The 72,089-nt window shown below is 24.9% G+C and overlaps 6 protein-coding genes across 13 annotated transcripts; 1 reads left to right on the forward strand and 5 right to left on the reverse strand.

The window, feature by feature from the left end:
* Positions 1–3,859: 3,859 nt before the first annotated feature.
* On the reverse strand, positions 3,860–7,584 carry LOC126901867 (cleavage stimulation factor subunit 1). Its single transcript, XM_050678737.1, has 9 exons — positions 7,346–7,584; positions 7,089–7,288; positions 5,555–5,709; positions 5,059–5,289; positions 4,821–4,981; positions 4,608–4,758; positions 4,390–4,483; positions 4,207–4,338; positions 3,860–4,138 (listed from the first exon to the last, which is right to left on the reverse strand). The coding sequence occupies exons 1-9, from the start codon at positions 7,411–7,413 to the stop codon at positions 4,023–4,025; spliced, it is 1,308 nt and encodes a 435-aa protein (XP_050534694.1). The 5' UTR covers positions 7,414–7,584; the 3' UTR covers positions 3,860–4,022.
* A 1,303-nt stretch (positions 7,585–8,887) lies between these two features.
* LOC126901871 (inhibitor of growth protein 1-like) lies at positions 8,888–11,313 on the reverse strand. Of its 2 annotated transcripts, XR_007703138.1 has the most exons (3): positions 11,072–11,277; positions 9,339–9,416; positions 8,888–9,114 (listed from the first exon to the last, which is right to left on the reverse strand). XR_007703138.1 is itself a non-coding variant. In XM_050678750.1 (2 exons), the coding sequence occupies exons 1-2, from the start codon at positions 11,083–11,085 to the stop codon at positions 9,987–9,989; spliced, it is 981 nt and encodes a 326-aa protein (XP_050534707.1). In that variant the 5' UTR covers positions 11,086–11,313; the 3' UTR covers positions 9,984–9,986. The 2 variants fall into 2 exon arrangements, 1 of the variants encoding a protein (XP_050534707.1); XM_050678750.1 differs by lacking the exons at positions 8,888–9,114; positions 9,339–9,416 and adding an exon at positions 9,984–10,953 and having other exon boundaries at positions 11,072–11,313.
* Positions 11,314–13,504: 2,191 nt separating this feature from the next.
* LOC126901869 (sine oculis-binding protein homolog B) lies at positions 13,505–23,217 on the reverse strand. Its single transcript, XM_050678745.1, has 5 exons — positions 23,060–23,217; positions 22,824–22,997; positions 17,390–17,582; positions 14,438–14,675; positions 13,505–14,353 (listed from the first exon to the last, which is right to left on the reverse strand). The coding sequence occupies exons 2-5, from the start codon at positions 22,902–22,904 to the stop codon at positions 13,714–13,716; spliced, it is 1,152 nt and encodes a 383-aa protein (XP_050534702.1). The 5' UTR covers positions 22,905–22,997; positions 23,060–23,217; the 3' UTR covers positions 13,505–13,713.
* Positions 23,218–23,286: 69 nt separating this feature from the next.
* On the forward strand, positions 23,287–35,089 carry LOC126901874 (regucalcin-like). 2 transcript variants are annotated; one of them, XM_050678759.1, is made up of 6 exons: positions 23,287–23,398; positions 30,613–30,800; positions 31,070–31,273; positions 31,345–31,560; positions 31,632–31,744; positions 34,688–35,089. In XM_050678759.1, exons 2-6 carry the CDS (start codon positions 30,614–30,616, stop codon positions 34,940–34,942), a joined length of 975 nt encoding a protein of 324 aa, XP_050534716.1. In that variant the 5' UTR covers positions 23,287–23,398; position 30,613; the 3' UTR covers positions 34,943–35,089. The 2 variants fall into 2 exon arrangements, with proteins under 2 accessions (XP_050534716.1, XP_050534715.1); XM_050678758.1 differs by lacking the exon at positions 23,287–23,398 and adding an exon at positions 28,265–28,381.
* Positions 24,128–29,001, reverse strand: LOC126901865 (uncharacterized). Of its 2 annotated transcripts, none has more exons than XM_050678731.1 (3): positions 28,816–29,001; positions 28,321–28,464; positions 24,128–26,232 (listed from the first exon to the last, which is right to left on the reverse strand). In XM_050678731.1, the coding sequence occupies exons 2-3, from the start codon at positions 28,324–28,326 to the stop codon at positions 24,262–24,264; spliced, it is 1,977 nt and encodes a 658-aa protein (XP_050534688.1). In that variant the 5' UTR covers positions 28,327–28,464; positions 28,816–29,001; the 3' UTR covers positions 24,128–24,261. The 2 variants fall into 2 exon arrangements, with proteins under 2 accessions (XP_050534688.1, XP_050534689.1); XM_050678732.1 differs by having other exon boundaries at positions 24,129–26,232; positions 28,325–28,464.
* Positions 35,090–36,189: 1,100 nt separating the features above from the next.
* Positions 36,190–57,268, reverse strand: LOC126901866 (monocarboxylate transporter 10). Of its 5 annotated transcripts, none has more exons than XR_007703137.1 (10): positions 56,995–57,267; positions 48,932–49,160; positions 46,978–47,129; positions 44,927–45,138; positions 42,220–42,430; positions 42,016–42,156; positions 39,545–39,770; positions 39,300–39,485; positions 38,262–38,411; positions 36,190–36,427 (listed from the first exon to the last, which is right to left on the reverse strand). XR_007703137.1 is itself a non-coding variant. In XM_050678734.1 (10 exons), exons 4-10 carry the CDS (start codon positions 49,119–49,121, stop codon positions 39,217–39,219), a joined length of 1,401 nt encoding a protein of 466 aa, XP_050534691.1. In that variant the 5' UTR covers positions 49,122–49,160; positions 53,943–53,990; positions 55,095–55,115; positions 56,995–57,268; the 3' UTR covers positions 38,751–39,216. The 5 variants fall into 5 exon arrangements, 4 of the variants coding, with proteins under 4 accessions (XP_050534693.1, XP_050534692.1, XP_050534691.1 ...); XM_050678734.1 differs by lacking the exons at positions 36,190–36,427; positions 38,262–38,411 and adding exons at positions 53,943–53,990; positions 55,095–55,115 and having other exon boundaries at positions 38,751–39,485; positions 56,995–57,268; XM_050678736.1 differs by lacking the exon at positions 38,262–38,411.
* Between the last annotated feature and the right edge of the window lie 14,821 nt (positions 57,269–72,089).

The raw sequence follows: 72,089 nt of genomic DNA on the forward strand, positions 1-72,089 counted from the left end.
ACACGTGAGTTTATATATTAATAAAAGCCGAATAATTTCAAGTGCGTATACAGACGCACGTACATATATATTGATAACAGTGACATCAAATACATGATTCATCACAACATAATATTCGTCTTATCAGGACAATCGGAGGTAAGTGAAAACATTTATTTACATAATAAATTTATAATTATACCTTCATCGAAGGATATTTTGTAATAAACATATAGAGTGACGTAGGTTGTCGAAAACAAATTAAGTAGAATAATAATTATTCTACTTAATTTGTTTTCGACAATTTATACAATTATTGTATAAAGAAATACGATATTCGTGACTCACGCAAATTTGTGTGTACATTTTGGGCAGTCTAAATGATAATATTTCGTCGATATAGAAGAAAGATATATACCAGACGTGATTATATAGGCATACATACCCCGAGATCCCTTTCTATTTCATTCTTCTAATGTTACTGCCCAATACCTCTAGCCACTCTAACTTTCTTTATACCAAACCACCACCGCTCATACTTTTCATTATTACTCTCAACCAACTCTTCTTTCTTTTATATTACAAGACCAACCATTCTTCATTAATCCTTTTCGTCAACCACTACCTTTCAACCCACCGTCATTCTTTTCTTTCTTTTAGCTTCGATGCGAAGCTGAGAAGGTATTAATTTTACCATGATGTGTTTTTTTTTTTTTTTATGTCTGTTACGACTTTTTCTCAGCTCTCACTGGACCGATTTCTTTCAACAATACGTCACAAGATCACAAATCGTATCTAGTTGAACACATTACCCTTAAATTTTTCTTTTGTTCCTCGCAAATAGGGGAAATATCCAAAAAAATTATAAATTTAAAAATCGGTAAATTTTGTCATTTTTTTCACTTTTTTTTCTTAAAACTTCCATAACTTATTCAAAAATAAACAAATCAACATAATTTTTTTTTATAAGAAAACCTTAGATATTTCCCTTTCATTTGATATCATTTTTTTGAAAATCTAACACTTAACCTTCTCATTGGGGGGATTTAAAATAGCAACTTTACAAAAGTTAGTTTTTACAAAAACTAACTTTTTCAACTTAATTTTTGAAAATGTTCCGGAAATACTGCGTCCTTTAAACATATATCAAATTAAAGCTTATTTTATGTACTATAAAATGAAAAAAAAAATTTGTCCCGACACTTTATCTTCTGCATGTAAACGGCTATCGAAATTTAAAAAAAAATGTAATGTTTGCGATAAAAATCACCTTCTATTAGGATATTTTTTGTACTTCAAACTGCTATAACTTTTTCAAATATTAACAAATCAAATTAATATTTTTTTATATTGTAACCTTATGCGATTTGCTTTCATTTGATATAATTTTTTTTTGAAAATCTAACACTTATTCTGCTCACAGGGGGGATTTAAAATGGCAACTTTTTTACAAAAACTAATTTTTTCAACTTAACTTTTGAAAATTTTCCTGAAATATTAAGACTTTTATATAATCTTAAATAAAATCTCATATTATATACTTTACTATGAATAAAAAAATCGAAATATAGATTTTCTTCTATTGTGCTATTTTTGTATTAAAATTCTGGGTTTTGTATTTTTTTTTATTTTCATGAATATCGTTATGTTACCATTGTTGTAAAATCAGACTATGGTATACCAACCAAATCAGATAATTATATTAATATAAAAAATATATAGATAATAGCTATATCTCTTAACGATAATCAAATATTTTCAAATTACTTTTTATTATGAAGAAATAAGTTTTTTTTTGTTACAAAATTTTATCATTATACAGAGTGTTCAGTAAGTAAGGAAACAGGTACATTATTACAAATAATAAGAATAATAAGAATAGAGACTCATTTCCTTACTTACTGAACACCCTTCTATATCTTATTATATAATAGAACAAAGAAAAAAACGCTTTTCTGGGAACATTACTTAGCGTGCTCGGATTTTCAAACTTTTTTTTTTTCAACGAAAGAACTCGGTCATCAGACTCCGGGAAAATTATTGGCGAAGGTCGGAAAATTTTTGCCGCTCGACCGCGAGCGTTTTAAAATTTCGACCGTTTTCGAGAAAAACGCTCCCTGACGCCAGCGTTTTACGACTTTAGGTTTGAAATTGTCACCAGACCCGCCCAATGACATTCCTGAGATATGATAAAATTTTTTTTTTTTTATAATCCACGCGCATTGACTCATTTCTGCTCATACGTTTATTCTGAACCTTAATTATATGGTGTAATATGTATTTTTATTAGGACATTAATTTGTATTTGCACATAGCACTATATTTTATCGAGAAATATTATATGTTACATATAAATTTTATAACGGTTATGATTATATAAGTTTCTACTTTATCAGTTTATGTTTATCAGAACAGTACATTATTAATAATCTTTTTTTTCTCATAAATGATATATGAGTCTATTAGTTTATCGTTTAAATTTGAATTCATCTATGACAATTATGCTGTCCAACGTTAAATCGCAGTTACCAATATTTTTATCAAAATTAGATTTTTTACAGTCTCACATATAATAACCTGCTAAATTTTTTTGTAATTATTCTATAATATAAACACAATTATTATAATTGGAATATTAATAATTTTTGTGTATACCAGGGGTGTATTTAAGGGAGATAAGGCCCCCCTTGAACCAGCGCTATCAATATTTTTTTAGGCAACTTCTAATAAATAAGGACCTAATGTCCTTTTTTTTCATCATTACTTTGATTTTTAGCAAAAAAAATTCATGTTTAAACATGTTTAACAAAGTAAAAAATATTAAATACCCTCCTAAAATAATTTTTGAATAAGCCTAAAGGGAATACCTCATTAACAAACGTCAACCTTATACTCAATACATTTTACTATATTCTCTTTTTGAATTTTCATGATTTTAATAAAAACATTTTTAATATATTTTTGTTATATTGATTCTGATGTAATATTTTTTCTGCAAAACACTTATCGTGCCCGGCGTAGCCTGGTACCCCTACCGGAACCAGTGTCCTACTTATGATAACGGCCCAAAGAGGCTTACATTCCGAAGGTCGATTTCAAAAAATTGGTGCATTATTAATGCAGGCCAATTAGGACTGTTTTTAAAGTAAGGGATGCGGTTGCACACCTTGACCCTCCCCAAATTATGCCCCTGAGCTAACTACTAACAAATCAATATTATTGATTAATATATCATTATCAAGTTATCAGGCCCGCACAATATTATTAACAGTACATCAACAAAAACTTTTAATTTATTTGATACATTGATCAATTCTTCAATACAGCCCTTATACGATAATATTATTGATCGCTTTTTAGGGTTCACTTTACCAACATGAAAAAATTAATACTTTTCTAATTTTGCAATGAAGCTAAAAAATGTTTATTATGTATAATAGTTATTGATAACTAATTTAATATAATGTTATAATTTAGGAGTTATCTAGGTTTTATTTATAAACTTTAATAATAAAAATTGACATTTGCTATAAAATATTAAATATTGAAATGTAATATGGATATCTTTACAGAGGCCTTAGTTATATAATTTTGAAATATTTTCATATTTTAACCTAATGTATCATTAGTTAATGGATTTAACTGATAAATTCATTTAAAGTTATTAATTTGATGGTATATTTCTTGTCAACTTAAAAATAGAATGATTGTATAAAAAGTATAGCGATATGCACTTTAATGTATTTACATCTATGTTTTAATGTAGTATAATAAATTATACTAATGTATCTTTAATTTAATTTCGCAATTAAGACACTGATGATATTGAACATAAAATGTTATTACAAACATTTATGAATATAACAACATACAAAAACAATAAAAAATTTTAGAATTTTATTCAGCAAATATAAAACAGAAAATAATAAAATTATTTCAATTAATAATTAATTACATTAACTCATACAGCTAAATTTATAAGGTAGTTTTCAAGATGATAAAGCTTATAGGTTTTTTATATTATGTGAGATTTGACATTATATTTATGCTCCAAGTAAATGTTTTCTGTACCAAAAACGAGCTCTGAAGTCATCTGAACAAGTTAAAAATGCTGCTGAATTAGGTGAGTGTACTATAGCTCTAATTGGACCATTATGACCTTGAATATATAAATTAAATTAAATTTGCTAAGTTTAAATAAGTTTAATGAAAAAGTTGAATATCTACCAAGTGATAGTAGTTGCTGACGAGATGCATTACGAGCATTCCATGCACACAATGATGTGGTAGCTTCATCGGGAAACATGACATATTCTTCAGTGTGATTAAATAAGGCTTGTGTTCGATGTTCTTGTTTACCTTAAAAAGAACACTAATAGAATATGATAAAAAAAATTTATGGTTTGATACCTGTTGTTCCAGCACCAGTATAAGCAATTAAACATCTACTCGTTGAAAGTTCCCAAAGCTTTACTAAAGAATCTTTTCCTGATGATAAAATATACTAGTAAAAATAAAAAGTGATAAATTTATATAACAAACTTAAATTATAACAAATATTTTTGAGATCCAGTAAAAAGAATAAATTAAAAAAAAAAAATGAACTAAGAAATAATATTTTATATTACTTTTCCATTTCTTGAAAATGTAACAGAACAAACTTGACTTCCGTCATGAGCCTTTTCAAAAGTATTCACACATTTATTTGATACTGCATCCCATAATTTTATTGAGCCATCTCTGCTAGCAGATACAAAGTATCTAGCACTTGGTTCATATCTGATAATTAATAATTACCATTAAATAGCTAGTTCACTTAATATAGTTACATTTCAATATACTTAATAGATGTAAGAGGTCCTGTATGCTGATGACTTGGGAGTGAGCATACATAGCATTGAACAGTGTTTATATCGTATAATCTTATAACTGGGCTATTTGTACCCATAACTAAAAAATCGCCTTGAGGATGAAAGCTTAAACAAGTGATTGGTTCAACATCCTACAAAAATAATATTTTTTTAATACATAATATAAGTTTATTGATATTTGAAGATAAATAATTAAAAATCTTCTTACATTTATAGTTTTAAATGCTTTTTTCACAGATGTTTTTGAATAGTCAAATAGTTTAACATGACAATCTTTACTTCCTGAAGCTAAAATTGGTTTATTGGGATGAAATTCTAGGCAAGTAACCTCTTCTAAATGATCATACAATGTACGAATTACAGGATGTCCTTGTCCTTCTTGATTATCAGTACTACCAATGTCATGAGCTTTTGCTAACATTCTTTCTACATCTAAAATCTACATTAAAAAAAAAAAATTAATCATATTTTGAACACATAAAAACTAAAAGAATATTTTTAGTAAATTTAAAGCCTGTTTTCATAGATTTATAAAAAGTGAGATTATTTTGATTAAAACTTTTATATTTAGGATTTATTTAATTTATTACTATATATAAAATAGTAGTTTATTTTCATTTGAAAACTGACAATTTACACTAATTACTAAAAATTCTTCTTGATAAAATACTCTAATTTGAAATAGGTAAAATAATAATATTTACTTTTATTGAAGCATCATTGCTACCAGTAGCAATTAATTGTCCATCTGGACTAAATGCTCCAGCCCTACATGCTCCTTTGTGTGAAGTAACATAAACAGTTTCGTACAATGCAGGTTCAGGAGCAGAGCAGCTAACATTTGTTTCAAATTCTAAATCTAAGAAAAGAAAATATAGATAATAAAATATTAATAAATATAAAATGTGTACAAAAATGTACTGTTATTATAAATGATATTACTATGAAAACATACAGTTAATTTAAACAGAATATGAATAAATTTTATTTGAAATAACAAAAGTAGATATTAATTAATGCTATTATAATAAAAATATTGGAATTTAGAATAAAAGGGCTGTTTGTTAGTTTTACTTACAATCATGATCTAATTATAACTATTATAAATTAATATATCATGAAACTCAAAAAATAGACTAATTATAAATTCTGATGATTATATTAATTCTTTAAATTAATTAGAACCAACAACATCAAATATTATAAACATCATAGATTATTAAATACGATAGAAAAAACATTGTATATATTAATTTAGTAATGTGTTTTTTACTTATAATTTCATTATTTAGTAAATGGTCATTTATAAGAAATTATGAAAAACCAGTTTTAAAGTCATGACGTTGGGGAGGTTCTTACGATATTTATATAAAAAAGTTTCTCTTACTATAAGAAGAGCATCTTATATTTACAATTTGCACTACATTTTTAATGAGTAAAGGAAAACACCCGTGATGGACCAAAACCAGTGGTGGGACTCGTAGAGCAATCCTTTAAAGTACTAGCCGAAAACTGTTGTAGAAAACAACACAGGAAATTGTATTGTGTTACCCAGAAAATCAAGAATTTTTATCAAGATTCCCATTCTACTACTGAGAAATGTTAATAATATGACTAGATATCAAATAAGCACTATAACTCGACTATTGACAGGACTTGGTCATCTGCTTAAACATTTTTACACAGGAAAGACAGAATCACTACTGTGTAGGAAGTTTGAAACAGCCTAGGAAGATTCATTCCACATTGAGGGTAAATGTTTCATCTTGGCCACATTAAGATATAAACATTTGGGAAAATATTTTTACAGAAAAGAAGATATTAAAAATATAAAATCCAAAGAGATATTTAATTTTGCTAGTGACAGGACTATTTGAAAATATATTAAGGTGCGACTTAGTATGACATCTTAAATATAGTCTTAGGTATTCAACAATGGCAACAACACTTTTGTGTATAAATTTATGTAAAGAAACCGAATTAATATAATTTAGTAGAAGGTGCACACAATGGAACTATATTGTTGAGTGCATGGACAGTTCTCACCCACCTCTATAACTAAAACTAGAGTATTTGTAAATTTGTATTTTTTAATATTCTATTGTAACACAGTCAATCCGAGATAATAAATTTTTACTAATCATAAAATTTTATACATAGTGAAATTTTTTTTTGACTGTTAATTTTTAATATTATCAATAAAGGAAAAAATAACTTCAATCAAACAAATAAACTTACCAATTCCTGGACCAATTAACATTTGTTGAATAGGATTTAAATGAAATACTTCTTCAGACTCTTTTTGCCTGTCAGTTTCATGCTGCAGACCTTTAGCTACTACACTCATTAACCTGTCTGATGGTGAACAAGGAGGATCAGCATTAACTAATGCTGCTAAACTTGAAGCAACTGTTGAATGACCATCATAAAATAACTGACTATAAAAAAAATATGTTTAAATATTTATAAATTTAGATCAATAAAATTAATTTTACCTAATTATAAGTCTGTACAAGTTATCTCTACTCTTGATACATGATTCTGGCTTAACGTCACCTCTCATTTTAAATTACTTTTAATACAAAATTATTAATGATTTTAGAATAGAATAAATGTTATATAAATAAATTTCCAATTTTTTAAAACATAAAAAAGAACTCTTTTCATACACTTTAGTATTCAATAACCATTATTAAGAAACCATCGAATAAACAAAACCGACTTATTTTTAAATAAAAACATGATTATATTATCATGTACCGTCAACATATCACAAACTTTTATTACTACAGAGCCATCTGTAATATAAATCAAATAAGTTTTTATAAAATTAAAATATATTTTTAATAATTGTAATGCACCAGCACGCATTTGTAAAGCAAGTTAAATCTGGAGACAAGCCTGTAAAGTGACTTAAATACAATTTTAATCAATATCTTAAAATTGATGAATAATATTATATTAATTTAGACAATTTTTGTGGGTTAAATTTGGTATCCCCTTTATGAAAAAAAAAATTATAAAATCATTTTTTAATATTTTTGTTTTGAAGATGGGAGCTATAAGAACTATCGAAAGCACTTAACAATCCCCATAAAATTGCACACATAATGATTTCAATAATTATTTATCATGAGTCAAATTTTAAAATTTTCCACGTTTTTTTTTTTTGTAGAATTTTAGGATTTATGGTGTCAATTGCGAAATGAGAATTTTTTTAGTGTTAGGCTAAGAAATATCATGGAATGGTTATGAATTTTTTAATTTTTCTACCAAGATTCGTCTTAAACTAAGTAAAATTAAATATTTTTACAAAGAAATTTTAAACTTAAAACTGATTTCAAGTAATAATATAAACACAGACTATATAAAAATATATATTAGTCAACATTAAACATATAATCACTGAACTATCATACTAACTTACTATATATTAATTGAAGGTTTTACTTAAAAAAGAAGACAGCTCTATACTTTCAAATGTTAGAATTAAAAAAAAAAAATGACGCTTTAGGAGTAATGGAACATGTCAACCAAAATAAAAAATTCTATTTAAGCAAATAATTTAATCTCATTATTTTTTAAGTTTATAACATAAATAGTACTTTAAATAAATTTATATTATTTTAATACTCGATTCTATAACAAAAAATTGGATAGTTCAGTGTAAATAAAATTTTTTTTTGTTTTCCTTATTTTATATTTCACTAATCCTATACCGACGATGTGTAGTTTTATTAGTTAAATTACTTGACAACTATTACTTGCAAATAAATTTTTCTGTTATTAAATTAAAACTATTTTTACTCAATATTTACAAATACTTTATTAACAGAACTATCTTGTTGCAAGAAACCCTTTATATAGAAACTAGCATACAAATTACCGCATCTATGTATTAAACATAATTATGAGCAACAATTTAAATTACTTTAATTCTTGTCATCATAATAGAAATTAATAATTATCTGACTCATAATGAGGAGAAAACTAATTTAAAAAAAAAATTGGTTTTAAATCTTGATGAAAATAATAGATTATTCACAAGTAGATTGTATTTAATTATAATACATAGTCAAAAAAGATTATTAAATACATAAAAGAAAATTAAATACATATATTTATATAAAAATTGTAATTTCATTTGGAATTGGAACTGTGAACTCCAGATCTTTCATGTCGACTTTTATACTTAGCAATTTCACGACAAACTTTTCTGATAGATGATGGAGAATATCCTAGATTTAACAGTTCTAGCATTGCACTGAAAATTAAATAAAAACTTTGATTACAAATTTTGAACAAAAATTGATGTGTTGTTTGAGAAAATCAACAATCTTTATTATTTTTAAAGGAAATTCATTTTTGAATAATAAAATAAAAAATAAGTATTTTCAAAACTAGATAAGAACCATGCTATTTTTTAAATTAAGATTAAGATTGATGATTTTTCCATGTCACATCTACCATACTAATATTTTAACATACTTCACAACATTTGGTACAATTCTGACACCAGCCAATTGGCCAAGCTCAACATAATCTGAGACGTCACTGCATTCCATTCTAACAAGAAGAAGAGTTTAAAAGAAAAATATTGCTATATATCATTAAACAAAATCTTAACAAACAACAACAACAACAATAACAATAACAATAATGATAGAATATTAATTAATGGTCTACAAACAGTTTGGTGTAAAAATACTAAAATACTGTTATTTTTTTTTTTACAATACACATATATGTGTATGTGTATGTATATATACATGTATATTAAATTATAATTGATAAATTAATACGTAATAATATATATATTTAAGAACAGTAATATAATTTTATAGTTAAAATATTTTCAGAAATATTAATTCACATCAAGAAATAATAATTAAAATAATAATAATCATAGAAAAAAATACATATATAAAATTACATTAATGTATATTAAAAAAAAGATAAAAATTGTCTAAATAAAAGTAAAAAAAATTGCATGCATTGGTATAAATACTTTTGTTAAGTAAATATTCAAAGATACGTATTTTTTATATATAACATATAGGCAAATTTATATACATGTAATTTTTACAAACAAATGAGACCTTAATTAAGTAGATTGTTAGAATATTCAACAAAATTTTAGGCTTTATCTTCTTTTTCCTTGTTATATCTCTCTAATTCCTTAAGAAATTGAGCTTTAGGTTTCATTACATTAGGTCTATCACCTCGACACTTAGGGCAAAACCATTTTCCTTTAGGTTTAGTTGAAAGTGAGACACATGAGAAATGAAACCATTCAATAGGGCATAAATCATTGTCACAACATATCATTTCTCCATAAGATATTTGATCACATAAACAATAAGTTGGTTCATCTGGATCAACAGCAATATCATCATCATCATCTAATGAAGGTGAATTGTCTTTTTGTTGCTTTTTATACTTCCCTTTCTTTTTAGTTTTAGTATCAGTTTTTTGATTAGATTTTTTCAGTGATACTTGAGATTGAATTTGTGCAGTTGCAGTAGCTCTTGGTAATGGTGTGTGAGTATGCTGCAACACTGATAGAGCAACTATATCATCAGGAATTTCTTTGTAATCAGGTTCATCTGTTCTATTTCGGCGCGGCCGTTTAGTAATTTTTACTTCATTATTAGATTCATTACTATCATTATCAGTATTGCGTTTTTTTAATTCTTTGGTAACAGAAGTTGAAGTAGCATTTGGTATATTACGTTCTTTTGAACAACTTCCACTGTCGGATTTTTCTTTTAAATTTAATTTAGGAGCATCAGACTCTTTCACCGAGGTTAAAAACTTCCTACCTATTTCTAAACGCCTTACTTTATCATCAACTAAATCAGATATTTGTTGGACTGTTTGAACTTTCTTGTCTCCTAAATTTAGGCCAGTAACTAATAATTTAGTTAATTTTCCAGGATTTAATGATGATGCTGTTCCATCAAAATTTCGGGTAAGTTCATGTATCTTAGATAACATTTCTTGGTACTCTAAATCGCATTCACGCATATGAGTCACATGGCGTTGCACATCCAAAGGTAAATTTTGTGTACAATCAATATAATCATTGTAATAATCTATAGCTCTATTTGTTCGATTTGTCATTTTTGAGTTTCAACACAATTCATAAACGACAAGTAGAATAATTAGTGATATTGTGACGATATAAACAAATACAAAATAATGATTTTAATCGAACTTACTTCTGAAGAACCATGTCGAAAGTTTTTTGTATCTTGGCTGACGGTTTTTTCAGCTATGGGCTAGATTTCTTTTATACTATATCACGATCGACTGTCGGTTGATTACTGTTACTAATCTATCCAACGGCCATTGAAATAACAACAATATGATAGAATATAAACACGTCTTCTGATAGCATACAACTCGCTTCTATGATTGCTCGGACTTAAAATTATTCTGTGCAGTGGTTATGGCTGTATGTTAGCTGGTTAGACATTTGAGGTAACCATGGTATAATAAATTCAAGTAGAAAAGAGACAATACGTTCTCAGTATATCAATATGAATTAATGTGAAAATGTTATTTAATACTGTTTAATAAATTTGAATGAGAGTTGTAAATTCAGATATTGCATTTTAATAGAAAGATTTTTTTCTTGTTATTTATAACGTTTAAAACTGATAGTTTTTTGATAGTAATTTTCGATGGTAAATTATAATGAAGCATATAATCAGTCGGTAAATTGTTTTGATTTTTGTATTTGGTGCGTCATAAATAAACGAGTAAAATATGTAATTTTCTCATAAATTTACTCAAAGAGATTTATTTAAAAGAAAATAAAGATCAATTTTTAGAACCTTTAATATAACACGATGAAATGCGAAGCATAACATTTTTGAAGACTAGTTTTGTTTCCCTATATAAGTTTTATTTTAATTAGTTAAAAACTATTGGTACGTAATAAATATAGTTTAACTTATAAAAATAAAAATTTCAGTTTAATAATTTTGGTAACTTAAAATTTTATTATTTTCAATATTTGATATATATATCAAATTAATATAGTTTATATTTTAAATCAAGTGTGGAAGACTTAATTGTTATATATGTGATCATTGCTATGCTAATTATATCAAGTTTTTATACTCTGTATTAAAAATTTGTTAATTTTTTAAGGACACTTTGAAAATACCTGTAAGTGTCTATTATTTAAGCTAGAGTGTATTTGAGTAAGCCACGAGTAGGAATAGAAATTATAAAATTTATAAATTTATTTGAGTCGTTTGGAAGGCATCCAAGTTTTTGCAACATTGTTATTGAATTATATAATAGTGTAAAAAAATGTTTACTATTAAGGTGGATAAACTCTCCAAAACTATAACCTCGGTTACAATGCATTCGTTTTCAAGTCAAATAATGAAAATTTGTATTGGCAAAATTTTATTTATATTATTTCTAGCCCTAGCGATGATTTAAAGAAAAGTCTTGCTTTAAAAAATTAGGTTTGTAATAGTTATTCTGTATTAAAAGAAAAAATCACTTTCTTTTTATGTTTGCTTATTTTTTCATACAATGTTAATATTTTTACAATTTTTATATCCATGATTAGTAGAAGTTTTTTAATTAGATTTATTTTTAATATATTTTATCTTTTTATTATCTTTGGTATATGTACTCAGGTACAAATAATATTCAAATGTAATAATTGTACAGCAACGTAATCACAGGAGACTAGAGTTAATATTTCATTATAGGAAAGAAATTATATAGCGAAGATGTCTTTTTTTCATATAAAGGAAGTAGTAAAAATTTTCTTGTATGTATCATCTTTTCCAGAATAACACTTAAGTTATGTTACTGACTATAGAGAATTGTATAAACGCTAACTAGGCCACCACACATGATCCAATATTCATTTTTATAATATTAAATTTAGTTCATTAATTATATATATATATTTTAATTGTACTCAGTAAAATCTTTAATATTTGCCGGGCAATAAAAAAACATACAATGTGAACAGTAGGTGCTTATATTGCACACTAGAGGATTTTTTAATTTTGTGTGATTTTTAAAGCACCCCAATAAACTTTCCAAATGTTTTGTTGCTAATAGCTAATTTATTTTGGACATTTCATATCTTGGAATATGTATTGATATTTGTAGTAGATAATTGGTGACAATTTTTTTCATTTAACATAATATAAAGCAGAAAATTTATGTAAATTTGATTTGATTCATTATTGTTATAATAGTTTGATTTTACATACTTTTTTTATTAATATGCATTCCAATTAATTTTAGATAATATATATTACAATAATTTTAAGTCGACCAGGATCTAAATCTTGTGTACGGATAATAATTAAAAGAAGTAAATCTTTGTACGAGTTATGATATATTTGTATTTAATTTTTTGAATTTAAATTATTTTACTACTTTAGTTATACTAAAATTAAATAGATATTTGAAAAGTCAAATATTTCAGGTGATGGAAATGAAGGGGATGTTAAAAAATTAATTTATCATATAACGAATTCATATATTATACTAATAATGTAAATTTGTACATATTTTCTCTGTTAATCAATGAAGACTGTTGACATTTTTAATAATAAATATATATATATGAGTTATCTTTGAACTTTCTTTTTCTATGTTCTGATCTATAATTCATTTGAGTTTCTATATATTTTGCCTAAGCACGTAGCATGTTATAGAATTTAATGAATACTTTTTAATAATGATTTTTTTTTTTTTAATTCAGTGTATTTAAATCTATAGAAATTATGCTCTGTAGGCATTGAACCTTTCCCCCTTTATTTTGCTGTTTTTGGTTACTTTAATAGCGTAAAATATACTACGTATTTTTTAAACATATTTATGATTTATTTTCGTCTTTAACATCATTGTTGGTGTTTTCAGTTTCTTTTTGGAGAAATGGTAATGGTATAGGTATTGGTATCGGTATTGGAATTGGTAGCATAATTGGATATGGTACTAGAATCATTGGAGGTGGTAATATTGATGGTTGCATTGTCAATGGGTAAATTGTCGGAGGAGGTTGTGATGGTGGTTGTTCATTATTTGACGTATTGGTTGAGTTGTTTCCTATTGGATGCGATTGGGAAAATGCTGGAGGTTGGCACATAGGAGATGAGTAGTATAATGGAGCATGATTTTGACAATGCGAGTACACAGGTGGCGGCGTTACTTCTTCAATTGGCGTTTGTCGTTTGCGCTTACGAGTGGGACGGTCAAACAACTTATTGGAGACACGCAATTGAGTAGTTACTACTGGCGTAAGAGGAGAATAAGAACTTTGCGGCGACTGTGATTGGTTGGGTGGTGAATGACAGTCTCTTAGCCACAGGTCAGGTGTAATAAGTGGTAAACTAGGTTCTAACGACTTGCATAAATTTTCAGGCATTGAGGTATTTTGCAGGTGTGGATGTAATTCTAACTGTGCTTGGGTTTCCTTGCAAAAAATATTCATTTTATATTGATTCAGACATTTGTCACTGAAAAATATAAAAACAAGACTATTAATTTTTGAACTTTAAATAGCGAACGAGAGCAAATCAAAAACTCTTTACGTTTGTCACCTGCAGAATTGGAGCTGATGGTCGCCGTCTTGGAAGTCTACACAATTCACTGTATGCCTTAGATGTCTACACCAATCACATGTCTTATTTCGTTTGAAGTTCGCCCGTCGGTATTGCGAAAAACATTGTTCGGAACAGAATACTTTTTCATTATTAGGCTCATTCGTGCAGAATGTAAAAGCTTTTGAAGCTATTGTTTTGTCGCACCACCCACACAGCATTTGTTCGGTCGGAGAACCTTAAAACAAAAATTTACCTCAATTAAACATTTAGAATTAAATGCTAAATCAATTCTACTTTAAATATTTAATTTCGTGACCACAACAAAGAATGCTATACCTTAACATTTACTGGTTAACTATAATTTGTTTTCTATTGAAATTAACCAAACCAATATTATTCTGTTACTTACATCGTTTTAAAGTTCCATATCAAGTATATTAGTTAGTTTTTATTAATTTTTAAATAGAATACTAAACAACGTAAGTCGAAACTTTATTTCAAGATTTTTCGTCAACCTCCCCGTTGCTGTGCATGGCGGGTGGTGTTGTATTTCCACTTATTATACTTTGCTACTGTGACGTTAAAGTACGCAGCACTGTCCAACAATATTATGTTACGGTTTCAGAACAGCAGTCCTAAATCATAGAGCACAGTAGATCAAAGAAGGGACTACAGGCGGACGCAGTATACTGTGCGCGTTGTCGGTTCGTCTTATACGCTTCTGTTATTATTATCACTACACCCTACCGGCAAACAAGGATATTTTCAGTCGATGACAAAAATAGCTGACCACATGTGATCGGAGACGGATAACTGCAGTCTGCTATTTAAACAATCTGTTCTTATCTATTAGATGTTTTACTTTGATTTGAATATGACTTGAGTTGAAATCGACCCAACTATAATAATATTTTTAGGTAGATATTTTTCTTTTCATCAATTCAAAATTTATAAAACTTAAATCTTCAGGAAGTGAGTAAAATTTACTTATAAAACAGGTATAACGAGAGTTTGTAAATTTCTATTCCCAATTCTGGGTCAACATGAATTGTTTATGATATTAAGCTGAATTACAAGTGTAAAAAAGGTGTGGTTATAACTATAGATATCCGTAGGCTGTAAATTGTGTCTTTTTAAGAAGATAACTACGAGGTGGTCTACTATGTTTTGATAAATCTAATAACTTTTGATTTACTGAATATTTCGAGTTATTTTTTTAAATTATTATTATACTTTAAGACTTCGAAAAAATTACCAAAAGTAATATATTTTTTTTATTTATTTAAAAAAATAATAATTTGCGAAAAATGTAAAAGTCTAGTTTTACTTAATATTATAGAATTTCTGATTGCATTTTTTAAAAATAATATTTTTATAACATTAGTTTTTAAATTACTATCTGGGATAGATTCTGTGTTATACATGTATTGTAGATATGTAACTTTTCCCATGAACATTCCATAATTTTAACTTCTATTCTTTATTTTTTTTCTTAAATAAATAAACCAACTTTTAATACTGTAAAATAAACGTGAAAATGTTGAAGTTGAATTACTTTAAAATGCTGTAGAGATTTAACTACAAAACATTGATAAGATATTATTTTATTGAATTTGTTCTGAATATCTACACAAAGAGATAATATATTTTTTTAACATTTTTCATAAACTAAATTTAAAAAAACAATTTTAAAAAATATTTCAAACAAAAGTTATTTCTGATTATACTTCATATTCCTAAAGTTTAATAATAAAAATTTAAAAAATAATGCTAAATATTTAGTAGGTAAAAGTCATTAGATTTTTCAAATATGGTGGGCCACTCTGTATATCTTCTTAAAATTCCAGTCAACTTTCTTGATATGATGAATGATAAGATTGTTGACAATAAAAAAGAGTGGATTTTTTAAGCCAACGCTACTATTTAGATTTAAGATGTATGCTATTTGAACAGTTTAATCATAAGTTCAGATGTGTATAAACTATTTGAACTATTACTTTTACTTTTCAAATGATGTTTATGTTTGGTTATAAAAAATATTTCACTATACATGTGTATATATACTATTTTTTTATTGCTTTTATTAGCCCATTAAGGGCCATAGCGACCTCCCCCCAGGAGAAGGTTTTCTTAACCATTCATTCTCCGGGAGGGGTAGTTAGAACATCGCCTGAGAGTGGGATGGCGACTCCAATTACCGAACTGATCTCTCGTCGTTGGCCAAATGAAGCCGCCCGTGACCGAGTTTCGAACCCGAGACAGTGCGCGTCAAGCACTGCCGCGTACCGACTGGGCCACACCGTTCCACTGTTTATTTACTATTAGTAACTAATAAGCTTAAAAATTTAAATAAATAATAAGAAAACATAAAATGAAACTGCTTTGTTTTTTTTATTAGTTTAAACTTGAAATGATAGAATGATGTTCGGTAGTTGATTTGTTATGTTTTCGTGCTAAGTATTTTTTTTTTGTAAATAATACCACTTTCTAAAAAAATTATCAGACCAAAATATAAATAAAATTCGAATATCATTTTACACATTTTGGTTTCATAACAAATCAATACGTATTATATTTTAAGTTTAAAAATATGTGTTGCTAAAATATCCCTTAATACACTCGTGTATTATGTATCATACAACTTGAATATTTAACAACGTTTATTGCGTTTGAATAGGTAAAATTAACCGAGATTTTACAATTATTTAAAATAATTGTAAAATAAAAATATTAATTGTTAATAAAGTGTTTCGAAATAAAGAATTTTTAAAAACGTGTATACCTATTTAGGGTACAATGTTACCATCATTACCGCAAGACACATTTCAGGAAAATTATACTAATTATTTTTATAACTTATCAGTTAATAGTTTCATCAACATAGTACTGTAGATATTTACATTAAACAACGTATAAAACATTTATAACTAATTTAATTTAAAAGCTTACTCGATATCGTGCTAGGAGATTGTGGACTGACATATTCATCTGACGATGTATCTGGTTCTGTGCTCCCCGATCGACTTCTATATATTTTTTTCATTTTGACTAGATTAACACTTTGTAAAGAGCAGTCTTTAGAATTTATTTTATCATAGCCGTACCATCCAAGCATTTCGTTCATAGTAGTTTTAACGTACTCCTAAAGGAAAAAAACAATTATAAGTAAATTAAATTTTATTATCAATTTTCTGACCACGTTGCTAATGCAGTTTATAAAGATTGAATTATTTAAATTTTTTATTTCTATATAATATCTTTAAAGTCTTTCAATACCATCCTTTAAATATAAGCTTGTCTTATTACTACAAATAAATTTTTCTCAGGTACTAAATGACCATAGTCATGTAAAAGTTTATACTAGTACTTGTAAAAAGCATGCTAAAATCTTTTTCAACACGTTATGTGATAAAGAGTACATAAGATCTTCAGCAAATACTTAACTTTGAAAAAGAGCTAAATTTTAACCCCCTCTCTTCTAAAAAAGTTTGCTTATCAAAGAGACGGTTTCTACACTGCTGCCATGTTTGTTCTTTCTTAAGCTCACAAATTTTAATCCTACTTCGATGATCAAAATTGCTTAATACTTGACCATTTTTTAAATAAGCAATATAAATAAATAAACAATGCTGTTCATGGAAGTAGGGTTGAAGTTTATGAACTAAAGAAAAGCAAAATTGACCACAATGTAATTATTTGTACTTTAATAAGCGGAAATTGTTAGGTGAGAGGGAGTTAGAACTTGGTCCTTTTTAAAGTTATTTTTTGTTGAAGATATCTTCTTTTTTACTGGCTTAAACCAGCAATATACATAATGTTCATGATCAACTAAAAATTCAAAACGGGCGACCATCTGCCCTGTTCCTCTCACTTGCCTACATGAACTTTAAGATAAAAAAAACAGTTTTCAGAATTTTCTATTTAATTTACACTACAAAATTTATCTGTGTGTTAAATTAACGTTTCTATCAAGACGGTAAGTGTCTTAGAATTTTTATGATGAATCTATCAGTCAGTAGCAAAAATGAAAACTTTAAAATTTCACTATTCATTTTAATTTAAGTCATTTTAAAATGACTTAATATTAAGCGTTAAATTATTTACTATGTTCTAAGCTGCAAAAGCCTAATCTATGTTTAAAATTTAAAAAACCTGTTTTAAGAGGTAACAGAGTTACGGGTGTTAGAAAAACTGGGCGAATTATTTCGTGTAAATATTCACTAGTAGTATAGATTTAGTAGTATAGGTTGGTGCTCTGCCGAGCGCTATAATAATTATCATTTAACGAGTATAAAAAATTTGTTCGATAGAATTTATGGTACATTAAAATAAAATTCTAACTTATCCAATTGCTTAAAACGAAAAGCTAATATGGCGATCATACACTATTTAATAATTTAACGTTGATGTTCGTTTTTCGTAGAGAAGAAAATTACAGCTGAGTGTAGCAATTTATCCAACAATAATAAGTGACTTGTATGTTTGTTTAACATTGGGCTGGCAACATTCCTATATATTTCAGGCATGCCAAAATCATTGCATTATAAAATAAGAAAAATTAAATAAATGCGTATAGTATATTTTCAATCCATTAGAATATTTTTTGTTCTCCTTATTAAACTAGTATAAATTGCGTCATAGTTGTTCTCAAATTTAACCTCAAGATATCAATATACGTTTCTTGTGATTATTCAAAAAGATGTTAGGATATCATTGTAATAAACACAATAAAAACAGTGATATTTTCATAAAAAAAAAAAACATTGGCTATATGTTCAATTAGATTCGCGAGTACCAAATCGAAGACGGTTATGATCTCTTTAATTTACTTGCTACAGTTTAAAGAAAAATTGTTCAAAAAAAAAAAAAAGAAATTACATGTTGAATATACAAATGGAGTAGCGGTAATCATTTTTTTGTGATTAAAGGTATAAGAGGGTATGCTTGCGAATTTGTAGTACATGTTAGTTTTCAATGTCAAAACTAGGTATACGCCGTATATCCTTTAAAACACCACTGTAAAATAAGAATAAAATTTAAAAGTAAACTATTTCAAAAGAAATATAGCTGTAATCACAGCTTAAAGTCAACAGTAATCGTAATTAAATGGTCTTATGTTTTGCACAATGATTTTAAGGATAAAAAAAGAATCGGATACATAATATTCTTAATAGGCGTTTACATACTAATAAAAAAAAAGATTAATAAACTTGTTATTTATGTGGTTTAAGGAAGTGGATAATATACCGTTGAAATATATTTATTTCGATGCTGTGTCATTTATCGCTAAGTCATCCACAATGGATTGATTAAAAGCATTTCTCATTTTTCTCTCCGAGTAGTTGCCGTTACTTTGGCGGTATTGAGTATCTCATAAAGGACGCGACGTTCGATAGTCATGTGGATATCGGGTGAAATAATGAAATACCATATGTGTAACTGTAAACCCTGAAGATACGATAACGCGCTGTAAAGGTAAGAAGAGCCGAGAGAAGGACGCGCGCAATCAAGTATTTGTTATACACTCAGCGATTTTACACAGTAAAATAGTGTGCGATACTCCTTCACCGATGCAATAAACATCTCAAAAACTTAACATCCAGTTATTATATAATCTCTGCAGTCTATTTTTTTATAAATATATTCACAAAATTATGAGATACCAATCAAGTGTTATAATATATCTTTTTTAATGTACTTCATACATCACGTTAAAAACCGCAATAAGCTGCTCATAATATTCTGCGAAGTATACACTATTTTCACAAATTTTATAGTCGGCTAGATGAAACCATAACTCATGATCGTTCTACGAATTGTCGATGCTCAACAGCAGACGTAGAAACTATGAAAGCATCGCAATGCTTTTGATACTTCTTCTTCCTTAACACTGTCTACTTTGTGCCTGAATTGCATTTATGTGACGGTTTGTATAGTTTGCAGTGTCGGTTTTAACATTTATTCCGCCCACCTATAATACTGTAGAACTACACTATAGGTGTGAATGTTGCGGACCACAACCCCCAGAGGACTAAGGCGCGAGTGTGAAATTTGATCAGCGTACGCAATCGTCGAGATGGCCAATCGGCTTTCAAAATCATCTATCTTTATAGTCAGTTATTTGGTCGGTTAAGAACCAACAACCGTTATAAAAATGCACAATTGGTATAAAGAATTTAAATTTGACATTCGCAAAATTATTGATCAGTGTTCGTACGATTATTACTCTGTAGGAACTTATCCGAAAATTCTCATTCGTTTGTATGACATCTCTAGTATACACGTTAATTTTACACTCGAGTAGTTTAATTTTTACATTAAGTATCGAAAATTAGTACAAAAATACAACATTTTTATCACTATTTATGAATGTTTCTCTTACATCGTATACGTTTCCAATACAAGTATATGGAAATTTCGACATTTTTTTTCAACGTATTTTTAAAATATTGATTAAACTTAAATGAATAAGGTCAATAAATATAACTATGTGTAATGTACACTCAGAATATAAAAAAACAAGATTTATAAAATATTAGAATAATAACACATAATAATACGAGGAATTACTCAATTGTTTCTTAAAATACTAAAAAAAATGACGGAATCTGCTTGTGGAAGGCATCCCAGTGGCCACTAAGTAGCCAAATCACTGCCTTTTTATAGATGTTAAAGAGATTCTTTGAAAACAAAATTTAGTTAAATGAATAATTAACCTAGAGGAAAAAAATTGTACGTGAAGTCATTTTTGCTGATTCGTGTTAGTTAACGACTTGACGACATTTGTCGACATACAAAACGCTAAGTCAATGAAAATTAATACGTGATAAAATTTCTTGATCTCTTTCTACATAAAGTCAGTCAAGTAAATATTTAGACATCGTCTAAAAATAATAATTTCCTTCCTTCTTGAATTGTCTTCCTGTTACAGATCTTTAAGTATAATTTAATCACTTATTCACACATTTTTTTAATGGGTCGATCACATTAAAATGTCTGTAAGACAATGGCAAATTCTAGACGACGCCGAGTCGTTATTTAACTCAGTGTACGTTTAAAAAGGTTGTAAAATATTTTCATAGATAAACCTACAGTTTAGTTGGTTATTTTTACATATTTTAACTTCAATTATGTAAAAATATTACATAATATTATTTACATGATTATAGTTGAATTCAGTTAAACAAAGTTTTACAAATAAGCAACAAAAAGTAAGTATTGTTCATATGAGATTACATATTTTCTTTTTTAATAGGAATTTCAATGAAAACTCTGATAAATGAGCACAACTGACTGTGGCGTTGATCTTAAGCTGCACGAGCATGTTTAGTTGAATTGTGCCAATTAAGTTCTATTAAATAAAAATGAAAATCTTAAATTAGATTAAATAACTATAACTATTTTGAGTTGGCGGCCTATTTCAGTTTTTTTAAAAATTTCACGGCACTCCAATAATTTTATTTTTACAAATATAGTTTAATTTATTGTTAATAAAGTCAATAATTATAACAATAGTGATATAAAATGTTATCAATCTAAATTTAAATGTTTGATTATTTAATAGAAAAATTTTTTTTTCCATAAATTTGTACGTTTGACCACAAAATGTAATACAAATAACATTCTGTTGTATCTTTGGTGCAACAAAGTATGAAAACATTGATAAATGTTATTGTTATGGCTACTTTTCCATAAATTAAATTTTTATTGAATACTTATATTACATGTTGCCAGTGTATTTCTATTAAAGCCTCCACATTAGTAATTAATTTTTAAAGATGATGTTATAATAATAACTTAATCTTTCAATAATATTTATGTATAATATTGTTATGCATATTATTTGTCATTACACCTTTACCTTGCTGAGTATTAATGCTATGCAAAATCTCCCTTCCACTTCCCTCCTATATATATATATATATTTTTTTGATACACTGGTATTAAATGTCTTAACTTATTAAGTTAAACGATAGTATATATTAACAATAAAACTTATAATATAATATGAGGAATTATACAATTTTTCAATGCAATATCTTAAGCAAGTAGACATTAGAAAATAAAAATATTACCATACTAGAATAATATAATTTAAGAACTAATTAAAATAAGAATGTTATTACTGAAAATATTGTTCGAAAAAAAGAACTATAAATGTTATCTCCATAGATAATATCATCTGCCTTATTTTGAATGAAACTTAAGATATTTACTATTTATAAATATATAAATATTTTAATTTAATATTTGTTGTATAATATAAAAAAACAAATTGGATTTTTATAAATCAATATTATAGTAAAATATTCAAGTAATCTTAGAATTAATATAATACGAACATTTTATAGATTAATAGTTAAATTTTTTATTTAAAACTTACTTTAATTTCTTCATCCGGATTCTCATTTTTAATAGATTTTTTACAGGCAGAATTTGATTTTTTTCTGATATTCCTATTCATTTTATACTACTATAGTTTACGATTTTACAGTTATAATTAAACAATTTTTATAGAAAAGATTAAATTTATAATGAAAACTGCATTCATTAAACACTGAAATAGAATTTTTGTATAATTAATATGTTTGTTTTGCTTATATAATATTGTTAACATACTTTTAATACTCGATATTTTCAGTAACTTAATTACAAAATGTTTTTAATTTGTACGAGTTCGTTTAAACTACATAATAATGCAAATTTCTAGTTTGATAAAAAAGACATGACCAGTGCATGTGCGCGCACTAAAATTGGAGTGGTCGGTGTGCAGTAAACACAACGGGCTTTCGAGGCTCTACTAACTATAAATAGGCGAGTGTTTTACACAAACCAACACCGGGCCAAGCTGGGGAGGATCGGCCTCGGTCCATTTGCTTACAGCAGCGCTGGTTTACATCTACACTCGGGCCAAATAATGAGATAAGAATAAGACAACTTTAAACATGAAGCCATAAGGTATAATTATTATTATCAGGGTTTGCGGAAATGATTTTAATTTTGCTATTGCTTTATGTTATAATTTTTATGTGGCATAAAATTAGTATCGTTAATAATTTGCAGTAGCCAACGCATTTTTCAAGTGACAATCTTTGTTAATATTTTAAAACAATTTGAGTTCATACATTTTTTTTTTAATTATTATAATTAACATCGAAAAGAAAAAATATCTATAGAAAATATTAATATTTGTAGAATTTAATAATATGGTTATTGTGTCATGTTTTTTTTTTCATTTGAGAAATAAATAAGTATTTATAAATAAACCTGAGATGATAACTATTTTCTTTCCAAGAATTTTTTTTAAACGTTTTTGTAGTTTATTTAAAATTTGATGTATACTTTGTCATTTGATACATGTATACAAACCCAAACTTCAACATATAGTATGTCGAAGGAAAATTTTTCTACCTATACTGTCTAAAAAATAAATTATTTTTTTGATGAATTATTTTTTTTTGGTCTATGTGAAGATTTGATATCTTAATCTTTCCCATCTAATTTTTCCAATAATCCGAACATCGACATTTTTTATATGATATATACAAAGTCGTCAGTGATAATTATGATATTGTAGTTTACTATCTTTATGTTTCATAAATTCTTAAATACAATAATCATAATATTTTAAGTTCACGTAATTTATTTATATTAATAAAAAATACCAAATGTAATTTAATGTATTTTCTTCAAATGAGATAGATTTTTTTTATTTTTCTAAGAATTCAGTCACTAATATAAAATAACAAATATAAAGATAAACAAACAAAGATAAATAAAAACTAAATTAGGTACAATGTTATATAGCTTTCTTTGGATATTTAATAATCAAAAGAAAATAACAATGCAGTATTATCGTCCTCAGAATATTTTACTTGAACCTCAAACTTAGTTTTATCAATAATAATTTTTTTAAAGGCTGAAGCTATTTCTTTATTGTATTTGGAAATAGAAGATAAATAATTTTCAACCGTTATGCTATCTGAAACAATTTTTTTCAATACAATTTCAGCTCCGTTATCATAACAATGTACTTCTATTGCCTCATCTCCGTTTTGACCAAACAAGAAAGTCATCTTGAAATAAAAAGTTAAACATAATAATGTTTCACAATCAGAGCACATATAAATCTTGTCTTTATTGTTTTTACTTAAAATTAATAACGATGAAAGTTTTTTGAAAGATTTACATTTTGTGCAATAACCCGATACTATATCTGTTGTCTCTCCATCAAACACATACGGATCCACCAAAACAAGTCGACATGGGCCTATGGACTTGTAATTTTGATTACTTATTGGTTGTGGTGTGTCATGTAGGTCATCATCGTTTATTGTAAACGTTGGTATAATTTCAGCATTGATATAAATTTGATTTCTAGTACGTTTATTAGTAGTTTTGTTGAGTAATGGGGTTACATTATTATCTTCATCATCATCAGAACTTATTGTTATGGCACTACTAATACTTTCAACCGAAATATCAGCAATTCTAATTACAGAAGGCGAAGCACAATCTGAATCATTTAATATAACTGTGTCATCGCTGTCATCTGAAATCATTATTGGCGACTGATTTATTAAATCAACACAAACATTTAAATTTTCTTCACTTTGTTGAATTGAATTCCGAGACATAAGTTTATCTTCATTAATAGACCCATAACTTAAAAACGAGCTCGACGATGAAGAAGAAGAACTTGAAGAAGGATAATTTGAATTTGAAGGTGGGGGCGAATCTTCTAGAAGTCGTCGTACGAATGCTTTAGTGATATTTAATTTATTATTTTGTTGACTACCACTAGCTTTAGAAATAGTCGGGTTTAGGTCATCAGGTATTTTAAAACATGGCTTTGATGCAGGTGGTCGAAGGGATTTGACGGCTACGGTCTCAATAGGAACAATTTGCATATTTTCTGTTTTGCCTTTCAGGCGTAACAAGAACACAGGCTGATGGTTTATATTACAATACTGTTTACATTTAATATTTTTTAAATGTACTCGAACATTGTTTTCAAGCTTAAGAAATTCAGAGCAAGGTTTCAAGACAAGAATATCTATACGATTTGAACCACATTCGTATTTTTTTAAATGTACGTCATCTTCGTTAAGAGCACTACCTTGTTTTAGGACTCTCCAAAAATCTGGTATTCGATGAGGATACTTAAGAACATTAACTTTCAACTTATCATGACTCTTCAATTGTATCAACATTAAATTTTCATCAGCGAACTTCATAATTGATATGATATGTCCAAACAGCGAATACTTTCCTGGTCCATTGATAGTTGAAAGATTGGGCTCCATTAACCATTTTAGAGTTGGTGTTACTTTGTTTATCCAATCAGGGCTATCATATTTAAACAAATATACAGAACTTAGGTATTCATTTCGAAATGTAATTGTTGGCATAGTTCTCCTGAGACTCACAGGAGCACTGACGGTACCATTAAAGAAGAATATTTGATCTTTTGAACTCAAATCATTTACAAATGAGCTAAAATATTGGCCATTTTTGTTCTTTGCGTTAATAAGAATAACATGACAAAAATTAGAGGACATTATTTTCATATAACGTTGAATGTTTCTTATTTTATTTACCGTCGCCTCAATTATTACACGATCTTCTCCTTTGGAATTTTTTAGAAAAGATTTATTTTTTATATCTTTACACTTTATTAAATAAATATTTCTAATCTTTCTAGATTTATTTTCAAATAATAATAACTTATTAAATATATCTTCTTTATTTTCAATTTTGTGAAACTTGAAATTTATGGACATTTTGTTTCCCTAAAAAAAAAAAATAATCAATAGTGATTTTAAAACAAAAAAAATGTGTAAATACGATTTTAAAACTATTTATATATCGAAATAAATTTAATTTTCAATTATCTAAAATAAGACGATTTTAAGGTAATCGTTTCACAGGAAAAAGAGATTTTATCATAAACGTACCTAAAATCATGGTAAATTATGTATAATTTGTTATGTCTATCAATTCCTTTTAAATACTTATTATTAATTATAATTTCCTACTGAATGAGTCTTGAGTTAGCTATGAAAATGACTTAACTAGCAATAACTAGAAAAATTATTAAAGAATAACATTTATTTATTTATTTTTGGGTATTACGAAAAATTTATTATTAGATATACTCAATTCATTATTATAAATTATTATTTAATTGATAAAAAATCCAAAGTTAAAAATCACTATGAAAATTTAACTAAATAATAGCAAATCTTTACTTTAACCAGCAAATCTCATAAAAACCGAAATGCCAAGATGTTTTTATTTTTTAATTATAAAATAAGATGATAAAATATTTAATTTTTATAAAGTTTTAAAGGACGCAGTCGTTAAAAAATGTTTAAAAAAAATTGTAAAGAAACCTTTTTTTTTTTTAATATAATATTATACTTAAGTTTTTTTTATCAATTTTAAACAAAATATCTTAAACTAGATTAATACCGGTTCTTTGATGACTTTGATCCGCAATATCGATCAAACTGAGAATTTTTATGGATAGCCATTAAAAAAAATATCATGAAAAATAAAATATCTTATCAGTTTTACATCAATGCTAAAATGCAAAATGAATGGAATTTTATAAAACTTAATTATAACATTGTTTCAATAACGAAATGTATATTTACATCGAAAATTTGATGAGTGTTTTATAAAATTAAACTAAAGTTTTGCGAAAAAATAGTTTTTATATATGCAGACAGACACTTTTAAACTTTTTATTGCTAATATCCGTACTTTTTTTATAGTAATATCTCTTAACTACATTTTTTAGGTGAGGCACCAACTAATGTTGCAAATTAAAAACAATTAATACACGATGGATTTACTGAGACTATGTTTATTGTTTTAATTTAAAATATATAATATATTTAACGTACAAACGAAACTATAAATACTTTTTTTAATGTTATTAAAATATACATAACAATTGATAATTATTAATTATTACATTAAAATATATAAGTGTTCAGTAAGTAAGATTTTTATTGTTTGACCTGTATCCTTACTTATCTATCACTCTGTATATATATAGTTTTATTTAAGAAATGTCCAGCAAAGGGGGAAAGGTGTAAAATTGGAAAAATATGAAATAAATATTATTTGTCGAAAGAAAAAATGGCCACAAGAACATTAATATATATATTTTTATTAAATATTTCATTGACATTTTTAACATTTTTTTAAAACTATTAAAAAATATTTTTTTGCTACTTAGGTAAATAAAATATAATTATTATTTAATTTACTTTCAAACTATATAATTATATTTGATGAAAATTTAAAAAATTGTCATATCAAATAATATAACTAATAAATAATTTTAAAAATATCTTTAAAAAATGCGGAGCGTGATAAACGAATTCAAAAGTTCTAAGTTTCATAGGAGTTACACTGTATGTTACATTTTTAACATTTATATTAATAATTAATATTAATGTTAACATGAATTATTCAATTTAACTTTTGTATTGGTAGCTTGCATAATACGTAAGCTAAATATTATTTAGATTGAGCATAATAAACTATATTGAATTTTAAAAATACGTTAAATATCATAATTTTGACATATGGTCCTGTTGCATTTATAGAGCGATATGGCCATCGTACATTAGTTAGAGTTAAACTATTTATATTAAAATCGATTTTGATAAAAAATATTGTTTAAATAATTATTATAAAAAAATATCTTTATATAATATATTTAAAAAAAAAAAATTAATAATATAAAAATTATCACTTAAGTATTAAATAAATTTGATAAAATGTATTCATTTACAACCATACCAGATTATTGATAACGTTATAATGATAAGATAAAAAACAAAAGCAGTTTTCTTAGTACTCACTAACATTAATTACTTCCAAGTTTAACGCTTCATATCGGTAGTTGTTAATTTCTTTTTAAAGGTAAGTAGCAGCATTTTTTTCGAAAATGAACAATTAAGATATTAGATCACACATTTTTTGTATTTTGTGATAAAAAACAACACCTGTGAATTATAAAATTTTTTATTAGCTTTCTCTTTATTGAAAATAATTCTTTGAAATCAATAAAAAATATAAAAGTTTATTAAATTTAAATATTTTTTATCATCATTTTCTATAAGTTCTAATAAACAGACCACAGTAATAGTTACATTAAAAAATATTATTGTAAGCACATTTTATAAATGCACTCTGTAATACAATATAAATTAAAATCGTCTGTAATTATAAAATCATTATAGTAACATTTGACAATTTAAACGTATGTCGCGGACTATGTAAATTTGTGATTCGTTGTTGTTTATAAATTAGAAGTATTATTTTTCAATAAATAAAAATACTACAAATTTACTTACAATTACTTGTTTAGTGAAATTTACTTAATTTAAGAGCCTACATATTAAATTCTGTGTCATGTGTATGTAACTAGTTTTAAAACAATATCAAATTTTTAGACTACCACAAAATTAAATGTATATATATACGCTAAAAATATGATTAATTATTCAATAACTATGAAATAATTGTTTATATCACCACGATTTAACAGCATGCCCATTTATCTTATCGAATAATGATAATATGTTTATATCTATACGAGCGGCAAGATAAACTATGCATGTAAATACAATCATGGAAGAATAAGTTTGGGAATGAAACCTTTTGCCGCCCAATGGCTTGCTATGTTGCTGATATTAGATATTTTTTGTTAATTTTTTTTATTAACTATAATAATTGATTTTGAACTAAAAAGCTATATGTGTTATAGACCTCAAACTGTCAATTCTAATAGAACCTATTGAATAGTAAAAGTAGAATAAATAGGGCGTTTTAATTTAATTTATCTTTTTTTATCCTTCTATAACTGGTAGACTAAGATCCCTTAGATGATAATGAAAAATCAAGTCATTAAAAATGTATATCAAATGAAAGGAAACCCTAAAGGGTTCAATAAAAGAACAATTATTTTGATTTGTTCATTTTAAAAAAAATTATAGCAGTTTTAATAAAAAATGACAAAATTTACAGATTTTAAATATCGTTATTTTTTGGAGATTTCCACCATTTACGGGAACGAGGGGAAAATGTTCAATTTTTGATGAACATTTTTCGACTAGATATGTTTTGTGATTTTTTGACGTATCGTTGAGAAAAATTGGTCTAGTGAGAGCTGATAAAAAGTAGTGACAGACATAAAGAATAAAACATAAACATGGTATAATTAATACTTTCTCAGCTTTGCATCGAAGCTAAAAATGACAGAATTGTTTTTTGGCTTTCCTGAAAATTATGAATATTGTCACTTAAAGAAAAACCTTTTACCGACAATATATCATATGATCCGATTAAGTTGCAAATGTTATATATTTTCAAAATGATATTTTTTTTAGGAAGAGCAAAGAATATTACATAACTTTATCATAATATGATAAAATAGAATGATTATAAATAAGGAAAAAACGGCATATTATTATGGCGTTTTATCCTTATTTACACATACTTTTTATAAAAGTAAATAAATGCGATCACCTTAATTTTTACTTAAAATGGTTATATTTGAATTTTAAACAACTTAAGTATGAAATACTTTATTGTATAACGAATAATAATCAAATAATAAAATAATCCATATTTTTGTATAATTAAAAAAATGTATATTTTTTATGAAAAAATAATAAATTCAGAACAAAACTTTATACTTTCTTTTTTATAAACAATTACTATATCTACAAATACCATTCTATTAATTTTGTCATTAAAGTTTTAGTTTTTGAGATAAACAAAAAAATAAAAAATGTACTCTTGGGTTCCGTTTTTCAACCCTCTTGCACGTCTTAAGGTTAATCAATTTTGAATAAATTTTTTAAAACTTAATTTTTTATATTCTAACAAAGTAGGGGATGAGGCAGTTAAAGTAAGCAAAAATTCTTCATTTATAGTTAAGGGCTATTCAAATGTTTTATAAAATGATAAAAATTAATTTTTACTTCCTCTTACTCCGTGACAAAAATTGTTTGCTACTTATATTTGTTTTTTGAAGTTTTCTTTTAATAATAAATAATTACTAAATCTATAATTTAAATTATGAGTATTTAGACTATTTGAATAAACTATTTAGATAATTTTTTAAGTAAACTATAACTTTTTTGTAGAATGGAAACAATAAGTAAATGTTCTGTAAATTATGATGGTGCAGTTATTAAAAGCATAAGTAACGATGTTATGGTGCTTGGCGAAGGTCCGTTTTGGGATTCTCAAAAACAGATCTTTTATTTTGTTGACATAATGCAACATCGTGTGTACCGGTTCAAAAATAGTAAACTAGAGTTCCTTCAGCTTGGTAAGGCAAAAATTAAATTTTAAAAATTAGGTTTATTAATAGATTTAATAGGGTCTTAAAGTTAAGAGGGGAGCGTATACATATATTATTAATTCAGGTTTGTGTCTTATATATGTAAATATACATTGTGTATACTTAAACTTCTGTAGGGAACAAGTTACAAAGCATTTTTTTCCTAAATTACCCGATAATTATCTATATTAACTATATTGATCGTAATTATTTTTTTTCTTTTTAAATTGTATTTTTTTATGATTCGTATATTTTAGATACAGATGTAGGTTTTATTATACCAGTCGCAGAAGAAGAAGACTTATTTGTTATTGGATTAGGAACTGAATTAACAGCTTTAAAATGGAGTGAAAATTGCAATCAAAGCTATAGTAAACGGCGGTTAATTACTGTAGATGAAAATAAAGTAGATAATAGGTGGAATGACGCTAAGGCTGATCACGCTGGTTTTTTATATGCTGGTTAGTAAACTTGTTACGTAAAAAATAATTCGTTGTTCAATACTGTATATAATAATCATATTTTCAATCAGGAACAATGGCCAGAAAAGATGAAGGTGGTAACTTTCCACCAAACCAGGGAACCCTGTACAAGTTAAGTGATTCCTGTCAGATGGAAGCTGTTGTTTCCAATGTTTCGATATCTAATGGTATGGCTTGGAACAATGATGGTACTAAAATGTATTACATAGATTCACTTACCAAACAAATAGCCTTGTTTGATTACGATCCGAAAGAAAATAAGTTGGGTATGTCTTTGAATTATAAGTAATAATTTAATATTTAGTCGTTCTACCTGTTTTTTTTTTTTTTTGTAAAGCAAATCGTAGAGTATTTTACGATTTTAAAACTGATCAATTACCAGGATTTCCTGACGGTATGACGATTGATGAAAATGATAACTTGTGGGTGGCCAATTATGGCGGAGCTCAAGTAAATACAATTTTAATTAATATTTTTACTGAATATTAATCATTAATTAATTAAAAAAACTGATAGCCATAATTATTAATACTTTTTGTTTGATGCATTTTTATCAATTAGTGTGAACTTGAATATAATATACTAATAAAGCTGTTAAAGGTAACTCTCGTAAATTGAAATGTATTTCTCAGAAAATTAAAAATTTACTGAAATTTAAACGGATATTTTGATAAAAATTTTCGTTAATTATTACAAAAGTATAAATAATGTGCAAACAGAGTCGATAATATCATTGTAAAATCAATAGATATTTAAAAACTTGTAATTCATATGTTTAAAAAAATTCAACATTATTATTTTATTGCTTAATTACTCTGTTTGTAGTTCGCAAATACTGATATAATTAATTGTATAAGTATTGAAACTAATGCTTTGGCTAGAGCTGAAAGAATTATGATGAGTGTTAAGAATAAGCATTATGTTAAGACAGCACACACTATTTGATTTGGTCGGACAGACAGAAAAATTTCAGTAGTTCACACGTCAAATCAGATCATGTCTTGTCGGTTCTTGACAGTTTGCCGTTCTAACTGATTGATCGACCACTTATTATGTGATTGGTCAGGTATCCTGTCGGATCGATCAAATCAGATAGTGTGCAGGAACCCTTATACGTATTCCAATACTTATTGACAATGTTGAACAGTAGTCTGTATCTATTTCTTTATACAGTAATAATGATATTGTTACATCCCTTCTAATAGTAATGTTAGCGAGTATAAAATCTTATTGATAAGGTTGAAAGGATATTGATCAATTATTGTTTTGGGAAAACTCAATTTATTATAGCAAGCGATTACAATTTGCTTAATACTACTTTTAGGAGTGATGGAATTGGTTTGATGTACGAGCGTTATCGCTCACCACAATCAGATATTTTTCATATATTAGGGTGCAATAATTTATTTCAATTAAATTATTTTATTAATAATTATGGTAATATTTAGATTAGATTTCGTGATTTCAACGTATTCTGTGATTTAACAGTAGTAAATTCTAATCAAGTATTAGTGTAACCACTAGATTGTTTCCATTCAGTTGTAAACTTATCAACTAAACTATTAAACAAAAACTAACTAAATGAGTCAACAAATTAAAGAAAAATAAATTCTTACAATTTCAGATGAGGTTATCATATTAAAATTTGTAAATGTTGCTTCTCGCGGAGCGCTAAAAAAAATTGTATGATCTTTGCAAATAATTTTCCTATGGTAATGTCTCCGTGCTTTTTCATTTAAAATAATTTTTTAAATATCGGAGCTTGTTATTAGTAAGTAATTTATCCAGGCTTGGCAAAATGTTTCCTTGTTTTGTTATAAGATTTTAAAAAAAATCTCGTTGGCACCCTGAAGATCGATCCCAAGACCGCGTGCGCCAAAACATACGTTTTTACCCATTTAGCCAAACCCAACCCTTAATAATATAACATTAATTAGTAAAAAAAAGATTAATTTATTCTTTAATTACTCTTATTTATATAACTGTACTTATGGGGCATTATTTTTTTTTATCAGTAAATCAATATACTTTAAAATATTTTATTTTGATATGTTATTATATTGCCTTATCTATAATAAACACTTAAATTCTAAATAGGCAATAATTCATAACAAATATTTGAGATTATATAATACAATTTTTTTTATTTTATCGCGATTTTATAATTCATTTCAGACAATATCTTACACTAAACCAAATCGGTATTAGATGCGTGCGATTATAGATTAAATTGTTCTATTTCGTTCGGTCCAGAGTGAGATTGACCGACTCTGAATTAATAAAATTTTTCAAAATCGAATATTTAAGCCATCTAAGCGTTTTTCGGTCTGTCATATCAACGTGAAACTATTTTAAGTTTTAAATTGGTTCAAAAATCGAATACTATAAACCATTAAGTCGGTTCAACTTTCCTAATACCTTAATATTGTTACTTGCGTAAATGTTAAATGACATTATAGTGAAATGAAATTAAGAAATTAGATCCTTATTTACCTTAATTCGTTTGAAAGAATCGCGTAGGAAAAATTTACTACCAAAATGGTATCAAAGTTGTCACCGGAGAAAGAATATTTTAAACATTAAACAAATTTGTTGAATATTTTTGTGCAATTGAAGAAAATTGACATTTTTTGGTTTCTGTTTTGCGATAGAGATATTATCTGCCAACGAATCTTGTGTAATGTTGAGCTAAAATTAAATAAACAATAGTTTTTAATATTTAAGTTAATAAAAAAGAATAGTGACTAGAATAATGTGTGACGTTAGAGAATTTTTTCTCTATACTAAAATCGAAGTTTTGACTTGATAACTTTTGATAGTTAGCAGGCTATAATTTAAAATGCAGTTGGACATTGTTTGTGGAGGGGCTAAGTCTTCTGGTTTGGGCATATAAGCATGTCTCATGCAAATAACAAGCTGAGTATAAGCTTGTTATGTAACTTATTCTAGCTGAGTAGCTAGTTACAACTTAACTGTAATAAGTTATTTATGATCAGTATATTTGTTCTCAGTATATTTTATTCAAGTTCATACTTCTACCGTTTTAGATATAATTTATTGACGTAACGTTGACGTCTAATGGCCAAAAGTGACCATAAATAATTCAAGTATTTACTGTGTTGTGACGTTGATTTTTTAGCGTATTTTCAATTTTGCACATTTGTTTATCATTGTATTCTAATTAACTGATTGTTAAAAGTAAGTGGTGCATACCATGAGAAAAATAGTAATTTGTCTATTTAAAGATTGTTTGCGTTTATCTTTTTTTATTAGTTATTTATTATTAATAGGATCGTTGATTTCAAATTAAAAACACAAATCACTAATTATAAACTGTTTAACAATTTAAGAATACATTTAGATTTAACATGTTACATTATTAAAAACTGACAGGTAATTCATATTTGTGGACACACGGGAAAATTGTTAGGTAAATTGGCCCTGCAAGCAGAATTAGTGTCTTCAGTAACTTTTGGAGGACCAGAATTGGATATACTGTACGTGACGACCATTAGTGAAGGCGAGAGTGAGGAGCAATTCAAGAAATATCCAAAGACAGGAAAAGTTTTAGAAGTGACCGGTTTAGGTGTTAAAGGTACACTTAGCCGACGAGTAAAATCTAATTGTTTCCGATCTTTAAAATTTTAAGACTAACACATTTTTTTAGCTATAGTTAATGAATAACATTTTTAAATAAAAAATTATATTTTATACTTTGCAAGTATGTAATCGTTTAATTATAATTAATTTACTGAAAAATGTGTTAACAATAAATATTTTGAATTTTATTTAATACTTAACACTTTTTAAATAAATTATAATTCAATCAAAATGTTTATTTTTAATAGAAAAATTTATTTGCGCAATCACATACAAGGAATTAATATTTTGTAAAAATATTAGACTAAGTCTTCAAGGAATTAAAACATTGCTTAAGGGAATTTAACAAATAACTTATTTATAAAATATATGTAGGTGAAATAAAAATTCATAATTTAAATACTACAATGATATTATAAGACATTAATTATTGTAACATTAGAAATTGCCCACATACTTTAGATTAACATTAGTTCATTAGAATGGCTTATTAAGGATTTGAAACTCTTAGTAACAATATAAATGTTCATAAAATAATAAAAACTACTGTAGAACTTTTTAAGATGTAAAGGGAAAATTGAAAACTATTAAGTTCATCATAAATTAAACTTTGATTTTTTATATTTTATTATTAAAAAATGGAACTATGAATATTGTATAATAAATTATTTAGTTTATTGAAATTAGTTTGAATTTAATATTTAACACTTTAAGATTCATTCTATTAAAGTGATTTTTCTAATTATTAAATCACAATATATAACATTAAGTAACTTAACTTTTTTATTTCAAATATCACTTAAATTGACCTTATATTTCAATTAAAATTTATTTAATTACTATAAAAAATATAAAATTTTTTTTTAGAAACCAAAATATATTTATTCAATATAATAAATATTATTAAATATAATAAATATTATTAAATATAATAAATATTAAATGTTATTTACAATATTCATTTAAATTCGACTGTACATTGTATTATATGTATAATTGATGTGTATATTTGAATATTACTAAATGAGTCGGTCTTTGATGTAGTTATATTTAGAGTGAAAAAATATGTAAATTACTCAGAAATAAATTATACACACAAAAAAAAAAATACATAATATTATTTAGTTTTAGTTAAATGATATAAAAAACATTTACAATAACTATTGAAATTTTTATTTAATGGTTGCATTAATGTTGATTTTTTTTTTAATTGAAAAAAAAGTTACAAATTAAATATAATTTACAAAAATAATTTACTTTAAAACAGTTCTTATACATAATAATTATAATATCTATAAAATATTATTAACTGAAAGATAAGTAAATAAAATGTTGTTTAAATTTCATTTATCATAAATTAAGAAACAACAAAATTAAAATTACAATTCGGTTAGTTATATGTAACAAAAATATCACATTGTTTTTATTAAATGTAACATACATCCTCCATTATGAATACATGCGAACGCAGAAGGTGTAAATATTATTTCTTTTGAAGAGTAATTTGAAATCAACAATTTACTTCTTGCATTTCTGAAAGTAAAAATATCTTTTTTTTATTTATGTATGAAGTAATAAAAAAACATTAAAATAAATAATTTTTAAAACCAAACGGTTATTTATATATGAGAATTATATTAAAAATGTCTGTAAAATATTTAAAGTGATTTTTTATTTTCATGAAGTATGAAATTTAACAATTGAAAATAGTATGCCAACATAACTGACAATGACTAAGAAACTCATTAGTATAAGTTAATTATAAATAATTAAACACGTTAGAATATTATGGTATAATTAATAAAAATTATTGTATTAGATATAACATAAACGAAATTAGTACTCTTAATTTTTAAGTGAAGAGTGAATTATTTTATGAGTATGCCGTGCTTAATTAAATAACAATAAAATATCAAGTTTAAAATGAAAATTTTTAAAAAATTACACTTTTCAATCCTATTTTATGTTCCTCATTAGTTCCTAGGCATATATGTAGCTATAGAGACTAGAAGGTTTAACTTCCAAAAATGAAGAAAACTATGTTAAATGTTGTATAAAAATTGTTTTAGGGTAAAGGAAAAATTAATTTAGCTCTCTTGATAATTTTATTAATAAAATTATTAGTAAAACGTAACATTCATTAAGAAAGGCTTTTTTAATTTTGATAATACGACCCAAAAACAATGACTGTTTTACTAGTATTTTATTATGATGATATGTACTAAAGTAATTTAACATACCAACTAATATCAAGTGTTAAAGGTTTGTTATAAATTAATATTTTAATGTCTGTTTAAAGCATAATTAATCTAATTAGTAGCATAGAAAATTGCGTTAAAATAATAACATGTATAATAATTATCCATCTATTAGTAATTATTATTAACAGGAATTATAATAATATTTATTTATATAAACTAAGTATTACCTGTGTTTTTAACTATATATTATCGACTAAACTTTCTTCAGGTAATTGGATTTTTATTTAAATATATATATTATATATAAAATAATATTTCAAAATAGTTTAATCTAATATTAAAAATTTCCATATTTAAATAACTATATTAGCTTCTACTATTGACACTTAAATTATGTTATAAATTCTATATTGTAAAATATTTATGCTAATCTTACAGCATCATCCGCAAACAATAAAAGTTTAATAATGAGCCAAAGAAAAAAATAAACAATAACCATAAATTTAGATAAGTTAAGTTCATTGACTTCTGCTTGCATTTACTTAAAAGACAGAAAAGACAGTTATAAGTTACATCACACTATTAAAAAAATTAAGTTAGTTAATTATTTAGAATGTCGACTGTGTATTTACAGGGAATGTTCATAAAAAAATTGCATACGTTTGTTTCATGCACATTATGAATGACATGCAATTTATTATCCCAATATTTTTGTTGAAAATTGATTGTGTCTATAGCTTATATGAAAATAAATATGAATACATTAATGATGCATGTAGATGACATGTGAATATTAATTATCTATATTCTACTGTAAGAATCGTAAAATCAAATGAAGTGATGAAAAAAATAAATAAATCTGTACCTTGGATTAAGAGAAGCCTATCTACGAAAATGGAAAAATTTTTTATTCTATTTTCAAATAACTATTATAGGATTCTTAAGTATGTTAGCAACATGATTTAAATATACTTTAGTAGAATGAGATTTTTCTATTTTAAGTTGCAAGTTCGATAATATTACTAACATACTTAGTTTTTCTACAATAGTTATTTGAAAATAAAAAAAAATGTTTTTATTATTATAGATTGACCCTTCTAGACCTAAGGCACAGAAATATATTACAAACTTTTAAACCCTAAAAGAATATTTTCATTTTAACTTACTTAGACGTCATTTCAGATCCGTTAATGCTCATTATTTCACACAATTATGTGTTATGCATATTCCATTTATGGTATCAATGTATCATATTTTATGAAGGCAATAAAATTGTATAATTAATTGAAAACAATTTAAAATATATCACATAGTATCTTAACGAAAAAAATTTAAAAATTAATAAATATCTATAGAGTAACTTTGTTAAATAATTACGTAGAATTAAGGAAAAAATACAAATCCCTATAAATGCTTACTTATTGTGAAAGAGTAAAAAAAAAAAATTCCTAACAATGTAGTGGTACCTTTTGCTTTTCTTAAGTAGTAAAAAAAAATGTACTATCGTCATTCTTATTATAAATGTTTGCAATAAGTTTGTAGATAATTTTTATTAAAAAAAAAAAATTAATAAGCTATTTATTTTTATGAAATTTGTTAGAAAAATGTTACGGCTTGTCTAATTTTTCTTTATATCCTGAAATTACAATTAACTATAAATAATTTCCAATTTAGCGATACATCAACTAGCTACCTTAATTACGTTAATAACATACCAGTGAAAAAGATAAACAAAGGAGAACATTAATAACTAATAAGCCCGAGTTATAAATTAGGTAAATACAACGTAATCAAACATTTTATCAGTGAGTGTTATGATTTTTTAGTTAAAAAAATCGCTACACTAGGTTCAATTAGTAACTACATGTGTTAAACACTCAGTGCGATTTTATTTTTAATAACATCCAATAGTTAAATTCAACAAAATATAACAATGTACAAAATTAAGTAAATAAATATTTGTAATCATTAATGTTCTAAAAATATTTATATAAACTTGTCTGGTTTACATATATAAAAGCAAATAAGTATACTCTATATTATTGCTCGACATTTAAATGCAATTAGCAAAGAAATAATCGCTGACTAGTATGATTTATTCACAATAATATTTAATTAATACTAATGTGAATATTTTGGTACGAGATTTTTCGGGTTCAATAGAGGACGTTGTTCGTTGTCTTTATAGTTATGGTTTTGCTTACCTTCTGGCTCTAATAGTTCGGATGTTTGATTAATTAGTTTTGGTCCCTTGAAGCCTCTATTTACATTGTTCATTTCTTTTGATGACACGTATGATATAGAAGATAAGCAAGCACCAAAAATAATAGGTGGCACACCGGCTAACATGAAAGCTCCGTCGTACGATTGGTTTTTGTCGAACATCCAACCTAGATTTAGATAAAATAAACATCTTGAAATTTTAAAGTGGTTTTTTATAATATTTTACCAGCAACTGGAGGACCAACTGTTAAGGGTATAGAGCAGAGTCCAAGTATACAACCGATGGCCTGAGCAGTCCCTTTTTGTCCGCATAGGTCAAAAGCTATAGGTCCCATTACGCTTACAAAACAGCCATCAGCCAATCCCAAAATTAATGTTATCAATACTAAAATGGTAAAATGAGGTACCCAGATCATGCACATAGTCATTAATCCAATAACAATTAGAGAAATCTGAAAGAAAACAATAGTTGTCACAAATTGGCATAACTCAAGTTGAATCATATATCTTGAGCAGATATTATAAATAATAGTTGTGTAAAAAAATTATCCATTTTAAAATTTTTTAGAAAAATTTAGTAAAAAAATAAACAGTTTTTTCTCTCGTTTGCATTTTAAATAATAAAGGAATATTGTACGCATCATAATAAGTAGTCACTATACATTTTAGAATTAAAAGTCTTACAATAGATTTAAGTTAACTGTTTTGGAAAATTTAGCATTGTTTTAAAAAATATAACAACATAACATCAATTCATTATTAATAAAATAAATATTTAAATTTGGATCTAATCCAAAGGTAAATCAACTTCTTAAATCAGGGCGTAACTATTTTAATCAGTAATTTTTTCTGAATTAATTAAAATGCAATAAGTATACGCTATCAACAAAAGTAACCAAGAATAGCAGAAGAATTCTTATTGTCTTAACACGATTAATATATTTATGTAAATACTATTGAGCACAGTAAATTTTGGTTTAAGAGTCAAGGACACATTCATTAAATTTAGAAAAGGTAACAATCGAAATAACCTAATATCTTAAACCAAGTTCATGATCTTCCTTATCACGACATAAATTCTAGTTTAAGTTTTTTAATTTTAGCTGTAAATAAATTTAGAATGTTTTGAAACATTATATTCGATTTAACGATTAAACTCATCACAAAACTATCGTAAATATTTATTTAAGCATTACCAATTGAGTGTCTACAGTATACTTTACGGCTATATATATATAGATTATTATAAACAAGTTTATAATAAAGATTTCTTATCAAACCAAATAAATTATTAGGTCAATCCAGTGGCTCATATCTTCAATAATTACGTATGATTTAATTTTATGTACGTTATTTTATGAATTTTCATAAAAATTATAGAATAAATAATAATAATTGCTATGATTCGATTCACTTCATAGTAATACACAACAGTTTACAATTAAACCATAAGTTTTGTGGAAAATTAGTTTGTTGCAAATTATTTCTTTAGTTTGATAAATGATACATAAGGGTTATTATTACTTTATATAGGAATAAGGTAAGAATAAAGGATTAATTAAATATGATAATAAAGTTAGCAAAAATTTACTGTATACGTAATTATCATATAATTATCCATGATATAAAATTTTTTAAATTTATAATTTTTATAAACGGCATGTAGATAATTAATGTAGTGAAATTATAAACATATTTAATAATCATTAAACTAGTTAATCGATAACAAAAAAATTAATTTTAAAAACTAGAAATTTTCGTTTAACAAATTATTATTTACGGTATAATATATTAAAATATTGTAAAAAGCCTTGAAATACGTTAATCAAATTCTTTTAAATTTTTTAATAATTTTTACAAGGTTGAATGAACTTTTCATACAAAACTACATCAAGAGAACCTTTGCACTCCTTGTATTTTATGAAGTGCCAATATTGATCCCCAAATAATGAAAACAAAATTATTTAAACATCTATTTTGAAATCGTTTTGCAATGAAACAATGGTAGAACAATGATAAAGTAATTTTTTAATAAATATTATTAAAGTGGTAAACAGTGTTATAAAAGTATAGTTAATTATAAAAAAATATTCATATCGTACATATTTTTTCAAACCTAATAAAATTAATTAAAATCAAATAATAAAATATTTTATTTCTCACAATTGCATAATTATTCAGTTATTGTTATTAATAACTTACTGATTATGTGTTATAAATGTAGTGTTCGATGCCATCACTTTATTTTTTTTTAGATGGACAAACTTTTTAACGAGCTACTTTACATCCTAAATTTTTTATTAATTGCTTTTTTTGTTTCTGCAAAGAATTATTAAATTTTAGAGAAACAATACCTACATTTTATGATATAATAAAAACCATCTTGATATTTAATAAATAAATTTACTTAAAATGAATTTTCATAAGAAATTTTTTGGGATATAAATTTTGTTATATTTTAATAAATTAAAATTCTTAAACTAATTAATTGCTATTATTTAATTGATCAAAATAATGGCTGACTTTTGATTGAACAATTTTAGGATATTAGTTAATCAATAAATGTGAATGATATATAGGCTTTTCAGTAAGTAAGGACACGAGTTTCTATTGTATTCATTATTTGTAAAAATTAACCTGTTTCCTTACTTACTGAACACTCTGTATTTGTTGCATGTATGAACTGTAATTATGTACCTGTTGCATCATTATTCTATTAGCTTTTTTCAGATCAGATATTGGCCCTGATACCAGTCTTCCGATTCCAGAAGAAATTCCTATACAAGTTACTAGAATTTTACCATCGCTTCCTGGAAATTTTGATTTTACAAATTCAACCTATAAATTTTATCAAATTATGAGTGCAAGAATAAAAAAAGCCTAGATTATTTGTTGACTAACCAAATGAACATATGGAACAAAATATCCAAATAAAGCGAGAGGTATCATAGTCGCCCAAATAATATACTTAGGATTTTTCCAGACATCGATGTTAACCAGTGATTTAAGTTCTTCGGATATACTTTTATTTATATCAGGTTTTTCTATTTTATACGTTGGTTTGAACGCCAAAGAACTTATTATAAGTATAGAAGTCAAAGCAGCCTCCCACCTGTAATTTTTTTAATAAAGTGAATGTATTTAAATTCAACATATATTAATATATATTTAAAATACTTAAAATCAAAATAGAAAGCTGTAATATAAAATAACATAACAATGAGTATTTTTTCAGTTATAAAGTTACAAAATAATTGATAGATAATTTTTTTAAAAATATTTATAACATACATAAATTTTTAAATCGACTTTCAAAAATATTTTGACTAATTGATTTTTTATGCTATGTAATATTTATTAATCCACTGTCCAATCAAGGATCTATTTCAATTAATATTATTAAACTTTTAATTAAAAATAAATCATTTTATATCAAAATAAAAGCTGAATTTGATATTTCTACAAGAATTTAAAGAACTTTCAATAATGATTTTTAGATATGTGCTATGAATATGACTGTAAGATCTGTGTATGTATATGATTGTATATGTTACTACGCTCCACCTAACTGGGCTTCCACCCCAGACCAGAGACCTTTACAGGGCCGTCCATATAAGTAGGCCCCACACATTCCGATAAGAATATCCGGCTACGCCTGGCACGATATGTGTTTTGTAAGAAAAATATTAAATAAGAATCATTGTAACAAAAATATATTAAAAATTTAATTATTAAAATCAGGATAATTCAAAAAGATGAAAAAGTAAAATGTATTGTGTATAAGTTTGACATTTGTTTACTGAGGTATTGGGAGTATTCAAAAATCATTTTAGGAAAATATTTTACTTTTTTAAAGATACTATAACATTTTATTTTCTAAAAATCAAAGTTATAATAAAAGAAAAGGTCATTATAGCCATATTTAATGGAAGTCGGCCTAAAAATATATTTATAGCAAGGGAGGAAACCACCCATATCCTCCTGATATACAAAATAATTAATAATATTCTAATTATAATAATTGTATGAATATTTTTGAAAATTTTACGAATGTTTATTCCTAATGCTATGTAAAAAAGACAAATTTGATAAGAATGTTGGTTACTATGATTTGACGTTGTACAGCATAGTTATTCTAGATAAGTTTCAATATTTATGAAAATCTCATTGATTTATACATTATATATGAGATAAATAAGATTATTAATACTGTACTGTCTAATAATATATGTACAAACTTAAATACTTAAAATCCACCAAGACATTTATATATAATTATCAATCTATTATGATTGATAAAATACACAAAATATATTGTAATGTGCACACGCAAAATCGAGTCCTAATAAAAACTGCGTGTAGGCGTAAAATAAAGAAACTTGTAGAACTGTTAAAATTGAACGGATTGCGTTAATTTTTGATGATATATCAGAAATGTCTTTGAGTAGGTCTGGTGAAAATTTCAAACCTTAAATACTAAAATGGTGTCGTTATCAAACGTTTTCTCGAAAACGGTCGACATTTTAAAATGCGAGTGAGCGAGCCACACTCCGACATTCGCCCAATAATATTACCGGAGTCTCGTGACAGTACTTTTGTTAAACATTTTTTTTTTTTAAATCGAAGCACATTAAGTAATTTTCCAAGAAAGCGAATGTTTATTATATAATTAGACGCAAGACCTAAATACTGTATATATGACGTATAAATAGTTATAATTATTTTTTATTTATATTACACACAGGCAACGGATTAACTTCCCTCAGATTACAATATAGGAAAAATTACGTACTATTGTATACTTAAAGTTTAAAAGTAATAAAGACCACCTGATATTTTATAAATCGAATTAAAAGTGGTTTATGTGAAAATTAACCATAAATTTAAAAATGTTGTTTTGTGCAAAATATTTTAATTAAAATTTGAATGATAAATCCATTTCAATTTAGATTTTTAATTAATGAACAAATAATTTTTGATTAAAAGAGTTATCAAAAATATATATAAAAAAAATTGATAAAGTCATGACTTCAATAGATTAATTTGAACGTAGTTCAGATAGAATTCTGGTACACTTAAGTTATTCATGTAATTAGTTACGTTTAAAAGAGTATAACAAATTTACCAGATTATTTTGATGACCGATATAGCATATTTATCATATACTGTAATATAAGGCATACTAAATTTAGTAAGACTTTTTCAATATTATGTAATGACATATTATTGAAATACACCATTGTAAACATAAACACCCTAATATATAAAAATTTAATGGTCGCTTTGTTTTGTTGATTTAATGGTCATATTAAATAATAGAATAAACGATGTATATTACATTGACCCTTTAAAAATACTGGAGGCGAAAATGTATTTAATAGTTTAATATAGATATCGAGTTAAAGACATAAAATTATGTAATAAGACTATTTATTTATAATTTATATGAACAATGTCTAATTTACAATATAATAGTATAAATAAGAATATAATAAATAAAGTATCAATACATTCAAAAAATTTAATTAAGTATAAATTTTGAATTATGATAATGATTATTAAACAGATGACTATTCAATGAAGAATTAAAATGATAAAAATTACTAACCTTAAACAGTTACTGAAACCAAAGTTATTTAAAAGATATCCCACAAGGTAGGGTAGGACCATAGTAAAAAATGAGCTACCAGCTGTTACTATACCATTAACAAGACCAATGTAATTTTTGAAATAATGACCTAAGATGGCTAAAGATGGAGTGTATGCTAAGGATGCACCAATACCGTATAAAAGTCCATACGTAACGTATAGTACTTCAACCTAAAAAATACAATGATTCTCAATTAATGAAATATCTATATATTTTGTTAATAAGAAAAATATTAATGTATCATTATTAATATATTGTTGTTTTTGTAAGTTAAGTGGTTTCATTTTGTTAAAATTTTTATTTAATGAATTCATCTACATAGTTTAACCATTACTTAGTTACATGAGTATAAAAGGATAATGGATTATTTATAATTTTAAATTACTTTTAAAATATTTATTTTATTTATATGAGCTCTAATCTGTATATTTATAAGAGTATTATAAGATTATTGAAAATATTATGCTCTATATCTTGTTAAGGCTAAGACACAGGCGGCAATACTTAACTTAAAAATGTATTCTATTAATACTATTTAGAATATTAAAAAGGAAATTTCTATTTTTTATTTTAGTCAGGAAACATGAAAAACATGATTCTTTATACTTATAACTTTTTTTTAATTGATCACATTATTTAAAATTATTTTATTTAATTTATCATTTGGTGTTCACTTATTAAAGTTCAAATGAAGTCACCAATGATATTTTATCTAATGTAATTATTTTAACTACCTAATAAAAAATTGAATCAATTTATATGACATTAAACAATTGTACAATAAATTTTAATTGAAGTCATTTAACAATAAAGATAAAATTTATGTCTAATATAACAACTTGATCTCTTAAATATAATTATTTTACCAAGATAAAATAAATATTTGTTAGAATATGTTTTAAAGACAATTATTTTAATTACTATTTATTTTTATTTTAATAATTAGTTTAGTTTAGTTGATTTGCATGGCAACGTTTTTCATGAATACACATAGAGTGTGATTTATGAAAAATACTAATTCATTTATTTTTTTGTTAAGTAATAATTTTTTCATAATAAAGGATTGGTTTTAGATTTATTTATTTCTATGAACCACGATAAATATCATTTTTATTGTAAGAAAAAATTAATTTTTAGGATAATTTTAAGCTAAATGGCGACCTATAATTCTTTTTTTATACTGTTAGAAGAACATCCCAAAAGGTAACTGATTCAAAACTGATTATCGATCATTTAATCTATTCTCCGTCTAAAAGTTTAAAAAATAATTAGATCCTCATTTAACCCAACTAACAAATACCTAAAATGCATTTTTTTGGTACAATACATATGATACTTATCATGGTAAATAAAAATAATTAAATATTTAATCAGTACTTTTGTATTAATATATTCTTAATTATATCATAGAATTGTATAAAAATATTTTTAAAACAAGCAAATGAGCATAATAAAAATTGTTGCACATTCTTAAATAACATGTGTCGCAGTCAAATAATTAAGTCAGTTGTTTTAAGTGAAATCCACTTTAATCATTAAAAGATGTCCTTTAAATGGTAATTTTAGCACTAATTTCAAATTCGCAACAAGAATCTCCAATGAATAACAATTCTCAAGCTCTTTGAAAATTCAGCACAATGTGTGAAACTCTAATCGATTAATTTACTGGGTAAAAACCGTCAGTAGAGTATATAAGTAATGAGTTCTTCATGTATGAACTTTCTAACTAACAGTCGTTTTATAACTTTTTATTTATGCATCAAAGACGTATTTTAATTAATTATAATATTAACGGATTGATGGTTTCGAAAATAAAATAAAATTTTTATTACATAACTATTTTAAATTAGATAATGTCTATAAATTAACGCGATTTTTAATAAAATGATCAGCAACACAAAACATTTTTACAAATCGTAGATTTCGCGCGTTTTTTCCTGATTATTGTTAAATAAAGCTTAAATTAAGCTAACAATTTAAATAAATTATATTTTAATTTTAATACATACATCATTTGTAAAGAATGATGATAATAGTAAACTACAGCAGGCTATAACACCGCCAGCGAATGTGGTTAATCTAATACCAATGTGATCAGTCAAAACACCAGCGACAGGTGACATCAGGAATGTAGTACCCATAGTAAGAGAACCAACCAAAGCTAAAAATAATATAAGAATAAATATAAATTTGTAAACCTTACATTAAATAGTATTCAAAGAATACATCCAGCACATACAAATATTTTGTAGACTTGATAAGTAACTTTAGAGTACAGGAGAAAATTGGCAAGTCTAAATCTAACATAAACCTGAACTGTAGGCAAAATGTTATGAGCTAGAAGATAATTTTTTTCTTCCGTTTATTTTATTGAATACTAAAAGTGTTAAGCAAAAAAATTGAAATTTTAAATGTTATACAAAAATTTAAAGGTGATCATATTCGTCATGTTGCTCGGTCTTTGGGGTATATTAGTTCAAATGCGTTTCAATTAATTGCAATAAATACCGACGATTCTCATTCATATTAAAATATGGATAAAAATAAGTCATAACACAGTATGTAATAACTGTGGCGCACCCAAAGGGTACAGAGAGTTGCAATCCCTACCCTCGAAATAAATAGCAACGAATGTCCAAGTTGATTATAATTTTTTTTAACAATATAACCAAAAAATTTACCAATGAACATTTTTTTTACTTTTTAATTATTTGTTATTTATTATTTATAACAGCAATGCAGAAAAAAAATGTTTAATGAAAAAATGAATCATAAATAAAACCTCGCTTGCCAAAAAAATATTCCTGTTTTCGTCAATATAAAATAATGATTTTTTGTATAAATAGTTTAAATCAGTGGCAGCTCGTGGTTTGGACGACGGGACGATCGCACCCCCTATTAAAATTAATTAAAAAAAGAGAATTAATTGTATATTCTTAATTCTACATTTTAATTAAAAATGAAAATTTTTAAATAGTAAAATAGTTGTAATACATTTGTCAAGTGCGAAAATTCAAGTTGTTTTCCTTAGTACATGCAGATACACATACGAGCAGTGTTAGTGACGACTGAGAGCGTCGTCCGAGCAATATTCTGAAACGTTTATTATAAACAAGGCACCAATCGTGTGGATGCGGGGGCGGATAAGCCGCAATTTTATGTACAGGTTTTGGACGATTGGCAACGTCGTAAAATATTAGTATATTACTATATTGGGTAATTTATTTTTAGAATTAACTGCCAGTACGCTCGTTGTTATCGGTTGCTATAGTTGTATCATCGCAAATATTATTATTTTCATTTCTATTTTCTACTGCGATCTTTAAAATAATAATATGTGTATTGTGTTTTATTTTATTATATTTAATTTGACAATTTTTTATACCTATAACTAGTGGTATTATACTTAAAGATCCCAAAAATATTAATTTAAATAAATGTAATTACAATAAGTTTACACATTAAGTTATATAAAATATTTCAATAAGCCATAATGATAATTGATTTATAAATTAGAGTTAAGTTTAGATGCTCATTATTATAAAATTAGTTTAGTATAACTATGAGAATATTTGAATGGTTAAAAAATTTTTCGAAGAGTACATTTTCTTTGATGTATAAATTTCAGGGACAAATAAAATAAAATAATTCAATTATGATGATAAAGGGGCTTTGTTGTGATTTCTGGAACCTAAATTGTTAATAAAAGACTATTCATCACATATAACCACATTACACATCCAAACAAATTATTCAATAAATACACGAGGTTATTTTAAATTTTCTTATACGAAATTTGTTAAGTCACTCTATAATAAATTACTAAGAATTTAAGTTAAAAAATTATTACTTTTTATATAGACATCAAATCTATACATTACAGTTATAAATGAGTTAATTGTTACAAATAAATACGTTTTAATTTTAATCGAAGTTAATTTCTTATATTTGTACGATTCTTACCCGCTTTAGATGCAGATTCTTTATCTCCCGCACTTTCCATCTTTTCTTTTAAATGAGCATATGTCACTGAATAGGAATTAATAAATCCAAATACTAGCCCATTGCATATAAAACTGGCTAAAACGACTAGACACCCTCGAAAATTAAATTCAGATCTGGATCCATTTAATTCTAATTGTTGTTTTGCCATTTTATTCTGAATCAATAGTAACAATTAACAGTAATTTATCTGAAACATTAAATTTTATAAAATGATTAAATTTCAAATTTTTAATGAGTGGCGGATTTTCAACATTTTTCTGAAAGGTTCTAAACAATAAAATTTACTTGGAATACTTATTAAAGTCTAATCATACATGTTATATAATATAAAATATTAGTCTCAAGACTGTAACCCAAAACAATTTTTTTCTAAGAGGTTATGTTAAACCAAACATAGGGCGTAGGATAATAATTTTTTTAAAGGGAAGACTACTTTAAATAGTTTTGACTTTGAAAAATAATTTCTATAAAGCAAGCATATAATTTTGCTAAATTTCTAAGGGGCTTAATTGTAAACTAGTCTCCCCACCTGACGCCTACAAAATGAAGTCTTATATTTTCATATAACTGATTTACGTTCCTTGCATAGTTTACACAAAACTTATAGGGATATTTTGTTTCAAAACTAGAAAACTAGGCAGGTACGAATTTATTTTTTGATTTATAACAATTAGAGACTTTATTTTTATATCAAATGGACAACATGATTATACAGATATATTAAACGATGATTATCGTTTCATGTACTTTTACACGATTAAAAGTGTAATATATTTATTTGGTTATAAATACATTATTAACTTAATAAGGGTGTTATTCAGTAAATTTATTTTTTCAACATGTCGAAGAGGGGTTGAACCTCTAACCCTATGACTTATGTATGATCTTGTCTCTATTTATTCGATGCTACATCAATCACAAGAGAAAAGTTCAATAAAAATCAGTTTGTTTAATTTGATAAATAGTAGAATTCTATAACACAGATAAATTGTTTTGAATTCTGTTTAAGTTTTTTCAATAAACAGCATATAAAATATTTCTGTTAAAGCTGCGCTGTAGTTTTTTTCGGTTCCGGTAAGATCAAAGGACCTGTATCTAGGAATTTATTTTTATTTATCAACACTGCAATATAAGAACAAACGCTTCATTTCATTTATTTTTAAAAAGCTTGGTCTTTCACGTTTGAATCAAATAGTTTTGTTGTTGTAAATCTATTAATGTATTTTTCACGAGAACGCATGAACTCATGACTTTTTGCTTGGTCAATATTTATAATCGTTCTGTATTATGCAAAATGAAATTTTTTTAATTAAAAGATAAAAAAAATTAGTTTCTATTAAATTGTATTATGAATTTCAGGATTAAGGGCATTGTTTTTATAAATTGATGACACGACGTTTGGTTTTATTTATTAAATTTATATAGAGACACATAATTTTATAAATAACACACGTATTCAACACTTGGTCTGTTGAGCGGTTTATGAAATTAAATATTTAAAAAAATATTTTGCTCCTTCATAAAAAATTTTTACGAACGACCTTGAAAACAACATAATTGAATGCTAGCTATAGTTTTAATATTGACAGAAAACGTAGGAAAGTAAAATTATATTTTATAATTAGAATCTTTTGTAAATCGTGTCATAGTTCACTCACTTGAGTTTATACCTCAGTAGAACAAGTAGTTTTGTTATAATTTAAATATATCATAAATTATGTTTTTGAACTTAAACTTTGGACATTTAGTTATTATTCAGAGTGCTGTCAACATTATTCAGTAGATCAGTTGTTTAGAAAATTTTACAAGTAAGAAAACAAACTTAGCAAAAACATAAATAATTCGCTGTTATGAAATAGTACTTGAAATAGCGTTTTGATTCTCAACATAATAAAATTTAACGAGCAGAAAATATTCCTATTAGCAAATTTATAAGAATCCCAGAAATGTGATACAGCTGTTAATATTTTGCTTCGCATTAATTAAATTAAATTCATTATTGAAATTATTAGTTAGCTTATCACACGAAAAATAATTAAAGAACAAATACGATCGCGTTCATCAAGAGTTATATTGTAAAATTATTTCTTCGGGAACAATATCTCATAATAACAACTTTCAGATGTCAATGAAAAATTTAATTGTGTATATAATAATATAGAAATAACTATCTTAGCTCTATCTTTTATACGATTGGCTATCTGTTAATTTTTTGTTTAATTAAATTCATCAACAGAAAAAAGTACTAGTATTACTAATGGCATTAGAAAATTCGCCAAAAAATATTGGTAATGCCAATTAAACACAAAGTATGTTGTTTCTCAACTTAACAGCGATAAAATAAAATTTTATCATTTAGTTATCGATAGTATAATATTAAATGTAGCGTTAAAATTAGGCTAGAATTAGGTTAAAACTCAATTAACCTACTCTTGTCACTCCAACATAGGATTTTGAAATTATTTAGATAATAATAATTAGGATTTAAATTATCTTAAAATAGTATAATTTTATAATTATTCACATTAGAATACATAATTTACAAAAATCTACAAAATAGTTAAATTTTTTATGTAAAGGTAGTACATAAAACTAATAAGACAGTAATGTCAATTTTTTATTCTAAACAAACTACAATTTATAATAATGCATTATAGAAATGAGATGATTTAGTTACATTGTAATTTGTTACTATTTAAAAATTGTATCATTATTATAAATTAGGCACTAAATACGCATAAACAAGCAAGAAGTCAAATAATGTTTAACAATTTACAACTGCACATATTATTCAGTAATGGAAACACAATAAAGACTCAATGATCTGAGGTTAACTCAGTGGTTTTTTCTCTAGAAAAAGTTAAAATATATTTTTTTAATTTTTGAAGTATTATTAAAATCAGTTCAATTCTGCGTCTAATTCAATTTTAATGAAATATAATATGCAATAGTATCAATTATTTATAAATTAAAGATCTTGTAGTAATCAAAATGTTAGTATTATAGCTTGTCTAATAAACATTAATTATCTACTTAATTTGTTTAAAAATATTTATCTAATTTCAATACAAATAAAATAATTTTTTCTTTTTTTTTATTGTAGCTTTTAATTTGATTGTTTTATTATAAAATAAAAATTATGTTTAATATTATTACTATTACTTTTATAGAGAAATTTGTTGAAATAGTGCAATAAGTTTTAAGGGTATATGAGAATCGATATTGAGACGGTAAAATAAAAGACTGATGTCATCACAATTTCATGAACTTTCCCCAAAATTGAAGATCTTGATGATAATTTTCCAAATGGACTTTCAAGAAAGTTAATAATTTATATTGAATTTTAAACAAACCAGGATATAATTCGGTATTCACGTTTCAAGTATTTTAAATAATAATTATTACAATCGGATTATATTATATAATCATACAATATATTTATATTTATATCAGATTAAGTCAAACTAATGAAATGATAATATTTAAAAATGAACTTAGGAAGTTTCAAATAAGTTATCATTAGTGAAATAGTAAAATTTTTTAAAAAGAACTCCAAATTGAAAAAGTGTTGATTTAAATTTTTTTTCTAAATTCATAAAACTGAGTTGATTTAACGAACCTTGATTGATAATAGTATACTTCTTAAAACAAGCATATTATATATTAAATTTTACCAATTAAAACTTATTAAGATTTTTTTTATTAACTTAATAGCTACGTAAGACGTACTTAAGGAGGGTCATAGTGGGCAAGTGCCTCAGGTGTTAGAATTTTTGTGCCGTTTCTGGCACATGACTTAAAAAAATATATTATCAATGATAATAATTTGAATATATTCATTAATATGTACAATTTATAAAATAACCTAGTGCAGCTGGCATACGGCATAGTTAAGACTAAGTATATAGGATGTCTAATAATAATTAAAATCATTATTAAAAATCGCTTCGATGCAAATCTGTAGATAGTGTTTAATTTTTTGAAGAAATTGTTAGATTATTCTAAATGAAACATCAACTACTATTTCCTTAATTATATTTTTCTATTTACAAGTTTTATGATTTATAAATATAATACACGAATAAATACTTATTTATTATTATGATTATTTTAATCCTCGTTAGTTAATTATAATTTCAGTTATGAAATATAAAATCTTTTGGAAAGGGACCCTCTCCTATTTAAAAAAAAGTTTAAAAACAAGTCGAAATTTACCGATTTTTATAATAGTAATTTTTTGAGATTTCTTCATATTTACAGGGATTGAGGGAATTTTTTCAATTTTTAAGAGTAATGTCTTCAATTAGGTCAAATTTGAGAAAATGGTAAGAGTTAAAAAAAAAAAAATTATCAGAATAAAAGTAATACTTTTTCACATTCGCATCGAAGCTAAATATGTGTTCGGTGTCCTATATTTAAATATAGCAATTTGACACGTTATTTATATTACACTATTGTTATAGAACATAATAATTCTGACATTTATGTCGATAGACTATTTTGCTGACTAGTACTTGTAAACATATCATAATTGATAACATACACATCTCAAGAAAATAATGCACTCGAGACGATTATTATTACAATAACTGACAAGTACATATTTTGTGATAATAAAATTTCAGTTCTAAAATAGTCGACACTTTATGGAGTACTTTATCAGAAGCGAAATACACCGACTATGTTAACTTTATCGTGTAGTTAAGCGAATTCAGAAAAAAGGAATAAAATAGAAACCTTGGAACTATCGATGCAATTTTAATAAAAATAACGAAAAAGCTTTTAGTCACGTATGTATCTATCATATTGAGAATAACGTAAAGTTGAAGTTTTTTTTATCAAAAATAGAACATAAGGTTGACTTTAGAAAGAAGACACGTTATTTATTTTACATATTACTGTTAGGATTTGCTATCTTTAAACAATATTAAGATAAACAAATAATAAAAAGTAATAGTTTAATACATACTGAAATACAGAACGTTCCACGTATCTTGACGATGTTTTAACTTTTCATCTATTAAATATTACGAGTTACTTTTTAAATTTATTTATTTTATTTAAATACTGGACGCAATTAATGAAAAAATTAATTTTCATAAATTGCTAAAATGTAAAAAAATCAGTCATATTTTAGAGAAAGTGTATAAAAAAATTAATTTAGTAAAAAAATATCTTATTCATATTTTCTTGTTATATTGTTACTCCATTTTTACTTTTGTAAAATTCTGAATACTTTCATGTTTATTTTGCGGTATTAAAAGTTGGGCACTATTGTAAAAAATAATAAAAGTAAAACATATTTTCACATTAATGTGAAAGTAACAAATTTATTATATTAATAAGATATTTTTATACTAATTTTTTTCTTAAAATCTACTTTTGAAAATGGCTATCTTCATATTTTATTTTTCTCATGAAAATTTTTATAAGTATAAAGAATATATAAATTTAAAAAATCCCAGCACAATAGGGCCTCGTCCAAGTGGGAATGTGGCATTGTTAGGACAAGTAAGATAATATTTGACGGTCATGAAAATCACTATCATGAAAAAGAGTAATTTGAAAATATTCTACTTTTTATACGTATGTTTCAAGTTTTTATATCTTCTAAGAGGTCAGATTGAGAAAAAATCAAACAAATTATTAACTTTTTTCCAATGTTTAAAAACATTAAGAAAAAAGTATATAAAATCAACGCGACTGATAGGATTTAACTTCTATACCTCAAACGCTAAAGATACTCATGTACCATAACGGCAATCGACCACTGTAATTGTAGGACAATAAAAAAAGCAACTTAAGCTGGTTCAAATTTTCAGTCGTTTTTCTCGAATTAGATGACCTTGCAAAAATTCAAAATAAGTTAAACTTTTTATAAAAATTAGTGACTCCATCACTCTGATCTTCCTTTCTACGGTATTTTAAATAAAAATATCAACTAGTACTTTTTTATATTGTAATAACGGTATTAAATTAAAATTGTAATAAAATTGACAAAGAAACTACTAAATAAAATTATTTTTAAAAATATTACCAAAAAGTGGTTTGAAGTTAAAAAAAAATTTAGTTTTGGAAAAAAATTGAGTTGGACAAAAAAAACATAAAGTAAAATTAATACCTTTTCAGCTTTGCATTCATGCTAAAAAAAAATAAACACAAATTTTTAATGAATCAAAAGTTATACGTTTATTATAACATCATTATCGACCTGTATAATATTTTTAAAATCAATACACTCATAAGTGAGAAAACTTTTTTTGTATATTATAAAATGTACAAATAAATTAACTTTTAATAGTTTATATTTTACTGTTGAAAAATTAGTAAATATTAATTTTAGTACAAGTAGAAAATTAAATTTTATTTTATTAACTTTTGTTCAAGATTTGCTTTATTACTAAAAATGTTTTTTTATTTTATATCATATTGAGTGTTTTTAATTTATATTTTACTATATATATTTAGTATAATCTATTTTGTAGATACAAATATAATTTTTGTTTGTGTTTGTTCGATATTTCTTCCCAAATACAAGTATATGTACTTAGTACTTTATAACTGACGGTTTTTAAAAATACATTTTTCTCAATAGAACATTATTTATAAAATTCTATTGAATAAAAATGTTTAATTGTTGCTATAAATAAATTCAAGGTTTTAAGCACTTTATCAAATATGTTATACTACATTTAGTAATCTTTTTTAAAAACGGTGTTTTGGTATGTCGAAAGAAAATAAAACCTGAGTGTCAATTATACAAACTAATACAAACAGCAGTTTAATAAACATTACATGTTTTATTGGAACACTAGTACATACATTAAATTAAAGAATTTTTAATTTTTATTACAACTTTTACTACTTGTAAGTAGTTAAGTCATGCTCCTTTCTAGAAAAAGGGATGTATAATTGAAATTTAACTTGAGTATCAATTAGTTAAGTATTATTTCATAAAGTTTACTTGGATTATTAAGAAACTGGAGGATTTGCTTTGGAAAAATGCAAATTATAACCTATATATGATATGGTAACATATATCTAGTATATATTGCTAATTTATTTACGTTAAAAATACACTACAAGTGTAGAAATTTTTCTTTTGAGAACCTTCATTAAAATTTCAAGTACGCCACATTTATTTAAAATTGTTTGATAGTAAGAAATACATTTAGTGAGAAAAAAAAATAATATTTTAAAATCATAAAATTAATAAAAAAAACTATTTAATGAAATTAAAAATGAAAACAGCGAATACAAATAAAATAATCATCAACTAATGAATATGACTATTTTAAAAATTTGAGGTTTTACTAATAACACATATCTTAAGTTTTAGGCCTAATATACAATCATTATCGTAAATAATTGACAAGATTATATTTTAGCACCAAAAATTACATATGTAATCACGCTCTAAAATAGAACAAAATACAATAATAATTATAAAATTATATTCCTAAATCATTCAAAATAATACGTAATGATAACTTAATTTTTAACTATGGAGAGGTGCCAAAGTCGTCTGGAATCTCTTGAAATGCCATAGGTAGTGTTTGGAGTAATTTATAGAACGTATTCATTATGTAATTTAATGCATTATTGTTATTTTGGTCATTTATTAAACAGAAAATTCGGGCTTCGCTAGAAAAATTTTTATAGCTGTAAATAATATTTAAATACAGTACAGTCAATGCCCTCTACTGTTCAATAAGTTACTGAATTCAAAACACCGCAGCGTTTCTATATTTTGTAAAATGAAACCATACCGATACGCCGGTTACGCACGTGTACAACCGTGATAATGTAAATGATCATATTTGACTTATTAAAACTGACAGGAATTATTTTAAATATTGTATAGCAATATTAAATAGCAATTATTAAATCAGATAATAATATAGGCCATAATTCAATTATAATGAAACTATAGAAGATATTGTGAGCAGACATTAAAGAATAAAAAAACAATTATAATTATAATCTAGAAAAAAATTAATTTTTTGTTGATTTTTACTTACTATGCGCTCGTGTAATTAAAATGTTGTTTTAAATACGATGTTCAAACTAAGTTTAAAAACAATTTCCGATAAAAGCACTAATTAATTTTACATTGACTAGGTTGACTTTTAAAAATATATTTTTTTTGTGCGGCTAAATGTCACGGCTATAATTTCATATATTTTTACATTTATAAGATTAAAATCCACGACGTGACGATACCCAAACAGAGTGCCGCCAATGCCGACTACGGACTGACCGGCTAACTTCACATACAGCCGTTGAATAGTGAACTACCTCATGAAATGGTAGAAGGTGGCGATAGTACGACCGCACGTATTTTCGTATGGGAGGTCGGTCAGGAGTTCGCAAAATGGGCGACAGTCGACAAAGCTCCTAATCAATCGTTGTGTTGTAACGTTTGATAATATATTCTAGTTATTATACTGGTCGTCTGGCTGGTATAAAATAAATGATGAGTCAATGTATATATGTATGTAATACATTAGAGCTTTTAAGGCTTCTCATTAACTATTACAAGAATTTACAATTGACGTTTTCAATCGATAAACGTATAAATTTTAAGCCCGCAAAATGTCTATATATTGATTATTATAATTACATTAAAAGTATATATTATTAGTCTACATTTATTGATGAAATAATTTGCGGGCATTAATTAATATACATCTAACTTTGAGCATACTATTTACTTTTTCAAATAATACAATACAATTTTTCAATGGTACATAAACATTAGTGTGAACTATTACACAAATATCAATAAAATGTAGTAATCTTATAAAATGTATGGTCTTGTATATAATAAAATATTACTTATACTTTAATTGATATTTTGTGAAGAAATTGTTTAAAAAAAGCTATTAATATATTGAAAAATTTAAATAAACCGTTTTTATATAAACTGAACGTAAATGTCTTAACTAGTCTTGTATAGTTGAATGTAAGGTATATAGTTAATATTTATTTAGTATTTAGTTGCTTAATGTTAAAATTTTGACAAAAATAATGTTATTCAAATAATGACGGCTTATAAAAAATTTCTATCATATGCCTGAGTAAGTTTATTCTAACTTTGGTAAACCCTTAGAGTTGACATTATCATGAAATACATTTTGCACATGTACTAAAATATGACGTAATCTACCGCTATTATGTGATAATACTTTTTTAAAAATATATTTTATTTATTTAAATTAAAAAAATGATTTAAAATAAAAATGTATATATTTTTAAATTAATTTCCTATTAAATTTCTTACGGATCTCTTTTGAATTTTCATTATAAAACAATAATAAGCACAAATAAATTTGAAAACTTTCCCTTTTTTTTTTTTTTTTTATTGTCTATAGATTGTTTATATGTAATCTGTTAATTTGTATTATTTTATAGAATAGCCTCTTTCCATAAATAGCTTGGTTATTTTACTTAAAAGTAAATAATCGAGTAGAAAATGAATTAATGCAAAAATCTAATGTTATTAAATATACTGTTTAATAGCACCTAGAATCCTAGTCTTATAACAAACACCCATTTTCGTCTATTACAATTTTTAAATAAAAAGCTAAAAATAAATTCTATTAGATACATCAAATATAAAATAAAATATAATTTTTTTTTTATTACAACAATAAAATATATTAAGTTATATATTTTTTTAATATGTGTATGTAATTAAGTACATTGATAATGTGACTAAAATCTCGTGGGAGAATATTTTTGATGCATGAAATTTTTTTCTGTTGAAATTAATTAATGTAACGTTTTTTGTGCTTGAAATGTGTTTTATTAATTTATTTTCAATGAATAATAAATCTTATTAATGATTTTTCACTACATTTTCTTGTATTTTTATATTTTTAATTTAAATATATAGAATAATACTTTAGGAAATAACATTATCATAAGTTAATATTTTATATCTACATAAAATAAATCATCTCATAATTGAGAGATAAATATTAAAATAATAGCCTACGCTTAAAGAAAATGTTTTTGTGATCGCCCACTATTTATTTTTTAAACAAATATTATAAAATGTATTTTTAAATACAAAATCTTTGGATTATCTTATTTTACTTGTAGGTTATTAGTTAATTTTTATTGTAAGTTATTTTTTATAAAATGAATAAAACATCTCTTCAAAAGTAATGTTTCAAGTGGTTTATACACAACGTTGCTACATGTTTCAAAACGTCTAAATTAATTATAAACGTATGAACGCATAATCATAAAATAGCGTAAGTCACTATGGTTTCCCCTTGTCATAATTATTTCTCATACAACTAAGGAAATCATTACCCTTGTAAAATTTCAAGTTGATAAGTATATAACCGGTGTGTTATGCAGATTTACAACTACATAGCAAGTATCCTTATAAGAGCATGTTTATATAAAATAAATAAAGTGAAGGAATGTAATTCTTATTCTATAAGAGAAAAGAGATGGTTTCAGAATAAGAAATGACACCATTATGCTTGTCATAATAATTACTTTACTGTAATATTATCTCTGAAATACAATACAATGAACTTTATATCTGTATTACTTTGATTATTGATAGTATATACTTAATGTTTATGAATTGAACTTAAAATTATTAGCATTTTCTCGTAGAGAAATTACATAGTGATAACTTTAAATAGAAACAATAAATTAAACTGTTTTATATTATCTAAATATCTAAGATATCTTAAATAATGTAAAAACATTCGAGGATGTATCTAGTATAGGATTCATCCCTTAAATAGGATCTTAAGGCTTTTATGGTTTTCTCAAAGAATAATAGTAATAATAAGTATAATAAATAAAAAAAGCTCAAAATACTTAAAGACTGATGTTACTTATAAGTTTTTCAGATATAGTTTTAAAAAATTACATTTTTTTTTATATGCTTTATAGTTTTAAATTATGTTTAAGATATTTAACGTCCAAGCTGTTTGGTTTGATTTCCAAATCAAATCCTACCAACATATTGGGGAGTGAACAACGTTTACGCTTATATAATTCAAATCCCAGTTAAATTTTCTTTAACTAGTAATATAATCAGTTGTAATAAAATTATAAAATACAATAACATAAAAATCAATAATTATATTACTCAAATTTACAATAATAACTATAACAAAATAATTATTTTTATATTGGTAATAAAGGCATAAGTACTTCATACAGTATTTTTAATAATTACTCTCCTATTAAAAAAAATATACATACAATTAAACTATAATTCAATTAAATAAATAATTTTTATGGTTCCATATTGAAAATTGGAGTAATGAAATAATATGTACTTGTATTACATTATTATGTATACATAACTGATATCGTAAAATTTATTGAATAAGATGCTAGTAGGTAACAGAATATATACTATGAACATAGTAAATTATTAAATCTATAGTAGATTTAATAATTTTTAGATTGTTTTAAACTAAAATTAACCTAATTAATAAAATATAACTGTACATAAATACTAATGTAAAGCAAAAATAAAAAAACTAAATAATGTGTATTATGTTATAATTTATAAAATACTACCACAAAATGAGATTATTTTGTAATTAAAATTGAACGTTTATTTTAGGAAAAAAATTTAAATGTTTTAAATGTAATAATCTAAAAAAAATACTCTAATTGAGTAAATTAACATAATCTGTCAATTTACCACTTTCATCTAGAGTATGATAAAAATAATCAATTTAAATGATTGACAGAAAATATAATTGGAGGTGCTTTATTTATTAGGAAGTAAAACTGTTAAATGGTCGGTACTTAATTTAAATATTTCTATATGGATATTTTTAATACCTTTGCCAGTTAATAGTTCTTCCACAATAATACCTTCTCCTATATTACTTTTAGCTATGACTTAACGGCGAGTTATTGTTCTAGAGAGCGCTCTCAGTACAACAATTTTAATAAAATGACTAATTATTGTACTAAGAGTGCTCTTTAGAACAGTAACCTTTAAATAATTGTCGTTTGTGAAAGTTACAAGAATACTTATTATGTTTATTAATATTGCTAATTTTTAATTTCATACATTTTGCGAGTGAGATAACGTAAAACGTGTATAATGTGAATTGTACCTTTTAAATACGAGAGTAACACAAATGTAATTATCATAAAGTTCATTACTAATCAAATAACCAGGTTCAGGTGTAATTTTTAAAATAGCTTCGCTTAATTGTGTAATAAATGTTAATACTATCTATATGTAGTAAGTTTTGCTTTTTCATTGTTAAAATATTTTTGTAATCAGGATCCGAATAATACCTATATGGGTTACAGAGTGGTACCTTGAGATTAACTCCCTATGGAAAATATTGCTACCATAAAAAGTGATGAGGAAAAAAAACCCGGCACAGTGGAGACGTGGTATAGTTGGGTTTAGTATAGATGATATCTGACAGTGATTAAAATCACTACCATAAAAAACACTTTGATGCAAATCTTTAGATAATGTTTAATTTTAAAAAATTGGTGGATTATTCTAAAAGCTACATGAATTCCAACTTCCTTTATTATTCTTGATTATTCGATTTTTGAATTAGAAGTATTATACAGGGTGTTCAGTAAGTTAGGAAACAGTTAAATTGTTACAAACAATGAGTACAATAGAAATTCGTTTCCTTATTTACTGAACACCCTGTATATGAATAAATATTTATTATAGCAATTAAATTAGTATGAGATTAGTATTTAATAATTTAGTATTGTAATTTTTTCGGAGAATTTATACAAAATTATTACTTTTATGGCAAACGTGTATAAAAATTGACACATTGTCATTTTGAATCCCCCCTGTGGGCAGGTAAAGGGTCAGATTTATAAAAAAAATATACAAAATAATAGGTAAATATCTCACGTATCTATATACAAAAAAATTATATTAATTTGATAATTTTTAAAAATGTTATGGTAGTTTTAAGTAAAAAAAATGAAATAATTTCAAAAATTTGCGATTTTTAAATTTGTAATTTTTTTGGAGATTTTCCACATTTCTGAGGAATGAGAGAAATTTTTTCAATTTGTGAGGGTAATATCTTTGAATAGATACGATTTGTAATCTTTTGATGTGTCATTGAAAGAAATCGGTTCGGTAAGAGCTGAAAAAAAGTGGTAACAGACACAAAAATGAATAAAAAAACACATCATAGTAAAATTAATACCTTCTCAGTTTCGCGTCGAAGCTAAAACTAAAAAACTGTACCACTAATCATGACTGGCTAGTAAAATTTATGAACGGTCCCGGAGCGTTCGATCTCAACCTTAATTCGGGACTGTTCGTAATAATTTTTTATTTTTAGTGTAATATTAAAATATTAATAATTTTTGTCAAATGAAAGTAGTGTAATGATAACTCAAAAATAGTTTAAGAAAAACACAAAAACAATTAACTTTGTTTTAACCAGATTAGGGTATCATTGTGTGTCGAGTGAACTAATATCTTACAAGCGTACTCATTTGATTAATTGATGCTATTTTTGTAATTTTGTTTTAAGCGATGAAATTATTCAAAATATTTAAGTAAAAATTTAATATGGTAACAGTTTAACAACAAATAAAACAATCATAAAAAATATTGTACAATTTAAAATCCTTTTTTTTATTAACATAAATATTTTTTTTAATTAATTTTTTTTAGAATGAAGCCAACGCTAAAAAACGAAAAGAAAAATAACAATTTATCTGTAAGGAATAAAAATATTTCCTGCTATGATTAAATAATAAAATAAATTACATGTTTTCTTTAAATAATGATTATTTTAATAAAACATGCTTACAAAACTCGTACATTATACAAAAAGCCCAAATTATTGTACTATTATATGGACAAAAATTAATCAAGATTTAATATATAATAGTGTAGCTACTATTTCTATAAATAATATAAAACAAAAAGATAGTTGTGGCTTGTTAAAGTGATTTCAATTTATTATTTTTATTTTTTTAATTTAATTTAAATATTATAGGATTTTCTAGAATAAATTTATCAACACTAATGTCATGTGCTACTGATTTCACTAATAAAAGTCCGTTTTAGTAATTTATCAGGTGACTCGTTTGAAATATTTATTCTCATAAAGACTAATATAAATTAAGATTCTGAAATGTAATAATATTGTCTTATAACTTAAAATTATTTATTATTGATGATATCAAAGAAACTTTACATTTGAAAGGTTTTTTTTCAGATCAAACAAATTTGACTCGTATTCCAATATATTATATGGGAACAATTCATAAAAATGAATTAACAGGTTTTTAATTTACTTGAATAAATCAAAAACATAAATGATTAGGAATACTTACACTATTTAAGTTCAATACCACTAAAATACTGCGGATAACTAGATTGATTAATAGCTATGGAGTTCGGTTGAAGATTTTGGAATAAGTGATTTATTTTAGGGCAAAAAAATAAATAATAGACAATAAGTTTTGAAGATTATTTTTGACGATGATATGTGATTTATGATGTTACATTTGTTTTAATGAACTTTGCGTATATGTTTATTAATAGAAAAGGAATTCATTTTTCAGTCTACATCGTCCAGAATTAAAAGGTCTAAACACAGTGCCCGTAGAAAACCAATCGGAAATAAGACTACAGTAACATAATTTAAAAGAGGTCAAAACCATTCAAATAATTCAATCGATATAACTATAAATATAATTTCTGTATTTTTCTTATGATAAGTATTCAAAGAAACTCATGCTATTAGGTTCAAATTAAATTGAACTCCTATATTTATATAATACGTAATATTAAAAAAATTAACATTGATGATGCTTACCATACTACATCTTTTATGTTTTAATTTTTAAATTTTGTTAAAAGAAATTTGTTCATGGTGGCGTTGATTTTCGTAAATTGATCAAGAAAAACATTGAAGATTTTACAAGTAGCCAAGAAAACAAAGGTAATATTAACTTTTTAACTTTTAATAGTAGTGTAATATAATTTAATATGTACAATTTAGTAGAAAATGGGCGTGGTGTAGAGCAGTGAATCAATGGGTCACTGTCTTAACGCTGATGTTTAGCTACGCTGTTTGCTGTTATTTCCCTGATGGGTTATACCATACGGGAATTTTAACAGTATTACACGCCTTGCCTCTATACTGGCTGCCTCAGCCATAATGAGATTGCATCATTTCGATAGCCAGTGTAAAAATCTGTCAAGGTAAAATCGACCTCAAAAAGTAGGGATAGAGGTTAAGAATATATGACACTTTAGTAACAGACTAATTAACTCTTCTTTATCCTCGCCTTAATCCCAACTACTTGGGGTCAGCCAAACAATCTAACAAACCGTTCTAAAAATTTTTATGAAAAATAAAAGAATTTTCTACCTCATCGGGGTTATCAAAGATCTTGTATGATATCTTTATGCAGTGTCTTATTACAGTGTCTATTAAAAAAAAACAATGGTTACATGAGGATGATAATTTTAAGGGATAACACTTTGCTAAGTTAAAACTTTTTTATTTTATTTTTTTCATTAATTTTCTTAAAAGTCAAATAATTTTTTCAAAGCTATTAAATAATGTTGCCACCAGTAAGCAAAATTTAAATATAAAACCCATAATTAATTTTAAAATCTTGCCGCTGCTTTCAAAATTTGACCCTTTATTGAATTTTTCTGATTATTACTTACTTTGAAAAAGTTGTCAGTTGGTATGACTGAAAATATCTCATAGTTTTGGTAAATTACTATATACATTAAAAATAAGGGTTTGATGAAAATTGTTGAGTTAGAATTAATTACATGCTTCGTTTGTTCTAAAATGTTTTATAATTTTAAAAGTTCTGATTTTTATATTTAGACTTGAAGTAAATGACACTTAAGTTAGAGTTAAGTGGCAAACTAAGTAGTAAACATGTTGTATTTGAATTGTTTTGTGAAAAACACTGACAATAGTAGATGGTGTGTTTTTTTTTATTGTTGATTACTTAAGTACAGCAAACACTAAGTACTTAAATTTTACTTATCAAAGAGAATTTTTTATACTTTATTAGAAGAACACAAATAATAAAAACAATTAATATATAAGTACATACCAATTATTTACAGAATTAATTTAAAAATAAAACTGTGTAAAGTTTTTACATCTTCAGTTTGCATATTTATTATATAATTTTATTTGATAACGAATTAAGTGTTATAAATGAGTAGAAAAAAGTTTTCTTTATCATTGAAAAGTGATAAATCTTTTGGATAAATAACTAAAAAATAGTATAAAAAGTTTAACCTTATATATTTTAAATAAGTCACTCAAAGGTAAAAATAGGTAAAGTAAGTTATCTGATTCCAATATTTTAATAATAACCGTTTAACTCTATCAAAATTATTTTATTTCAAGAGAATTAATGTCAAGTGAAAATATTCTATTTCATATTAATAGAAAATTTTAGGGATTTATACCTTAAGCTATATTTTATGCTTTTGGATTTTGACCTTTTAGAGTATCTCTAGTAGTATTAAAATACATACCTTTGAAAATTACTGTTAAATATAATCTAGGAGCAACGAACTGTAAGTGACGTAATCAAGTTTCTATATGTGCTCTCTGTTAGAATTTATCATTTCAAACGACATATGCAATTAGTTTGTTCGCCATTCTGACGTCACGGTTGCTTTGGTTTACTATTTTAAAAATGCGCTGTACAATATATATTGGTTGTAAACACTATAACGTGCTAAATGAAATTTAAAAAGCGCACGAATTGATGTGGTGACGAAAAATCAATGGGGTAAAAAATAATAATGTAAACCTTTACTCTTAATCTATATAATCACTATTACAAAAAAAAAACAAATTGTTATATTATTTAAAATCGAATACACAAAATGAGTGATGTAAAAGCAATAAATAGTAATGATTAAAAATTTGTTTATTTAAAAATGTTGCTTTGTGTTTAAGCGAGGGCTCTAAAAAATAATAGGTTTTATTTATTTAGAATCAAAACAAGTAAAATTATATTGCTGACTTTCGAAAGTTTAGGAAATTAAATTAGTCAACATATTTTGAATCGATTTAGTAATGTTGAAAAAAATACATTTACAACAAGGTTTTTAATTAAATGTTGTATTTGATTTTACATCAGTTCATAGGCGCAAATAGCGGAGGGATTAAATGGGTTTATCTCCTCCGACATTTTAAAATTACATATAAATATAAAAATATTTGATAGAGGGAAATGTTGAGCCACTTTAAATTTAGTTAAAAATGCGCCTATGCATTTAACAACAAAATATTTTTTATTGATATGTTTTCAAATAAATATTTATAAATTAATGTAAGATAAATTTTTGTTAAAAAAACAAACAATTTGTATGATTTATTTTGTATAACATTATGTAAAAATAGTTTATTAATTATTTATTTTAAATATTTATTAATTATTAACTTTAGTTATTTTAATTATATAATTATAAAAGTAAATTGTTAGTTTAAAGAAGTACATAATTATTAAATCAATTATAATTGTCTTTAGTTGATAATATTATAACGAAACCAGGGGCAATTCCGCAAACGTTGTAAAATGTTTCAACAATGTTTAAAACGTTGAATTTTTTAATGTAAAAATTAACTGTTTAAAATAAAAAAATAAAAACAGATTAAATTACGCGTTGTTTAAAATAAGTAAACATTTTTTTGAAATACATAACTTTAAATTGTTTTTTATGTGTCACTTTCATTTGATGATCATTGAATAATAACTCATAACAAATTACTTAACTTTAATAAATTAAAATTTTAATTTAAATAAAATAAGTTATTTTTAAAAATTATCCAATTTTTTCAAAATAGATATTTTTTGTATAAAATTCTGAATAGATGGAATGAAATGGCTTAAATATTAAACTTTATTCTTCGCAAATATGTTTCTTTTTAAATAACCGCGCAGTATCAAATTTTCCATTAGACAGTTAGAAATACAATCTTTTGAAAATATAGTAAAACTCGAACAATCATGTTTTGAGAAAATTGTCAATTCAATTAAATGTAAATCTACCAAATACGTTAATTTAAGAATTATTAAATTAAGCCTTAAATTACTCAATATAACTCTCATGACCTATAGTCTTTCTCGATGACGAGGTGTCTTAAATATGATAATTCCGAGACGATTTGTTAGTCTATCGACAGAGATTTGGATGGCGACTAAATTATTAAACTCGATCCTCGTTCAGTAAACAGTGTCACCCACAACCGAGTTTTGAATTCGAGAAAAAGCGCATCAGGTACTGCGCGATCGACTTGGCCACACCGTTCGTAAATTCCTGCAATTACTGTCAAAGGGGCCAAATTAGGGTAGTAAAATATCTTTTATCATTTAACCCGTATCAATATACAGCACTAGTAAAATGTTTATATTTATATCGTTGATAAAAATGAAATCTGTTAAATATTTAACTGCCTCAAATTTGATAACAATGGGCCAACTGGGACGATAGAAATAATTTCAACAGAATGAACAGTTACACGATGAAATTATTGCATAGTGCAACTGTTTACTTATTGTTTTTTATGTTAAACAATTTTATCATTATTTCTTTGAACGATCTAAAATAAATTATTATGTATAAAATTTTTAGTAAACAATGAAAAATAAATGCAAGAAGATATACAATGAATATTCAATATATATATTTTTTATTGAATATTGTGTACTTTATTTTTACCTTTCATTCATAAAGTTATTATGATATTTTCTATTACATAGTATAAGACACAAAATTATGATTATATTTTATGAATGAAGTTTAGTTAAATAGTGGTGAATGATGAATAATCTGTTTTTTGAAAAATAAATTCAAACAGTTAAATAAAAATAAAAGTGTACTTATTGTTAAATGATTTTTGAATAAATAAAATTATCAAAATCATGTAATATATTGTAATAAAACTAAAGTCGTAATTATACAGTATTGTAGTTTACTAAAAAGGCGTTTAGTTTTAGTAAAACATTTAACTAACAAATTTTGTTCATATGTTGTGTTTTCTGTTATATACTTTTTATGTTTCTGAATTTATCTGAAGTCATATACAGAGTGGCCCACCACTCACTGACAACTTAAATAACTACTATTCTACGGTTATAAACATTGAAATACGTATTGAGAAAAGGACAGAAGAAAACGCTATCTTTTCATGATTACTGTGTATACATATGATGATAGTATGTATACATTACAAACTTGGCATTAATACCATGATAAGAAATTAGATAAGGCAATTATTACTTATCACTCTCATTCAAAAGTATATTGAAAAGATAGCGTTTTCTTCTGTCCTTTTCTCAATACGTATTTCAATGTTTAATACCGTAAAATAATACATGAAAATTCAAATTTTCACAAACTTCAAAACGCTACAGAATATTTACTACTGAATATTAATAAGATATTTTTTTACTAAAATTTTTCTTAAATTCTACTCTACAAAATAGCTATCTTAGATTTTTTTTTTACATTTTATTTAAAATTTAAAAATAATTAATATTTTTAATAAAATGTAAAAAAATTAATTATTGAGATATAGCTATAGACCTAACGTATAACTATTATTTAAAAAAAAAATCAACTAAAAATATTAACTGGATCAAAAGTTATTTAAGTTGTCAGTGAGTGGTGGGCCACCCTGTATAGAAGAGTTAGAAACACAAAAAATGTTTCATGAAGGTATTATTTTTTGAATTTAACTTAAATACGTTTTTAATGAAATTAATATTTTCATTAAGAATAATGGATACTGAATATATGTATTAAATATGCATAGAAGCAAATAGTAATAAAATGTTAGGGGTGCTAAATATCATTTTCTCCCTTTATAAAAATATATTATTGTGATTTTTGTAAAATTCAGAGATAATAGGTAGCTAAAGTTGTCCTTTATTTTTCCTAACGATAATATATATTATATATACTTAGTAGTCAATATAAATTGAATATACTGAATCATTCTAATAGTTAAAATATTTCATTTTGATAATGTTTATTTCACAAATATATTTGGACATTAGTCATAAACATTGTACTTTAATGTTGACTTGGAGAACTGGAAATATGATTAATTGCGATGAGCTGACAATACTACATGGAAGTGTAATTTGTTCTTTCATACCTTAAAAACTTGTTGTGGTAAAAAGTATACGGCGTATGCCAAAAACTTCCACAGTTTTAAACATGAAAAAGTTTTAATAACATTTTAAATGTGTTACATTTATACTCAGTCAGTAAGCTTCATTTGTTTTACTACAAATTTAATGTTATTAAGAAATTCATTAAGTGTATTAAGTTAATGAAGTTTATTCAGAATAGATTCTAATACAAAAAAAATTTATTGTTTCATATTAGAAAGAAAAGTTAGTATAAATTTAAGGCTTATCTTTATAGTATAAATTATATATGGTAAAGTTTATGTTTTAATTATTTATTAAAGAAGTAATAACTGTCACATAGGTTTTTAATTTTGCATTTATTTTAAATGATTATATAAAAAATATTTTTTTTAAATTGAAAGGGACTGTTCATATTTTTTCATCTGTTATTTAAACAAAGGAATAATGCCTGACTAATATTTCAAATATTAATTGGTTGAGATTCTCAGAAAAATTTCTATTTAATGAAAACTTTTCGAAGGTTAAAATTTTATTGAAAAAATATAGCATTAACAAGTTTTTTTTATCAAGATTTTTAATGTTTTTAACTTACTAAAAAATTATTCAATTAGAAATAAACTTATAATAAGTAACAAATTTGTCATATTTTCTAATAGTACTTTTTGTAAAAAACTCAAACACAAGCTAACATACATAGAGAGATAGACGTTGTTTGTGATGTAATTTAATAAAACTTTTTTTTTAATACTCATTTAAAAATATTCTATGTTTTAAATCTGCTTTTATTATTCACACATATAAAATTTTAAAATGTATTTAAAAAAAAAATGACTCATTATGTGTTTAACTTGCTTAACAAAAATGACTACTAAATTGATTGTTCGCTAAACGTTATTATATTAAATACGGTTGACACATATTATTAGTTAAAAAAAACATTAATATATAACTAGTTAGAAACTAAAAATATTTATATGTAGATTTTTAAACTTCCTTATATAAAAATTCTAATTTAAAGGAAAATCGCTTGTAAACAAGAACTAATATATTTTTATAAACATTCATATTTTTTTAAAATTAAATTTATATATTGATTATTCTTAGTAGCAAATGTCAGCACCAAAGTAAAAATTTTGAATACCTGTATACTTCAATTGAAATACATGAATTTTAAATTAATACATAAATATTCTACAATATTTTTACGTATGTTAATAAAAAGTAACTAATAGTTAATTTTAAAAAATGCACATTAAAATTTACATTCATAAAAGTATTAAAATTCTTATTTTGCAATTCAAATTTTTTTCTAAATATTTTGAAGTATGTGTTATGTGGTTATTATTTTTTTTGATGAAAATAACCTATTGACTAGATATCATGGATAAAGTTTCTTATGATTCTTTAATTTTAAACTTTACCTTAAAGCTTAGCCTAGCTGTAGTCTGAGCAGTATGTTCTGACAAAAACATTTTTTTATATTTACAACCATATGATTTTCCTTCTATATTAGTTTTATAATAATTATAGGTTTCACAGTTATAATAGTTTTGAAGATTTACATGATTCAGAATAACACGGCCCTTAGATTGAAATTATTATTGTAATATTTTATTTAAAATTAAAAATATATTTAAAGTACTTATGTGACGTAATCATCACCAGTGCTAAACATATACTGACAGTAAAAACTTTGGAGGCTATTGATAATTTCTCCGCTTCCCTAAAAAATATTTTTATATACCTTTATATTTAATTTTCAAATTTTTTAAAAAGGCTTAGCGATCAAAGTCAACCCCTAACTATGATTTTGTTTTCCACTGATGAAAAAATTAAAATGCATCAAGGTGCACAGTTTAATAAAAATATTTAGTTCCACCTATGCGTATGAAAGATAAGATGATTAAGCTTTAGATAGTAAAAAGTATTTTTCTTAAAACTATGTTTGGGTTAATATATATATATAATTAATAATATATTTAAAATATATTAACCAACAAGGAACATAGAGGGAATTACATTTTGCTTTTATTCTAAAGTTAACTTAAAAATATTGTTAATGACGTAATGATTACAATTGAACAAAAATAATACTTGATTAAAATTAAATGAAAGATGACACAAAAAAATCTTAATAATTTAAGGCTCATTTAAAATTTTATCACGTTTTATAAAATTAAAAGTTTGAAGAAATTAGTTAATAAAATGTACAGCACGTAGATACCTTCATTACTTTGTTAAGTCTTAATGCGACAAAGAATAAACGCTCCACAATAAACTATGCCTCAGTTCTCATTAGCAATAAAAATATTTGTATGAAATAAAACTTTAAATTCAACGCCAATCAAGTCTTTCCGTGACTCAACATAAAAAAAAATTTGAAGTTCTCTCATTTTTATTTAACACTAATTTTTATAACTTTATTTTTCTATGAATAATCATTTAAAATTTGTAGCATTTGATTATTAATTTTAAATAAGTTTAAGTGCATGAAAAGGATCTGTAAGTTAACACAAATAGATGCGAGTTATGATAAGTTTAAGTTATCTTCATAATTTTGTATGTGTTATCCTATTTCCTGTTTAAAAATCATGCTTACACTTAATACATATTTGAGACATTTTTCTACTACAAATTATTCACTATTATTTTACAATTAGAGGATTTCTATTTAGCTTCAAGATCATCAATAAAAAAGTAAATATATTACAATGTGAATTTTTGATATTTGAAAATGATAACATTAACACAATTGGAAAACGTTTTAATTTCTTCCTATTATAGTTTATTGCTTACTCCAATTAGGATAAATTTTAGTGGCGACGGCTGATATAGACACAAAATAATGAATAAGTCTGCAAGGATGTTTTAGTCAGCTTGCAGAATAACGTAGTTAGTTTATTGCTTGCAAAACGACTAGTTATGGTATCAAGGGTAGCCATCCCTTAGGAGATAT

This window comes from Daktulosphaira vitifoliae, unplaced genomic scaffold, assembly GCF_025091365.1.
Source record: "Daktulosphaira vitifoliae isolate Bord-2020 unplaced genomic scaffold, ASM2509136v1 Scaffold_3, whole genome shotgun sequence".
Lineage (NCBI taxonomy): Eukaryota > Metazoa > Arthropoda > Insecta > Hemiptera > Phylloxeridae > Daktulosphaira > Daktulosphaira vitifoliae.

What these genes read in the sequence shown, in the direction of transcription:
- LOC126901866 (XM_050678733.1), bottom strand. Translation starts at nt 49,121, where the DNA reads ATGGCAAAACAACAATTAGAATTAAATGGATCCAGATCTGAATTTAAT. An exon ending in AGAATCTGCATCTAAAGCGG is followed by an intron (nt 47,130 to 48,931) that starts GTAAGAATCGTA and finishes TATTATTTTTAG; the next exon opens with CTTTGGTTGGTTCTCTTACT. An exon ending in GGTTTCAGTAACTGTTTAAG is followed by an intron (nt 42,431 to 44,926) that starts GTTAGTAATTTT and finishes AAAAAATTACAG; the next exon opens with GTGGGAGGCTGCTTTGACTT.
- LOC126901867 (XM_050678737.1), bottom strand. Translation starts at nt 7,413, where the DNA reads ATGAGAGGTGACGTTAAGCCAGAATCATGTATCAAGAGTAGAGATAAC. An exon ending in TTGTACAGACTTATAATTAG is followed by an intron (nt 7,289 to 7,345) that starts GTAAAATTAATT and finishes TTTTTTTTATAG; the next exon opens with TCAGTTATTTTATGATGGTC. An exon ending in CATTTTCAAGAAATGGAAAA is followed by an intron (nt 4,484 to 4,607) that starts GTAATATAAAAT and finishes TATTTTTACTAG; the next exon opens with TATATTTTATCATCAGGAAA.
- LOC126901874 (XM_050678759.1), top strand. Translation starts at nt 30,614, where the DNA reads ATGGAAACAATAAGTAAATGTTCTGTAAATTATGATGGTGCAGTTATT. An exon ending in CGCTGGTTTTTTATATGCTG is followed by an intron (nt 31,274 to 31,344) that starts GTTAGTAAACTT and finishes ATTTTCAATCAG; the next exon opens with GAACAATGGCCAGAAAAGAT. An exon ending in CCAATTATGGCGGAGCTCAA is followed by an intron (nt 31,745 to 34,687) that starts GTAAATACAATT and finishes AAAAACTGACAG; the next exon opens with GTAATTCATATTTGTGGACA.
- LOC126901869 (XM_050678745.1), bottom strand. Translation starts at nt 22,904, where the DNA reads ATGAATAGGAATATCAGAAAAAAATCAAATTCTGCCTGTAAAAAATCT. An exon ending in ATCTCCTAGCACGATATCGA is followed by an intron (nt 14,676 to 17,389) that starts GTAAGCTTTTAA and finishes TTTTGTTTTAAG; the next exon opens with GTTCTCCGACCGAACAAATG. An exon ending in CATCAGCTCCAATTCTGCAG is followed by an intron (nt 14,354 to 14,437) that starts GTGACAAACGTA and finishes TATATTTTTCAG; the next exon opens with TGACAAATGTCTGAATCAAT.